The sequence below is a fragment of the Nicotiana tabacum genome, chromosome 18, assembly GCF_000715075.1.
Source record: "Nicotiana tabacum cultivar K326 chromosome 18, ASM71507v2, whole genome shotgun sequence".
Classification (NCBI taxonomy): domain Eukaryota; kingdom Viridiplantae; phylum Streptophyta; class Magnoliopsida; order Solanales; family Solanaceae; genus Nicotiana; species Nicotiana tabacum.
The window spans coordinates 130610620-130682708 of record NC_134097.1 but is presented as its reverse complement, the minus strand read 5'-3'; the positions used below and the strand labels follow the sequence as shown (position 1 = coordinate 130682708).

The following is a 72089-nucleotide window of genomic DNA, read 5'->3' as shown; positions in this document are numbered from 1 at the left end:
AAGGTCCGATAGAGGAGGAGAATTCACTTCAAAAGAATTTAATGACTTCTGTGAGTCTCATGGAATTCCTCTCCCTCTAACGGTACCTTATTCACCCCAACAAAATGGAGTAGCAGAGAGAAAGAATCAAACGATTCTTAATATGGCTAGATATATGTTGAAATCTAAAAGTTTGCCCAAGGAATTTTGGGCCAAAGTTGTTTCTTTGCAGGTTATTTGAATAACAGGTTTCCAACAAGAAATGTTAGATATCAAACCCTTCAAGAAGTATGGAGTGGAATAAAACCAAGTGTTAAGCACTTGAGAATCTTTGGGAGCATAGTCTATGCTCATATACCACAGCAAGGGAGAGCAAATCTTGACAATTGAAGTATCAAACATGTATCTATTGGCTATGATACGAGTTCAAAAGGCTACAAGTTATACAACCAAAGTATGGGCAAAGTGGTGGAAAGTCGCGATGTTGAATTTGATGAAGAATTGGCATAAAATTAGGAAGCTCAGGAAGAAACTTCATATGATTTTCTTCCATACTTTGGTGATGAAGAATAACTAGAGACCGTGGAGCCTATGCATGATAGAACACTACCTCTTTCTCCAACCAATGTTGCATCTCCTTCTTCTCAAGAAAGCTCAAATGAACAGCCACAAAGGACGAGGAGTATTCAAGAGCTCTATGAGAACGCAGAAGAAGTTACTAATTTTGATTTTTCAGGTTGTCTCTTTGCTGATACTGAACCAATAAACTTTCATGAAGCTGTTATAGACAAAAAGTGGAGACAAGCCATAGAGGAGGAGATCAATTCAATAGAGAAGAAGAACATTTGAGAGTTAACAACTCTTCCCAAGTGTCATCGAGCAATTGGAGTAAAATGGTTATACAAGACAAAGAAGAATATTTATTGAGATGTGGAGAGATACAAAGCACAACTTGTGGTTAAAGGCTACAAGCAAAGGTAAGGCATTGGCTATGAAGAAGTCTATACACTTGTTTCCCCCATGGAGACGATTCATTTGCTTATCTCTTTGGCAACATAAATGAAGTGGAAGATCCATAAATTAGACGTCAAGTCATCCTTTTTGAATGACTATCTTGAAGAAGAAGTGTATAATGAACAACCATTGAGCTTCGTGGTCAAAAATCACAAAGATAAAGTGTTGCGGTTGAAGAAAGCTTTATATGGATTAAAGCAAGCCCCATGACCATGGAATAGTTGCATCGACAAGTATTTTCAAGGCAATGGTTACTCGTTGCCTCCTTGAATATGCTTTTTACCTTAAAGTTCATAATAATGGAGATATGTTGCTAGTTTGTATTTATGTTGATGATTCTATTTTTACGGGTGATAACCCAAGTTTGTTTGAAGCTTTTAAGAAAGATATATCACCTGAGTTCGAGATGACAAACGTAGGGCTCATGTATTACTACTTCGGCCTAGAAGTGAAGCAGATGGAGGATGAAATTTTTATCTCTCAAGAAAGCTATACAAAAGAGATATTGAAGAAGTTCAACATGCTCGATTACAACCCTGTGAACACACCGATGGAGAGTGGGACAAAATTATCCAAGTTTGATGAAGGAGAAAAAGTGAATCCCGTATTTTTTAAATGTCTTGTGGGAAGTTTGAGGTACTTGACTTGTGCCAGGCGAGATATCCTCTTTGCAATTAGAGTAGTAAGTCACTTCATGGAAGCTCCTAACTCCACTCACTTGAAAGTCGCTAGAAGAATTCTTCGTTACCTAAAAGGTACGATTGATTTTGGGCTATTTTACTTTTCTTCTAGTGATTTCAACCTTATGAGATTTTGTGATAGTAATTATGCAGGTGGAATTGATGATAAAAAACACAACTGGCTTTGTTTTTTTCTTGGGGTGATATTGTTATTTCTTGGAGTTCAAAGAAACAATCAATTGTCACTCTCTCGACTTGTGAAGTTGAATATGTAGCAGCAACATCTTGTACATGTCATGCTATATGACTGAGAGGATTATTGAAGGAGCTCAATTTATAACAGATTGAAGCTACAGAGATTTTGTATTGACAACAAATCCGCACAAGCACTCGCGAAGAATCCAGTGTATCATGATCGAAGCAAGCATATAGATACACGGTATCACTTTATCAGATAATGCATTGCCAAGAAGGAAGTCGAGCTCAAATATGTTAAGTTTCATGATCAAGGTGCGGATATATTTACAAAGCCTCTCAAGTTTGAAGATTTTCAGAGATTGAGATCAAGACTTGGAATGAAAAGAAAAATCAAAATTAAGGGAGAGATTGTTGGGTCCATCCCATTGCTTGGCAATAGTTGGCAATAGCTTTGTGCCTATTTTGCTTGTGAATTTACTTTGGCAGAGAAGCTTGGCGGAAGATTTTACTTAGAGCCAAAGTATGCAAAGATGTGGAGGAGAATTAAAATTCTCATGTAGCACACTTGGAGACCAAGGTTATTTTCTCCTATAAAAGGAGGAGCTTTCTCACTTCTTCAAATACACCAAAAAGTAGAGGGAAGTAACAGAAGCTAGAGAGAGTAATCCACAGATTGTAGTCTGTGAGATAAATAGTGAGTGCGAGTAATATTATTGTGAGATATTTAAATAAATAGTGTTATTTTTTCGAAGTTGTAGTAGTCTCTTAATACTACTAAGTTATAATATTATAGTAGTAATATTACTCCACTCGGGTATGGTATTTTACCCCGTTAAAATTTTGGTGTCTTTGTTATTCTCTTGTGCTATTGTTATTTATCGTGGATATTATTCCTGGGCGGGATTATTATTATTATTATTATTTTCCTAGCATAAAAATGCTTGTGCATGTTGGTAAATCTTATATGTAATCATCTAAGTTGACATCGGTACCTTTTGCACACCTTTTGTGTATATATGATTTTAGTATGGTTTTAAGCTAGCGTTTGGACATAGATTTGATTGAAACTTGAGAAAAGAGTTTTTGAAGTTGTGCTGAAAAATGTATTTTATTTGAAGAAAAGTTGAAGTTTTGTGAGTGGAAGAAAAAAATTCATCCAAAAATTGCCCTAAACAAGTTTTAGGGAACTTTGAAGTTTTTGAAATTTTTTCCTCCAAAACATGATCATATTTCATAAACAAATAATATTTTTTAATTTTTTTTTAAAAAAATGAAGTCAAAATCTATGGGAAAACGGGAGCTAATAATCTTAACAACTGTTAATTTTAATGATCAAAGTTTCTACGATCTAACTGTTGAGGCACTCCAAAATACTTTTAAAGGAAAAATTTGATAAAAAGAGGTACTTTAGAATACCTCGCTTTTCTCCTCCATTTAGGGGTGTTCGTCGGTCAGTATAGTACGATATTTAGACATTTCGGTTCTTTATTTTTGGTATTCGATTTCTTAAAATGCTATACCAATACCGTTCCTAATTAAATTTGGTATGATTTGGTTTTTCTCCTTTCGGTTTCGATTTATTCAGTTCGGTAACTTCGGTTTATTCGGTTTGAATACTAACTAGTGCGTAGAGTCATAGAATGTAATATTCATAATTAAAGTACTCAAAAGTACAAAACTATAAAGGTTTGTTGACAAAAGTTTTGTCATGACCCGGATTTCCCACCATCGGGAGTCGTGATGGTGCCTACTAGTGAAAGCTAGGCAAGCCACTATTCCGATTAATTTACCCTTTTCATTTTTAACCTCATAACAATTGCAAGTTAACATATTATAAACAACATAAATAAATAAATGGAAGAATGAAATTTAATGATTAAGCTAATATCGATACGAATCCATAAATATAAAACACCCAAAACTGGTGTCACAATCTCACGAACTATATAAGAATACTATAAACATGGTCTGAACGAAATAAATCTGTCTATGGAATAGTAAAGAACAGAAAGAAACTAGATAGGAAGGGGATGCCAAGGCCTACGGACGCCTGCAGGACTACCTAGGGTCTTCTGTTAGACTGAAGGCAACAACCTCTAGCTAAGGTCCGTATGCTCCAGTACCGGGATCTGTACAACAGAGTGTAGAGTGTAGTATCAGTACAACCGACCCCATGTACTGAGTAAGTGTCGAGCCTAACCTCGGCGAAGTAGTGACAAGGCTAGGACACAACAAACAAATAACCTGCAATTAAACAATATCTAGAAGTAAAACAGGAATAGTAGTAATTCAAAAATAACGGGGGAGGGGTAACATGTTGTGGGACAAATACTAACATAAAGAATCACCGTAACAAAGGAATAAAGCAATTTAGGTGTTGGAACCGTAAATAGCAAGAAATCATATCAAACAGGCAATAATTGCACGGCATCGCCCATCGTGCTTTATCTTTCTTTCCTCAACCCAAACAATAGCAATAACAATATTCCGGCAAGGGAATCAACAATAAGAATAAGTACATCCCGGCAAGGGAACCAACAATAAGAGTGAATACGTCCCAGCAAGGGAATCAACTATAACCAAACTTGTACCAACAATTAACTTCACAATTGAACCTCAACTGGAGCCAATGCTCAACAATAAACAAATACCAAGAACATAATCATAAGTCTTGCTCAACATGGATAATCAACAATTTAGGCAATTGTAGTACTTATTAAGAAACACAACTACCAAAATTTAAGACTCACGAGCATGCTTGAAACCACCATATAGATACTCGTCACCGCACCTATACGTCGTACACTACACAATCACATAGCAAATAAGGCACAATACCTATTCCCTCAAGCTAAGGTTAGACCAAACACTTACCTCAATGCCACGAACACAATCAAGCCTCAACTACCACTTTACCTCAATGCTAAATAAGCCAGTTCTAATGCATGAAAATAGGTCTTCTAGTATTTTCCCCAAAAAATCAAAAATCGACACTGGGCTCGCTTGGTCTATACCCGAAATTCAGACCAAAACCCAATTACCCATTCACCTCCGAGCCGGGATATATAATTGGTTTTGGAATCCGACCTCAATTTGAGGTCTACATCCCCAAATTTTGATATTTCTAAGTTCTACTCGAAATTCTCAATTCCACCATGAAAACCCTATATTCTAGGATGAAATCTTGTAAAAAGAAGTTAAGGAGTGAAAGAAATGAGTTGAAAATCATTTACTTGAGTTTTGGGGAAGAAAGAGTGTCTTGAAAAATCACCTCTTATGTTTTAGGGTTTTGAAAAATGAGAAATGGCTGAAAAGTCTTGTTTAAATATACCCCTCTCAGGCCCTCACTACTGACTACATAAAAAGGACCGCGGCCGCGAAGCTCCTCCGTGGACCGGGAAATATCGAGCGCGGCCGCGAAGACATGGCCTTGACCATCGCTGACCAAGAAAAACCCCACCGCGGTCGCGAACACCCCACTATGGTTGCGAGAAATCACCGCGGACCGTGATCCCTAGTTCATAGACCTGCAACTTTCTCCGAACCTACAACAGTTATGTTCTAAGTCTAAATTCACTCTATGGCCTATCCAAAACTCACTCGAGCCCTCGGGGCTCCGAACTAATCATGTATGCAAGTCTAAAAACATCATACAGACTTGCTCGTGCGGTCAAATCATCAAAATAAGATCAACAACTACGAATCCGATCTCAAATTCATACAATTACTCAAGAACATTGAATTTTCCACTTTCTCTCAAGTATAGGTCCGTTTTACACCAAACCACTTCCGATTCATACCAAATTCCACAGACTCAACCAAATTATTATTTTAAACTTGTACCAGGCTCTGAAACCAAGATACGGGCCCGATACCATCAAGAAATTGTATTAATTCACTTCTAAAAGCCTTTATATTTTCCAGCAAATAATTTTCTTTAAAAATTCTTTTCTCGGGCTTGGGACCTTGGAATTCAATTCCGGACATACGCCCAAGTCCCATATTTTACTATAGACCCTACGAGACTGTTGAATCGCGAGTCCGGATCTGTTTACCAAGAATGTTGACCAAAGTCAACTTTAATCAATTTTAAAGGCTATTTTCCTTATTTCACTTAGATTCCACATAAAACGCTTTCCGAAAAATGTGCCCGAACTGCGCATGCAAATTGAGGTGAGACAAAAAGAGGTTTTTAAGGCCTCGGAACACATAATCAACTTGTAAAAACAAGTGATGACCTTTCGGGTCATCACATTCTCCACCTCTAAAATAATCGTTCGTCCTCGAACGGACATAGAAAAGAAGTACCTGAGTCAGGGAAAAGATGGGGATAACGGCTCCGCGTATCGGACTCGAACTCCCAGGTTGCTGCCTCAACAGGCTGACCCCTCCACTAAACACGAACCGAAGGAAAACTCTTCGACCTCAACTGATGAACCTACCGGTCTAGAATGACTACCAGCTCCTCCTCATAGGACAAGTCCTTGTCCAACTGGACAGCGCTGAAGTCTAAAATGTGGGATGGATCGCCGTGGTGCTTCCGAAGCATAGACACATGAAACACTGGATGCACGGCTGATAAACTTGGTGGCAACGCAAGTCTGTAAGCCACCTCTCCCACTTGATCAAGAATCCAAAAGGACCAATGAATCTAGGGCTTAGCTTGCCCTTCTTTCCAAATCTCATCTGCCCTTCATAGGCGACACCCGAAGAAACACCCGTTCGCCGACCATGAATGTCATATTACAAACCATATGGTCAGCATAACTCTTCTGCCTGGACTGAGTTGTACGAATCCTATCCTAAATGATCTTAACCTTGTCCAAGGCATCATGTACTAGATCTGTACCCAACAACTGAGCCTCTCCTAGTTCAAACCACCCAATTGGCGACCGACACCGTCTACCATATAAAGCCTTATAAGGAGCCATCAGAATGCTCGACTGGTAACTATTGTTGTAGAAAATCTCCGCTAGAGGCAAGAACTAATCCCACGAGCCTCCAAAGTCAATAACACAAGCTTGAAGCATATCCTCCAAAATCTGAATAGTACGCTCGGACTGCCCATCCATTTGAAGATGAAATGTTGTGCTCAACTCAACCCATGTGCCTAACTCATGCTAAACTGCCCTCCAAAAATGTGAGGTAAACTGTGTACCTCAATCAGAAATGATAGACACGGGCACACCATGAAGACGAACAATCTCCCGGATATAAATCTCTGCCAATCACTAAGAATAATAGGAAACCACCACAGGAATGAAATGCGCTGACTTGGTCAACCTATCAACAATAACCTACACTGCGTCGAACTTCCTCTGAGTCTATGAGAGCCCAACAACGAAGTCCATAGTGATCCACTCCCACTTCCACTTAGGAATCTCAATCTTCTGAAACAAACCACCAGGTCTCTAATGCTCGTACTTTACCTACTGACAATTCAAACGCCGAGATACATACGCAACATATCCTTCTTCATCCTCCTTCACCAATAATGCTGCCGTAAATCCTGATACATCTTAGCGACGCCCGGATGAATAGAGTATCGGGAACTTATCGGCTAAAGCCTGAACATCCAAAGCAAGCGGCCTCTCACCGGCCGGAATATATGCAAGGCTGCCCATACTGACAGACTTCATACTCAAAGCATCGGCCACCATATTGGCCTTCCCTGGATGGTACATGATGGTGATATCATAGTTTTTCAACAGCTCTAACCACCTCCTCTGCCTCAAATTTAGATCCTTTTGCTTGAACAAGTATTGCACACTCTTGTGATCCATGAATACCTCACATGACACACTGTACAAATAATGCCTCCAAATCGTCAGCACGTGAACAATGGCTGCTAACTCCAAATCATGAACTAGATAATTCTCCTTGTAGATCTTCAACTATCGCGAAGCATATGTAATAACCTTGCCATTCTGCATCAACACCGCACCAAGTCCAATATAAGATGCATCACAATATACTATATACAGCCCTGAACCTGTAGGCAATACCAACACCGGTGCCATAGTCAAAGCTATCTTGAGCTTCTGAAAGCTCGTCTCACACTCCTCCGACTACCTGAACTAGGCACCCTTCTGGGTCAACCTGGTCATCGGGGCTGCAATAGATGAAAACCCCTCTACAAACCGACGATAATAGCCCGCTAAACCCAAGAAACTCCGGATCTCTGTAGCTGACGTGGGTCTAGGCCAGTCCTTGACTGCCGCAATCTTCTTAGGATCCACATGAATACCCTCTGCTAATACAACATGACCCAAGAATGCAACCGGACTCAACCAAAACTTACACTTCGAAAACTTAGCATACAACTGGCTATCCCTCAGAGTCTGAAGAATGACTTGAAGATGCTGCTCGGGATCCTTCCAAATGCGGGAATAAATCAGAATATCATCATTGAAGACAATCATAAAGGAATCCAAATAAGGCTTAAACACTCGATTCATCGAATCCATGAAAGTTGCTGGGGCATTTGTCAACCCGAATGACATCACCAAGAACACATAATGCCCGTACCGAGTGCGAAAAGTTGTCTTAGGGACATCGAATGCCCTAATCCTTAACTGATGGTAGCCAGATCTCAAATCAATCTTCGAAAATACCCTGGCACCCTGAAGCTGATCAAACAAATCATCAATCATCGGCAATGGATACTTGTTCTTGATTGTGTCCTTGTTCAACTACCGATAATCTATATACATCCTCATCGACCTGTCCTTCTTCTTGACAAACAACACTGGCGCACCCCAAGGCGAGACACTAGGTCTAATAAAGCCTTTATCAAGCAAGTCTTGTAACTATTCTTTTAATTTTTTCAACTTATGCGGAGCCATGCGATATGGCGGAATAGAAATGGGCTGAGTGCCTGGAGCCAAATCAATGTAGAAGTTAATATCCCTGTCGGGTGGCATGCTCGGTAGGTATGAAGGAAATACCTTAGGAAACTCACGAACAACATGCACAAAATCCATAGAGGGAACCTCAACACTAGAATCATAAACGTACACAAAATAGGCAAAACATCCCTTATCAACCATATGCTGAGCCTTCATATATAAGATAACCTTGCTGGTAGAATGACCAGGAGTCACTCTCCACTCCAAACGAGGCAACCCCGGCAATGCTAAGGTCACAGTCTTTGCATGACAGTGCAAGAAAGCATGATAAGGGGATAACCAATCCATCCCCAGAATGACATCGAAATCTACCATATCGAGAAGTAGGAGATCTACTTGGGTCTCAAGACCCCAATAACGACCACACAAGCACGATAAACACGATCTACCACAATAGAATCACCTACCAGTGTGGACACATATACAGGAGCACTCAAAGAATCACGAGGCACAACCAGATAAGGAGAAAAATAAGATGACACATAAGAAAATGCGGACCCTGGATCAAATAGAACTGAAGCATCCCTACTGCAAACTGAAACCGTACATGTGATAACTACATTGGAGGCCTCAGCCTTAGGTCTGGCTGGAATAGCATAACATCGGGGCTGGGCCCCACCACTCCCTTTCAATCGAGCATGCCCGCCCTTTAGCACTTCCCTTCCCGAAGTGGGAGCAGGAGAAAGAAAGCGCACTCGATCAATTACAATGCCGTGTCGTAAGACAAAAAGTCACCCGTAGGAGTTTAAAACCAATATGCGAGCTAATTTTCTCGCTAAATCCATCTCTGATCTTCTCTATTGTTTTGGTTGCTTTCTTGGGTGTAAGGTTCCTAATGTTCTAACTCAGAAAGTATAGTCGTTCTCTCTTCCTGACCGTTCGGCCAAGCCTTTGTCTGTTCATTGGATTGATATCAAATAGCTTTTCCTTCTCCCCAACTGCTGTCATGTCCCACTACGCTCATTCAATCTGATCTACCAGCTCTAAGACCGACTAAATGGGAGAAATCAAATCAATCTTAGGGATTTTCTTTGAACTACATCCCGAGGGCAGCCTCCGCCTCTAGCTACCTGACCTCCACCTCTAACGGTCTGGCCTCCACCTCTAATACCTTGACCCCTACCTCTAGCTGGCTGAGCGGGTGGTGGAACACCTGGTACTGAAACCATAGCACAAGAACCATGATGTTGAGAGCTACTCAAGGCTCGAGGGCAATACCTAGCAATATGTCCCAGATCACCACATGTATAACAAGACTTTGGCTGCTGAGGCTGTTGACCCTGAAACTGACCCTAACGGCCTGAGTAACCACCATGATAACTCTGGAATGGGGGTGCACTGATTGGAGCTGATGGTGCTTGGTAGGATTGCTGATTAGAATACTACACATAAGAACTACGGCCACCTGGAGCACCCTGAGAAGTTTGAAGTGCTGAATGAAACGGCCTTGGAGAATGGCCCCTAACGAAAGAATCCCTTCCTCCAAATGAGGCACCACGAAACATGCCTGAATGACAGGGCCTCTTGTTAGACCCCTGACCACTCCCCTGCAATAAAACTATCTCAACTCTCCTAGCCACATTGGCCGCATCCTAAAAAGAAATCTCACTCCCAGTCTCCTTAGCCATCTGTAATCGAATCGGCTGAGCGAGTTCTTTAGTGAACCTTCTCACCCTCTTTCTCTCTCGATGGGAAGTATGATAAGAGTATGATGGGCCAAAGCAATGAATCTGGTCTCGTACTGAGTGACGGCCATAGAACCCTGCTGGAGACGCTCAAATTGCCTCCGATAGTCCTCCCTCTGAGTGATAGGAAGAAAATTTTCTAGAAATAGCTGAGACAACTGATCCCAAGTCAAAGCAGGCGACCCAGCTGGCCTAGCCAAACAATAATACCTCCACCAAGTCTTGGCGGAACCTGATAGATGGAAAGCAACAAAGTCGACCCCATTGGTCTCCACTATCCCCATGTTCCGAAAAACTTTATGACAGCTGTCTAAGTAATCCTGGGGATCCTCTGAAGATGTACCACCATAAGCAGTAGTGAACAGCTTGGTGAACCTGTCCAACCTTCACAAAGCATCGGTAGATATAGCTGCCCCATCATCTGCCTGAGCTACTACACCCAGCTGAACTGCTCCAACTGGATGAGCTGCTGGAGTCTAATATTGGGGATCCATCTACTCCGAAGTGCGGGTAGTAGGAGTCTGTGCTCCTCCCCTAGCCTGAGAGACGGCTGGTGCTATAGGAAGTAAGTCTGCCTGAGTAACACTCCCCATAAGGCCCACCAGATGGACCAGAGCATCCTAGAGTATTGGGTAGCAATGAACCCCTTTGGGACATGATCTGGGCCCACCGGAACTGTCTGGGTCGGAACCTCATCATCAAACTCAACCTGAGGCTCTACCACTGGTGCTGCTGCTCTGGGCTGAGCTCTGCCCTTGCCTCGGCCTCATCCTCTACCCCTCGTGGGACCTGCTGCTGGGGGCTCGAGCTGCTGATTAGCGGATGAAGAAGCATGTGTTCTCGCCATCTATGAAGGAACAGAGTAGGAGTTCAATTAGCATTGAGAAACCAAATTGCATGACAGAGAAGAATAGAAGTGAAATTGTTCCTAAGTCTGTAGCCTCTATGGGATAAGCACAGACGTCTCCGAACCGATCCCTCAGACTCTACTAAGCTTGTCTGTGAATTGTGAGACCTAAGCAACCTAGAGCTCTAATACCAACTTGTCACTACCCGGATTTTCCACCCTCAGGAGTCGTGATAGCGCCTACTAGTGAAAGCTAGGCAAGCCACTATTCCGATTAATTTACCCCTTTCATTTTTAACCTCTTAACAATTGCAAATTAACACATTATAAAAAGTGGAAATAAATAAACAGAAGAATGAAATTTAACGATTAAGCTAATACCGATACGAATCCATAAACATAAACCACCCAGAACTGGTGTCACCTCATGGACTTTATAAGAATACTACAAACAGGGTCTGAACAAAATAAATACATGTATGTCTCTGGAATAGTAAAGAACAGAAAGAAACTAGATAGGAAGAGGACGCCTGCAGGACTACCTCGGGTCTCCCGATGGACTGAAGGCAGCAACCTCTAATTAAGGTCCATATGCTCCAGTATCGGGATCTGCACAAAAGAGTGCAGAGTGTAGCATTAGTACAACCGACCCCATGTACTGAGTAAGTGTCGAGCCTAACCTCAGCGAAGTAGTGATGAGTCTAGGATACAACAAATAAATAACCTACAATTAAACAATATCTAGCAGAAAAACAGTAATAGAAGTAATTCAAAAGTAACGGAGGATGGGTAACATGCTATGGGGAAAATACCAACATAAAGAATCACTGTAACAAAGGAATAAAGCAATTAAGGTATTGGAACCGTAAACAACAAGAAATCATATCAAATAGGTAATAAGTGCACGGCATCACCCTTCGTTCTTTTACTCTCATCCTCACCACATAAATCAAAGAAATGGCACGGCATCACCCTTCGTGCTTTTACTCCCAATAATATGACACGACATCACCCTTCGTGCATTAACACTATTTCACAATATCATGCACGGTATCACCCTTCGTGCTTTACACTATTTCCTCACCATATGCATAAGTATGAATGTGCACGGTATCACCCTTCGTGCTTTATCTCTCTTTACTCACCCAAACAATACCAACAACAACATCCCGGCAAGGGAATCAACAATAAGAATAAGTACATCTCGGTAAGGGAACCAACAATAAGAATGAATATGTCCCGGCAAGGGAATCACTATAACCAAACGTGTACCAACAATTAACTTCACAATTGAAACTCAACTGGAGCCAATGCTCAACAATAAAAAAATACCAAGAACATAATCATAAGTTTTGCTCAGTATGGATAATCAACAATTTAGGCAATTGTAGTACTTATTAAGAAACACAACAATCACAATTTAAGACTCACGGGCATGCTTGACACCAACGTATAAATACTCGTCACCACACCTATATGTCGTACACCACATTATCACACAACAAATAAGGCATAATACATATTCCCTCAAGCTAAGGTTAGAGCAAACACTTACCTCAATTCCACGAACACAATCAAGCCTCAACTACCGCTTTACCTCTTGATTCCACCACCAACTCACTTGTATCTAGTCATAATTTACTTAGTAACATTATATATGCTAAATAAGCCAGTTCTAATGCATAAAAATAGGTTTTCTAGTATTTTCCCCAAAAAATAAAAAATCGACCCCGAGCCCGCTTGGTCCAAACCCGAAATTCGGACCAAAATCCGATTACTCATTCACCCCTAAGCCCGGATATACAATTAGTTTTGGAATCCGACCTCAATTTGAGGTTTAAATCCCCAAATTTTGATATTCCTAAGTTCTACCCAAAATTCCCAATTTCACCATGAAAACCCTAGATTCTAGGATGAAATCTTGTAAAAAGATGTTAAGGAGTGAAAGAAATGAGTTGAAAATCACTTACTTGTGTTTTGTGGAAGAAAGAGTGTCTTGAAAAATCGCCTCTTATGTTTTAGGGTTTTGAAAAATGAGAAATGGCTGAAAAGTCTCGTATAAATATACCTCTCTCAGACCCTCACCAATGACCACATAAAAAGGACCGCGGCCGCGAAGCTCCACCGTGGACCACAAAATATCCAACACGACCGCGAAGACATGGCCTTACCCATCGCTAACCGCGAAAAATCCCACCGTAGTCGCGAAGACCCCACCATGGTCGCGAGAAATCACCGCGGACCGCCAGCCCTAGTTCAGAGACCTGTAACTTTCTCCGAACCTGCAACAATTATGTTCTAAGTCTAAATTCACTTTGTGACCTATCCAAAACTCACCCGAGCCCTCGGGACTCCAAATTAATCAAGCATGCAAGTCTAAAAACATCATACGGACTTGCTTGTGCGATCAAAACATCAAAATAGCATCAACAACTACGAATTCGATCTCAAATTCATACAATTACTAAAGAACATTGAATTTTCCATTTTTTTCAACTATAGGTCCATTTTACACAAAATCACTTCCGATTCCTACCAAATTTCACATATTTAACCAAATTATTATTTTAAACTTGTACTAGGCTCCAAAACCAAGATACGAGTTCGATACCATCAAGAAATTGCATTAATTCACTTCTAAAAGCCTTTATATTTTTCATCAAATAATTTTCTTTAAAAATTCTTTCTCGAGCTTGGGACCTCGGAATTTGACTTCGAGCATACGCCCAAGTCCCATATTTTACTACGGATCCTACGAGAGCGCCAGATCACGGGTCCGGGTCCGTTTACCAAGAATATGTACCAAAGTCAACTTTAATCAATTTTAAAGGTCATTTTCCTTATTTCACTTAGATTCCACATAAAAAGCTTTCCGGAAAACGCGCCCGGACTGCGTACATAAATCAAAGTGAGACAAAAAGGGGTTTTTAAGGTCTCAGAACACATAGTCGACTAATAAAAATAAGTGATGACCTTTCGGGTTATCACAAGTTTTGTCCAAAACTAATAAATATCAACCCAGAGAGAGAAAACTGTATATAAAGTAATAAATTTGATCATTATAAATATCTTGTTACTTAATTAGAGTTAATTGATGAACTTAGATAATAAAAGAAAGAAAAAATTTAGAATTTTATATTTATGTTATAATTAATTACACACACACACACACACACACACACACAGATATATATATATATATATATATATATATATATATATATATATATATATATTCATTTTAAAATATTAAATACCATATATAATATTTATTTTTTTAAATTAAACCAAATACCGTATCGAATACCAATTATCAAAATTTTTGATTTCGTTATTTACCAAATTATACACAATCCTACCTCCATTAAAAGAACCATATCAGTCTTGAACTCTTGACCTAGTGGTTCTAGAAAACTTCCTCAACCTCGTTGACCAAAAGCGACTGATGTCATCCAATCAACAAGAAACATTATTTCAACGAAGTCCAAAATTGAGTGGGTAGTGTCCATGTGTCTATGGGCAAGATTGTTATGCTTATGATCCCAACCCTACAAGACAACTTATTACCAACAGCCCTCTACAATTCTCACCACTTGCTAGCGCACTTAGATTTATCACTGGCTCCGGAAGAGAGCATCCCACAACATAAAGGTTTAATGAAAATAATGTTATGGAAATGCTGAGCAACTCATAATCAAGAATTCCGCCAGAATCTCAGGTTCTTGCTCACATGGAACAACCCCTCTATCATGTGCCTCACAGAAACAAAAATGGCTGATCACAGCGAGCTACTCATGGAGTTCAACTACACAGACTTAATCCAAGTTGCAACTCAAGGCCCATCAGAAGGTATAGTTATTCTCTGGCGCGCCCATGAATTGGTTATAAACACAGTAGCAATCACAAGTCAAGAGATACACACCTCTGTCAAATTAAATAAATCACTTTCATGGTTACTATCATTAGTTTATGCTAGCAATAATTTTACCGATACGAAAATACTATTGAACAATCTACAAACAGTGCATGAACATTTTAGTTGTGCATGGCTCCTATGTGGTGACTTCAAAGAGGTCTCCACCTCTAAGGAAAAATTTGGCGGATCACCTATTAATATAAAAAAATCCTCCACTTTCAACAAATACCTTAATAATATTAAAATGATTGATCTAGGATTCTCAGGACCTAGGTACACCTGGACCAACAAACCTAATTTTAATCACCAAAAAAAACCATCCAAACACTATCATCATGAAAAGACTGGATAAATTCTACGGTAACACTAAATGGCTAGAATTATTCCAAGACTCAACTGTCAAGCACCTAACACGTACTAACTCTGATCACTGCCCCCTAATTCTTAATTTAACCAAACTTTACTCCAAATCTACTCCAACCTTCAAATTTGAAACGATGTGGTTGCAACACCCTTAATTCCTGGCGAGACGAAAACGACTATTCTAAGGGACTAAACAACTTCATAGACCTAGCTAATCACTGGAACATTCACACTTTTGGGAATATCTTTTACAAAAAAATATCATAATTGCCCGACTGAAAGGACTTCAAAATATGAAACCAGGAAACAAAAACTATTTCCACTATAATCTTGAAAATCAACTAATTACGAATTTTAATAACTTACTCCGAATAGTAGAGGAATACTGAAAATTAAAATCCCGCGTCCAATGGCTTAACGATGGAGATGCTAATACATCCTACTTCCACCTCTCCACAATAAAAAGACGTAGATAAAATAGAATCCTAATTCTCCATGATTCACTAGAAAATTGGACTTTAGACATCCACACTATTCATGATACAATCCTCAATTACTACCAAGACCTTTTTACTACTCAATTAACACATTGCCAAAATAAATTTATTCATACCTTCTTAAATTCTCTCGCAAATGATGACATCCAAGCATTATAAAGACCCTTATCCACTTCAGAGATCACAAATTCAGTAAACTCATCCAAACCTCTTAAAGTTTCGGGCCCGGATGAACTGCACCACATTTTCTTCCAAAAATTTTGGTCGAAAATAAAGCAAGAAGTAATATACACCTGCCAACAAGCCTTCCTTACATCTACTATTTCCCCCGAAATAAATAAAACAAAAATTATCCTCATCCTCAAGACTAACTTTCCTGAATCCATACACCAATACAGACCAATTGGCCTATGCAATACCATATACAAGATCATTCCTAAAATTATTGTTAAAATAATCAAACCTCTCCTTCCAAAATTAATCAATCCAACTCAAAGTAGATTCCTAAAAGGTCGTAAGACAGATGACAACATCATCCTTGTACAGGAAATCATACATTCTTTTAAATATGTGAAAAAGGAATTGGATGTGAATTCTAATGATTCGGATAGCTTTGCGAGGTGATTTGGAACTTAGAAACATGATCGGAATGTGTTTTGGAGGTCCGAAGTAGATTTAGGCTTAAATTTGCGAATTGGAATTTTAGGCGTTTTCTGAGTGATAGGTGAGATTTTGATATAGGCGTCGGAATAGAATTTCAGAAGTTGGAGTAAATCCGTTGTATTATTTGTGATGTGTGTGCAAAACTTTAGGTCATTCGGACGAGATTTGATAGACTTTTTGATCGAAAGCGGATTTTGGTGTTTTGGTGTTGTTTCGAGGGTTCTGAGGGTTGGAACAAGTTTGAATGATGTTATGGGATATGTTATCATATTTGGTTGAGGTTCCGAGCGCCTCGGGTGAGTTTCGGGTGGTTGAACGGAACAAATTCATGTGGGAAAAGTTGCAAAAAATCTGCTGTTGGTGTTGCAGACATTTGGCCTTCGCGTTCGCGAGTGGGCTCTCGCGTTCGCGAAGGGTTAGGGTGTGAGGTAGGAAGTTTGGACTTCGTATTCGCGATGGGTGTCCCACCTTCGCGAAGGGTTAGGTGCAGTTTTCATCGCAAATGCGATGAGTTTCCCGCGTTCGCGTCGAGTAAATGGGAGCATCTGCGTCCAAGTTCATTGTGCTTCACGTTCGCGAGCTAGGTGCCGTGTTTGGGATGGGTTGAGGAGCTGATGCTTTGCTTTCGCATTTAGGATGTCACGTTTGTGATGAAGGATTTAAGTGGTCAACGGATTTTGTGCTTCGCAAACGTGAGGCGTTGACCGCGTTTGCGAAGAAGAGATTTAAATTGCTGGGCAGAATGTTTAAAAGACCAATTTCATGATTTTTGGCCATAGTTCACAATTTTTGAGTTAGTTTTGGAGCTTTTTGAGAAGAATTGAAGAGGGAATCAAAGGGAAACACTTGGAGGTAAGATTTATGGCTTTAATACTAGATCCTATTGTGATTTCTACCTAATTAAACATGAAATTTGTGGAATCTAAAGCCTAAAATTGGGGAGTTAGGGCTTGGAATTTGAGAATTTGATTTGAGGATTTGAGGGGTCATTTGTGGTCGGATTTTGATGTATTTGATGATTCTAGTTTTGTGATTTTTGTGGGAATCCGAGACATGGGCTCGGGGGTCGGGTTTGGCCAATTTTGGGATTTTTTATGTAAATTCGTTATTTTCGAGTGGGCTTTTGTTTCCTTAACATATTTTGATGGTATAAATCTATTTTTGGTTAGATTTGGAGCATCCAGAGGCCGATTCGAGAGTCAAGGGCATCGCGGGCTAGAATTTGGATCGGATAAAGGTAAGTAATGATTGTAAATGTTGTCCTGAGGGTATGAAACCCCGGATTTCACATCTTTGTGCTACTTTGAGATGACACACACGCTAGATGACGAGTGTGGGGTTGTGAACCATTGGAGATTATGACTTAGTCCGTCCCGTGTGACTGTTAAGTCGCGTATTTGATTGAAAACTGGTTGATATCGTTGTGTATTTAAAAGTATTATCATGTTTGGACTTAATGCCATATTGGGGCCTCGTGCCAATTGTTTTGGACCCTTAAGGGGATTTTTACTACTATTCTTCACTGCTTTGACTTTATATTTGTACTCAATCATGTTGTATTATACTATTTTCATAACTTAGCCATATTTACTCCGTTTTGATATTTTAAATGATATTTTGGGCTAAGCATCATGTTTTACTGTTGCCCGGGTGGATTGAGAGATTTTTGACTGAATGAGGTCGAGGGCCTGTGTTGTGAGGATATTATGGGATCGGGCTGCGCGCCACAGCAGTGTTGTACTTATTCATGATTATGAGGTCGAGTACCTGATTTGTTATGCCACGTGGTGACTTGTTATGAGGCTGAGGGCTAGTTGATTATGTCATGAGATGGCTTGATATAGCGCTTGGGCTGTAGGAGCCCCTCTGGAGTCTGCAGAACCCCCAGTGAGCGTGGGTACCAAGTGTGAGATGTAATATTGCCTAAGGGCTATTGTTGTTTCATGTTATTGCCCGAGGGGCTAATACGAGTGAATGTGAGGTAGCCCGAGGGGCTAATTTTGATTTATTTTGCCCGGAGGGCGGTTATGGTACTTGTTTTGCCCTAGGGGCTGATTTATATTTGTACCCTTTTCTCACTATTTTCATCACTCTTTTGAACTACTGAAGGATGTTTTAAAAAGGTTTTTACTGAACTGAAATGTTTTTACGAGTTCTATTGTTTTACTGCATTGTTCTGGATTTATACTATTTTTTTATGTAGCATTATGATGTGTTTTACGTGTTTTCTTACTGCTCAGCTACCTTTACTTTTATTACTTACTGAATTGGAGTACTCACATTAATCCATGCACCCTCTGTACAGATCCAGGAGTCTCGGGTCATGCTAGCAAGTGCTGATTTGTCTTCCAGCAGGTTTTTCGGAGTAAACTAGGTAGCTGCTTGGCGTTCGCAGCCCAGTGTTTCTCCTTCCTATCTTTATTTCACTTTGTACTATCTTTGTTTCATACTATGTTGTCTTTTCATATTTCTAGACGAGTTGTAGATGCTCATGACTGGTGACACCCTGATGTCGGGCTGTATTTTGGTTTCTGCACTGTTTTATCCTACTTTATACTATGGGATGTTAGCTTGTTAATGTCTTTAAATGATTTATTATTAATTTTTCTATTGATTGGGGTTTATGTCAGCTGGCCTAGTTTCACGATAGGCGTTATCACGACCAGTCCATTTTAGAGTCGTGACAAGTTTGTATTAGAGCCTAGGTTACTTAGGTCTCACGAGTCATGAGCGGGTTTTTTAGAGTCTCGCGGATCGGTAAGGAGACGACTGTATTTATCCTTGGGAGGCTGCAAAACCTTTAGGAAAACTTCATATTCTTGGATTCTTGTAATGCGAATCTGTTGATCCGAGTACTAAATCTCTGTTATTCTCTTCTCTCATAGATGGTGAGGACATGTGCTACCGGTCAGGATGGACGACCACTAGCTGGGGCCATTAGAGTCCGAGGACACAGTCGAGGCCGTGGTAGGGGCAGGGGTGTAGCCCGCGCAGCAGCTAGGGCAGCACCTGCAGATCCTCCAGCTGCCCCAATTCATGATCAGGTCCTAGTTGTGGACGCTTTAGCAGCACCAGCTCAGGCACCAGCTGTGCCCATTGTGATTCCAGGCCTTTAGGAGGCCCTGGCCTAGATTCTATCAGTGTGCACTAGCCTAGCTCAGGCGGTCTCAGTTACTACAGCCACAGCTAATTCTCAGGTCGGGGGAGGCACTCAGACTAACATCGCTCACACACCTGAGCAGGTTGTGCAGGGACTTCAGACACCGGGGGCGCCTCCAGCCCAGCCGGTTGCAGCTGCTCAGAACTATATAGCTCTTGTTATGCTAAAGGATGAGCAATGCAGGTTGGTGAGGTTTGGTAGACTTCAGCCTCCGACTTTCAGTGGTACAGAGGGTGAGGATGCCTAGGGTTTCTTAGACAAGTGTCAGTGGATTCTTCATACAGTAGCATTTACTACTTTTTAGTTTTCTGGAGCTGCCTTCACTTGGTGGGAGGCTTATGAGAGGTGTAGGGTTGTTGGTGCAATACCCATTACCTGGAAATAGTTATCCATTTTATTTTAGGACAAGTATGTGCCATAGTCTCGCAAAGAGGAGATACGCAGGCAGTTCAAGCAATTGTATCAGGGATATATAACTGTGATGCAACATGAGATGAGGTTCTCAGAGTTATCTCATCATGCTGTTTGGTTGGTTCCTACAGATAGAGAGAGGATCAGGAGGATTGTTGATGGCCTCACATATCAGCTTCGGATTCTCATGACCAGCGAGAGGGTGCCTGGTGCTACTTTTTAGGAGGTTGTTGACATTGCTCGCGAGATTAAGTCAGTTCATCGCCAGGAGCGAGATGAGAGGGAGGCCAAGAGGCCTCGAGAATCTGGTAGTTTTGGTGGTGCTCTTTTGAGGGTCAGTTGCAGCACAACAGAGGCCATCCATTCAGACATGCTCAGTCAGCTAACCCAGGTTATCATCGGGCATCATCGGGTCATGGTTCTCATAGTTCTCATCAGGGCCAGTCATCACTTAGTGCACTTCCAGCCTAGAGTTTGTCCCGTGCTCCATCAGTTCAGGGCTCTTCTATGATAGGTGCATCTTCTAGTCATTCCGGTGCTAGGGGTTCCCTTCAGTCCCCGTCTCCAGCATCAGGGAGTTGTTATGAATGTGGAGAGTTGGGTCACGTATGGAGGCAGTGTCCTCATCGTCTTGGGGGTTCATCTCAATAGAGGAATCAGTCATCGGCTTCAGCGCCAGTTACTTCACCATCACCCACCCACCCAGCTAGGGGTGGAGGTAAGTCAGCTAGGGGTCGCCTCAGAGGGGGAGGTCGATCAGGTGGTGGTCAGGCCCGTTTCTATGCACTCTCAGCTAGACCCGATGTTATTGCTTCAGATGCTGTAATTATAGGTATTGTCTCAGTCTGCCACAGAGATGCCTCTGTGTTATTTGATCCCGGTTCCACTTTTTCATATGTATCATCATATTTTGCTCGTTATTTAGATAAGCCCTGTGAGTCTCTTGTTTCATCTGTTTCTATATCTACTTCAGTGAGCGATACTATTGTTGTGGACCGTGTGTACTGGTTGTGTATGGTGACTATTGGGGGTCTGGAGACCCGAGTGGACCTGTTACTGCTTTGTATGGTGGACTTCAATATGATATTGGGCATGTATTGGCTATCTCCGTATCATGCTATTTTGGACTGTCATGCTAAGACAGTGACATTGGCTATGCCGGGTGTGCCACGGATTAAGTGGCGAGGTTCGACTGATTTTGTCCCTAGTAGGGTGATTTCATTCTTGAAGGCCCAGTGGATGGTTGGGAGAGATTGTCCTTCATACTTAGCCTTTATGAGGGATGTTAGTACAGAGACTCCTAGTATTGACTTTGTTCCTGTAGTGAGGGACTTTCCCGATGTGTTTCCTATAGACCTGTCATGCATGCCATCAGACAGGGATATTGATTTTGGTATTGATCTGGTGCAGGGCACTCAGGCCATTTCTATTCCACCATATCATATGGCACCAGCGGAGTTGAAAGAGTTGATGGAGCAGCTTTAGGAACTCCTGGATAAGGGGTTTATTCGGCCTAGTGTGTCGCCTTGGGGTGCGCCTATTCTATTTATGAAGAAGAATGATGGCATGATGAGGATGTGCATTGATTACAGGCAGTTGAACAAGGTAACAATCAAGAACAAGTATCATTTTCCTCGTATCGATGATCTATTTGACCAGCTTCAACGAGCGAGAGTATTCTCCAAGATTGATATTCGTTCAAGGTATCACCAGCTAAAGATCAGGGACTCAGATATTCTTAAGACAGCTTTCAAGACCCGATATGGTCATTATGAGTTCCTAGTGATGTCTTTTGGGCTGACCAATGCCCCAGCAACATTCATGCATTTGATGAATAGCGTGTTACAGCCTTATCTTGACTCATTCATGATTGTTTTCATTGATGATATTCTGGTCGTGTAGTTAGGAGGAGCACGCAGAGCATTTGAGAGATGTGTTGCAGAGATTGAGGGAGGAGAAACTTTATGCAAATTTCTCCAAGTATGAGTTTTGGCTCAGTTCTATGGCATTCTTGGGGCACGTGGCATCCAGTGAGGGTATTCAAGTTGATCTGAAGAAGATAGAGGTGGTTCAGAGTTGGCCCACACCGTCCTCAGCCATAGAGATTCACAGCTTTCTTGGTTTGGTGGGTTGTTACCGTTAGTTTGTACAGGGATTTTCATCTATAGCATCATCCTTGACCAAGTTGACTCAAAAGGATGCTCCATTCAGGTGGTCGGATGAGTATGAGGAGAGCTTTCAGAAGCTCAAGATTGCCTTGACCACAGCTCTAGTGTTAGTTTTGCCATCAGCTTCAGGTTCATATACAGTATATTGTGATGCTTCGAGAGTTGGTAATGGGTGTGTGTTGATGCAGGATGGTAGAGTTATTGCTTATGCTTCTTGTCATTTGAATCCCCATGAGAAGAACTACCCTATTCATGATTTGGAGTTGGCTGTCATTGTTCACGCGTTGATGATTTGGAGGCATTATTTGTATGGTGTGTCTTGTAAGGTGTTTACCAATCATCGTAGCCTCCAGCACTTGTTCAAGCAGAAGGATCTCAATTCGAGGAAGCAGGGATGGTTGGAGATGCTAAAGGACTATGATATCACTATTTTGTACCATCCAGGGGAAGGCCAATGTGGTGGCCGATGCCTTGAGTAGGAAGGCGGTAAGTATGGGAAGTTTGGTGTATATTCCTGTTAGGGAGAGACCTCTTACAATTTATGTCCAGGCCTTAGCCAATCGGTTCGCGAGGTTAGATATTTCGGAGCCCAGTAGGGTATTGGCTTGTGTGATTTCTCGGTCTTCCTTATTTGGTCGCATCAGAGAGCGCCAGTATGATGATTCTCATTTGTTTGTCCTTAAGGATAGAGTTCAGCACAACGATGCCAGAGATATGACTATTGGTGATGATGGGGTATTGAGGATACATGGCCGGATTTGCATGCCCAATGTAGATGGGCTTCGGGAGTTGATTCTAGAGGAGGCCCATAGCTCGTGGTACTCCATCCATCCAGGTGCCACAAAGATGTATTAGGATCTGAGATAGCATTATTGGTGGAGGAGAATGAAGAAGGACATTGTGGGATTTGTAGCTCGGTGTCTCAATTGTCAGCAGGTAAAATATGAGCATCGGAGACCGAGTGGCTTGCTTCAGCAAATGGATATACTAGAGTGGAAGGGGGAGCGGATCACTATGGACTTTGTAGTTGGGCTCCCATGGACTTTGAAGAAGTTCGATGTTATTTGGGTGATTGTGGATCGGCTGACCAAGTCCGCGCACTTCATTCCTGTGTATACTACCTATTTTTTAGAGCGGTTGGCAGAGATATATATCTGAGAGATTGTTTGTTTGCATGGTGTCCCAGTTTCCATCATTTCAGATAAAGGTACTCAGTTTACTTCACATTTTTGGAGGTCTGTACAGCTAGAGATGGGTACTCAAGTTGAGTTGAGCACAACTTTTTACCCTCATACGGACGGGCAGTCCGAGTGCACTATTCAGATATTAGAGGACATGTTGCGCGCTTGTGTCATTGATTTTGGAGGGTCGTGGGATTAGTTTCTATCTCTTGCATATTTTTCTTATAACAATAGTTATCAGTCGAGTATTCAGATGGCTCCATATGAAGCTTTGTATGGGAGACGGTGTAGATATCCGGTCAGTTGGTTCGAGCCGGGTGAGGCTGGGCTATTGAGTACAGACTTGGTGCAGGATGCTTTAGACAAGGTGAAGGTGATTCAGGAGAGGCTTCGTATAGCGCAGTCGAGCCAAAAGAGTTATGCTGACAGGAAGGTTCGGGATGTGTCTTACATGGTTGGTGAGAAGGTTCTATTGAAGGTTTCACCCATGAAGGGTGTTATGAGATTTAGGAAGAAGGGTAAATTGAGTTCTCGGTTCATTGGGCCTTTTAAGGTGCTTCGGAGGATTGGGGAGGTGGATTATGAGCTTGCTTTGCCACCCAGATTATCTAGCATGCATCCAGTATTTCATGTTCTATGCTACGGAAGTATATTAGCGATCCGTCTCATGTTTTGGATTTCAGCACAATTTAGTTAGATGATGATTTGACTTATGATGTGGAGCCAGTGAAAGTGCAGTGGAGGAATCGGACCGTGGAGGAGGCTACCTGGGAGATGCGGAGTAGATATCCTTACCTATTTGAGACTTCAAGTATGTTTCTTGACCCGTTCGAGGACAAACGTTTGTTTAAGAGGGGGAAGATGTAATGACCCGACCAGTTGTTTCATGAGTTACCGCTCTGTTTCCCCCATTTCTACTTCTGATTGCCTTGTTTAGTTGTATTATGTGGTATCAGGTTGGTTGGCTCGGGTTCGGAGAGGTTTTGGAAAGAAATGAGACACTTAGTCTCTTTTGAGTAAGCTTAGGTTGGAAAAGTTAACCGTATATTGATTTATGTGAAAAGGGATTGGATGTGAATTTCGATAATTTGGATAGCTTCGGGAGGTGATTTGAGACTTAAGAGCGTGATCGGAATGTATTTTGGAGGTCCGGAGTAGATTTAGGCTTGAATTGGCGAAATTGGAATTTTGGGCATTTTTCGGTTGATAGGTGAGATTTTAATATAGGGGTCGGAATAAAATTCCTGAAGTTGGAGTAGGTCTGTTGTGTCATTTGTGATGTGTGTGCAAAAATTTCAGGTCATTCGGACGAGGTTTGATAGACTTTTTTACCGAAAGCAGAATTTGGAAGTTTTTGGAATTCTTAGACTTGAATCCGATGATGATTTGGTGTTTTGATGTTGTTTTGAGCATTTCGAGGGTTGGAACAAGTTTGAATGATGTTATGAGATATGTTGGCATATTTGGTTGAGGTCCCGAGGGCCTCGGGTGAGTTTCAGGTTGTTGAACGGATCAAATTCATGTGGGAAAAGTTGCAGAAAATCTGTTGTTGGTGTTGCAGACATTTGGCCTTCGCGTTTGCGAGTGGGCTCTCGCGTTCGCCAAGGTTTAGGGTGTGAGGCAGGAAGTTTGGCCTTCACATTCGCGATGGGTGTCCCGCATTTTCAAAGGGTTACGTGCAATGTTCATCGAGAACGCGATGAGTTTCTCGTGTTCGCGTAGAGTAAATAGGAGCAGCTGGGTGCAGGTTCATTGTGCTTCGCATTCGCGAGTTATGTATCGCGTTCGCGATAGTTTGAGGAGCTGAAGCTTCACGTTCACGTTCAGAATGTCGCGTCCGCAATGAAGGATTTAAGTGATCAACGAATTTTGTACTTCGCGAACGCGAGACGCTGACCTCATTCGCGAAGAAGGGATTTAAATTGCTGGGCAGAATGTTTAAAAGACAACTTTCGCGATTTTGGCCATAGTTCACCATTTTTGAGTTGGCTTTGGAGCTTTTTGAGAAGAATTGAAGAGTGAATCAAAGGGAAACACTTTGGAGGTAAGATTTATGAACTTAATACTCAATCCTATTGTGATTTCTACCTAATTAAACATGAAATTTGTGGAATCTAAAGCCTAAAATTGGGGAGTTAGGACTTGGAAATTGAGACTTTGATTTGAGGATTTTAGGGGTCATTTGTGGTCGAATTTTGATGTATTTAATATGTATGAACTCATGATAGTTTATGGATTCTAATTTTGTGATTTTTGTCGAAATCCGAGACGTGGGCCCGGGGTTCGGGTTTTGCCAATTTCGGGATTTTTATGTAAATTAGTTATTTTCGAGTGGGCTTTGATTCCTTATCATATTTTGATGGTATAAATCTATTTTTGGTTAGATTTTGGAGCATCCGGAGGCTGATTCGAGAGGCAAGGGCATCGCGGGCTAGAGTTTGGACCGGATAAAGGTAAGTACTGATTGTAAATGTTGTCCTGAGGGTATGAAACCCCAGATTTTACATCGTTGTGCTACTTTAAGGTGATACACAGACTAGATGACGAGCGTGGGGTCGTGCAACATTGGGAATTGTGACTTAGTCCGTCCCGTGTGACTGTTAAGTTGCGTATTTTATTGAAACTGGTTGATGTCATTGTGTTTTGAAAAGTATTATCATGTTTGGGTTGAATGCCATATTTGGGACTCGTGCCAATTGTGTTGGACCTTTAAGGTATTTTTACTACTATTCCTCACTGCTTTGACTTCATATTTGTACTCAGTCATATTGTATTCTACTGTTTTCATAACTCAGCCATATTTACTCCGTTTTGATATTTTGGGTTGAGCATCATGTTTTACTGTTGCCCAAATGGCTTGAGAGATTTCTGACTGAGTGAGGCTGAGGGCCTGTGTTGTGAGGATATTATGGGATCAGGCTGCGTGCCGCAGCAGTGTTGTATTGATTCATGATTATGAGGACAAGGACCTGATTTGTTACGCCACGTGGTGGCTTGTTATGAGGCCGAGGGGCAGTTGATTATGCCACGAGATGGTGATATAGAACTTGGGCTATAGGAGCCCCTCCGAAGTCTGCATAATCCCAGTGAGTGCGGGTACCCAGTGTGAGATGTGATATTTCCCAAGGGGCTATTGCTATTTCATATTATTGCCCGAGGGGCTGATATGAGTGATTGTGAGGTAGCTTGAGGGACTGGTTCTGTTGGTATTTTGCCCGAGGGGTGGTTATGGTACTTGTTTTGCTCGAGGGGCTAATTTATATTTCTACCTTTTTCTCACTGTTTTCATCACTCTTTTGAACTACTGAAGGATGTTTTAAATTTTTTTTACTGAACTGAGATGTTTTTACGAGTTTTATTCTTTTACTATATTGTTCTGGATTTATACTATTTTGATGTAGCATTATGCTGTATTTTATATGTTTTCCTACTGCTCAGTTGCCTTTACTTTTATTACTTACTGAGTTGGCGTACTCACATTACTCTCTGCACCCTATGTGCAGATCAAGGAATCTCGGGTCACGCTAGCGAGTGTTGATTTGTCTTCAAGTAGGCTTTTTCGGAGTTGACTAGGTAGTTACTCGGCGTTCGCAGCCCAGTGCTTCTCTTACCTATCTTTATTTCGCTTTGTACTAGCTTTGTTTCAGAATATGTTATCTTTTCATATTTTTAGACGAGTTGTAGATGCTCATTACTGGTGACGCCCCGATGTCGGGCTATTTTTTGGTTTTTGCACTATTTTATCCTACTTTATACTATGGGATTTTATCTTGTTAATGTCTTTAAATGACTTATTATTAATTGTTCGGTTGGTTGGGGTTTGTGTCGGCTAGTCTAGTTTCACGATAGGCACCATCACGACCGGGTCCGTTTTAGGGTCGTGACAATAATTATCAATGGAACACCCACTCCTTTCTTTCAACCCTCTAGAGGGATAAGACAAGGAGACCCACTATCACCATACTTATTCATCATATGTATGGAATCATTATCACGCATTATTGAGCAGAATATAGATATTTGCCGGTGGACACCCATACAACTAAATAGAAATGCTCAACTACTCTCACACCTCATGTTTGCAGATGATTTCATCCTACTAGCACAAGCTATCACTTCCAATACTATGATAATAATTGATATATTCCAACAATTAAGTGTAAAATCTGGACAAAGGATCAATTTTCAAAATTCAAAACTTGTTTTCTTAGCTAATGTAAACCCTACTCTTAGCCAAGTAATATCAAATTCCTTAAATATCCTCATTACCACAAAAATAGGCAAATACTTAGGAGTACCAATCGCTCATAACCAACCTAAAACAGCTGAATACCAATACATTATTCATCGAGTCACCTTCAAACTATCTGGCTGGAAATTAAAATTTCTATCCACAGCGGGAAGGACAACCCTAATCAAATCCGTCCTAAACACAATTCCCAAATACGCAATGCAAATTAATCTACTACCACCCAAACTAATACAGAAACTTGAACAAATTCAATGCAATTTCCTTTGGGGATCAACAGATCAAAAATATAAATTGCATTTAATAAACTGGGACAAGATCAACACTCCAAAATCCGAAGATGGCTTGGGAATACAAAAACTATCCCAAAAGAATAAAGCATTGCTAACAAATTTCCTTTGGTGCTACATACATTTCAATAATTCTCCTTGGGCAAATATCCTATAAGCAAAATATGACCATCCACAAGAATATTTCAAAAACTTTCTATACAATCAAAAAAAGCACACCCTAACGACTTCTACATTTGGAAAAGCATCATCAAAAACATTAATTATTGTCGCACAGGAACCAGTTGGAACATAACTAATGGTAAAAACATATACTTTTGGTCTGATCACTAGATTGCAAATAACTTATTTCTTAGGCACCTAATCTAGGGACCTATCCCTAAACACGAACTACATAAACCAGTGGCACCTCACACTCCACCTGGGACACCTCTAATCTCTCTTGTCCATTTCCCCCACAAATCATGTCCCTCATATAAAACACACCCATCCTTACACCCCAACAAGGATAAGATACATCATATTGGCACCACTCAAATGATGGTTCATTTACCACTTCCTCAGCCTACCTATATATACTACATAAAGATACTCACCGTAAAATAAACTTTCCCAACAACTGGATTTAGAAACTAACCACATTACCAAAAATAAAATATTTTTTGTGGATTCTTTCACATGAGAAACTCCCAATCAAATCACTTCTATGATACATAAACATCATTTATAACCCATACTGCCCGAATTGTACTAATATCGGAGAGGATATCCCACACATCTTTCTACACTACAAATCAGCAAGTATTTTGTGGCGCCACCTCCATATTAAAACACCAACAACCAATCTCATGCACTGGTTACACAAGCTTTGTACCTCACATACACCAATCCAATTAAACTCTAGCACTTCTATACCATCTTTCATCTTAACACCCATCCTCTTGTGGCAACTTTGGCTAAACCGCAATAATAACCATTTCAAATACCAAAACCACCTAATAGATACCACCACAATCATCTCTCTAGCATCTCAAGTCCACTATTTAACAAATATCCCTAACAAAAAAACTAAGGCGAAGAGAGAAATTACCCCTTGGGCTAAACTACAGTCACCACTTATTAAACTCAACATCGACGGGGCTTATGACCCAACAAATCACTATGGAGGAGCAGGAGGAGTTTTTTGCGACTCCATAGGACAATAGATCTACGACTTTGAAACACATCTACCAAGTACAAACGCCATATAGGCTTAACTACTGGCACTCTACCATGGACTAACAATTGCTTCCAATCGAAGACTTTGTCCATTAATTGTTGAAACATACTCGCAGGTATTACTTCAAATGGGAAACCCAAGATACTTACAACTCATAACAGCTTGCAGGTCAATGATCCAGGAACTCAACATACAACAACTCAACCACGCAATGAGAGAAAGAAATGGAGTTGCGGATGCGCTGACAAAATTTGGAAAATCAAACACAGGATCACCCCACACCCGATCTTGTATTTTGAAGAACTCCCCCCTCCCCCCCCCCCCCCGCTCCCCTTATACCCTCATGCACCTACATTATGATGCAACTGGCACGTCCAATCCCCTTTAAATTGTATCGTGTATTGTCGCACTCAATTATTAAGTATCAATATAAATCCTCCTAGCAAAAAGAAAATTGAATTTTTAATTGCCCAAAAAAATAGGCCACAAGTTTTGAGAACTCCTCAAGCAAAAAAGGCAGAAATGTCAAAAGTTAATGTTGGTTATGGGGCAAAAATTGTTTTTTGTCCATTGGTCGGGTGATCTGCCCCAAAGGCCAAAAATTCAAAATTATTTGGAAACTTAACCCTTCCTCATGTTTATCTAAACAGTATTTCGAATTACATCCGTTGATGAGTTACTAAACGAAGTAGGTGTCATCTTTAGTATCTTATTCTGTTTGGTTCATATTTGGCATGTAAATTTTTGCATATATTAGTATATATTAAAGAGATATGAAATCATATAGAAACTACTTTAAATAGATTATATGAGAAAAACATATGGGAAGAAAGTCGTTTTCCCTTATTAATAAAATATTTTTCAAGAAAAATATCTTTTGGTGTTAGATTGTAGTAAGTAATTATTTGTTTGGTTGTAGTAAAATATTTTCTACCAAACACATCCTATGTGTATGTATTTGTGTGATCGTGCACAAGAATGACAATAGTAGAAATATTTTTCATTGTCCTTTAGAATGACGCTGGAGAAAATTCACATTTCTTAACTTGAAACGATGTGAACAAGCGTATTAGTCTATGAGGTATTTTATGGTATGCGTTTATATCAAACTCTATTAATTTTTCATGATTAAGTGATATAAATTAAGGTGATTAATTTATAGCAATTCAATAAATATATTAAATATATTTTCACAAATATGATTATCAGTAAATCATAGTTAACTAATGCATTTGCTCACCTTAATTTATAAGCTATATATATATATGTCAAGATTTTAGACTTTCATCTTGCTGTCATGACTAAAATGTTGCTTTAATTCCACATTCTTTTTACAATTTTTGCAAAAGTTGGTCTTTTAGAAAAGCACATCTATGTTATAGAGGACATAAAATAATTTTAGAAATAAAAAAAAGATATTTTAGAATAACCACATTTTTTGCTTATTTGTTTTCTTTTGTACCAGCCTTGAACCTTTGACCAAGTGGTGTTAGAGAAACTCTCTCAACCACTATGACCAAGAGTGGCCGATGTCCTCCAATCCACAGGAAAAGTGATTTATTGCAAAGTAAATGTAAAATGAGCCCTCAGAACAAAGTTTGAGAATGGTCCAAAGATTAAGTGCATAGTGTCCATGCATCAATTAGCAAATTACTCGTCGGTTGGCTAGAACTAATTATATCGCTAGCCAAAAATGTACAAAAACACATTTTGTATATATATACGTATATATATATATATATATATATATATATATATATATATATATATATATATATATAAGATATACATTTCTCGGCTATTATTTTTAAGAGTAGTTAGAAATATACTTTTCTCAATTATTTAATTAAGGTTTAATGGCTCAAACAGATGAGGCCAACAAGTTTAACATCACCTCATGTTTAAAAAATTACATCAATCGATTAGTTACTAAATGAAGTGTTGAAATTTGGACCTATGTTAATTAGTTATAGCCTGAAAGGATAGTGAAGTGGCCAAAATGATGAATAAATAAAAGGCCGATTATTAAATATTTTGTGTGCGGATAAGTGAGGCCCAATAACTATTGGCTTGTGATGGGTAGATACTCTTTATAAATAACGGCCAACTCCCCTTTCCCTAGCTATTAGAAAACCCTAGCTTATTCTACCTTCTGAATACGTGGTAAAGGTGGACGTCCCATCGGTCAAGTTCTCCGGATTGTGAGAGTGCGTAGCTAGTGGATTGTGGAAGTTGGTCTCAGGCTTAATCACCGGTTGATGTCGCTGCTGAATCGATGGAGTTGAACAGTGCACTTTCTTACACTCTGACTCTAGATTGATTTTATAATTGTATAATTGTGTCTTAATCTCTGCTATGGCTGCGAATTAATTATCTTACAGTTGGTATCAGAGCCACCATAGTTAGGGATTAAGATCAATAAAATTAATCTTGAATTTCATAGTATATACAGTGCTGCTTTCAACTTTCGAACAACAGTACAACACAACGAAATTTGGTTCACTATGCCATTGTTTAGGAGAACGTCTCGTCGATGGGTGTTATTTTATCACATGTATTAACGTGTATAACTAAAAATCTATGATTAATAAATAGCATCACCAAAGTGGTCTATTTATTTGGAGTCACTAAAAAGTTATTAATATTATATACATGTGAGATTATTTAATACATGGATTGAGAATTATGATTAATAGATAGTTTCCACCAAAGTGATTTGTTTATTTGAGTTATTGAAATATTCTCAATGCACCATGCCCAAATTATCCTTTATAAGTGTACACTAGTATTAGAGATTTTCCTTTTGATACTAGTGACGCTAAATTAATGCTAAGGATAAGTTGATGTAAAAGGAGGTTTTGTGTCTCTTACCTAAAGGAAGGACATAATGTATGTTTTGTACTCTTGGATAATAGGGGGAGTAGGTTTTGTATCTCTTGCCTAAAGGTAAGGATGCAATGAATGCGTGATGACCCAAAAGGTCATCACCTATTTTTTAAAAATAAATTATGCGCTCCGAGGCCTCAACAACCTCTATTAGCATCACTTCGATTTGCGTGCACAGTCCGAGCGCGTAGCCAGAAAGCTTATATATGAAAATCTGTGAAAAATGATAAATTTTGACTATAAAATGAATTAATTTGACTTCGGTCAATATTTTTGGTAAATGGACCCGGACCCGTGATTTGACGGTCCCGTAGGGTCCGTAGGAAAATATGGGACTTGGCATATGCTCAGAATCAAATTCCGAGGTCCCAAGTCCGAGAAATGAATTTTTAAAGGAAATTATTTTTTGAAAAATATAAAGGTTTTTGAAAGCGAAATGTTAATGGAAATCTGTGGTATCGGGCCCGTATTATGGTTCCGGAACCTGGTAGAGGTTTGATGTGATTTATATGTGTTGTCGGTAAGTTTGGTAAGAAACAGAATCCATTTGATATAATTCGGGCCTTAAATGCAAAATTTGATGTTTAAAGAAGTTTTGAGAAATTTCATTAATGTTGAGGTTGTGCGTATGTTTGGTTTGGAGCCCCGAGGTCTCGGGTGAGTTTTGGATAGGCCGTGGGGTGTATTTTGGACTTAGAAATATTGCAGATGCGACTTCATCCTGAGTGGACTGGCAGCCTGAGTCGCAAATGCGACTTCATCCTCGCAAATAAGATTTCGCATTTGCGAACAGCCTCTCGCAATTGCGATGATGGTTGGAAGGCTGATGTATCACAAATGCGACATATGTTTCGCAAATGCGAAAGTCCAAGTTTCCTGAAGGGTTCGCAAATGCGAGCCTGTTCGCAATTCCCATATCTGCGACCTGCAACTTTTATACTTAGACGAATTTTTAACCCATTTTCATCTCCTCTCAAAACATAAACACTCTAGGGCGATTTTTCAAAGGCTTCTTCTTCTTCAAATCAATTGTAAGTCGTTTTTAACTAGTTTTCTTCAATCTTTAACATGATTTCAACTCAAAATCAATGATTTTATGGGAGAAATTGGGCGTTTTGGATAAAACCTAGGTTTTTCAAAAATTGGGGATTTGGACCTCGATTTGAGGTCCGATTTCAAAATAAATTATATATTTGGGTTTGTGGGGGAATGGGTAATCGGGTTTTGGTTCGAACCTCGGGTTTTGACCATGTGGGCTCGGGGGCGATTTTTGACCTTTTGGGTAAAAGTTTGGAAAACTCATTTTCATGTATTGGGGTAGATTCATTTAGCATTTATTGATGTAATTAAGTAACTTGTGGCTAGATTCGAGCGAATTGGTGGTGGAATCAAGGGGTAAAGCTATAATTGAAACGTAAATTATGTTCGTGGCATCGAGGTAAGTGTTTGGTCTAACCTTAGCTTGAGGGATTATGAGTTGTGTCTTATTTGCTACGTGTTAATTGTAGAGTACGACGTATAGGCATGGCGACGAGTTTCTATACGTCGGTATCAAGCATGCCCGTGAGTCTTGTATTATAATTGTTATGATCCCGTTGTGGTTTATTGTGCCTGACATGTTATTATCATCATTGTTCCTTTGCCGGGAGGTTTGTTTGATATTATTGTTCCCTTGCCAGGATACTGTTGAAATATCATTGTTCCCTTGCTGGGATGTTGTTCAAATCTTAATGTACCCTTGCCGGAATTCTTTGTGATTGTTGTTGATTTGTAATACGGGAGCGGGTGGCACGCCTGCCACAAGATATATGAAATGGGGGCGGGTGGCACGCTTTCCACGAGACATTTGAAATGGGATCGGGTGGCACGCCTGCCACAAGATATGTGAAATGGGATCGGGTTGCACGCCTGCAACGAGATAAATGAATTGGGATCGAGTTGCATGCCTGCAACAAGATGTGAAATGAAAGTGAATTCTGCCTTCGTTTTTCCTTACCCTGGTTAGTAGTTGGATTTTAGTTCCTTTATAATTCTCTTGATATTTTGTTGTTACCTGTTATTTCCCGAAGCATGTTTTCCCCCTCCTATCTTTACTTGTTTATTTCTGCTTTACTTTCCGCTGTATATTATATAACTGCACAGGTTTATTTGGTAGTCTGGTCCTAGCTTCGTCACTACTTCGCCGAGGTTAGGCTAGGCACTTACTAGCACATGGGGTCGGTTGTGCTGATACTACACTCTGCACTATGTGTAGATCTGGAGAAGCTCTCGGACTGTAGTTTGGAAGCTACCTTCAGTCCACGCGAAGATCCAAGGTAGACCCGTAGGTGTCCGTAGACACTAGCGTCTCCTCTATCTTTTATTTCTTGTTTTATATTTTTGCTTCAGAAACAGTGTGTCTTTTATTTTTAGACCTAGTATTTAGCAGTCTTAGACCGTCTGTGGTACTGTGACACCAGGTTTTGGGTGATTAAGGCTTAAGCAGTTGTAATAAATACAGACTTCAGATATTTTTATGGTTTTCTTCCGCTTAAATTAAATTTTCGTTGTTTATACGTTATCGCTTCATGTTTGTTAAAAAGAAAGAAATGGATAATGAAGTAATTAGTTTAAGGGTTTGTCTTGCTAGCACACATTAGCAGGTGCCAGCACGAGTCCCGAGGATGAAAAATCCGAGTCGTGATAGAATGCCTTGGACTCCTTGATTTTTAAAAGGAGAGACAGTTGCCCCAAAGGAGGGGTGTAATGGATGCCTTTGACTCTTTTGATTTATAAATTAGTGCCTATAATTTTATCTAAATTTTGTGTTGTTTGCTTATACATTTGTTAACAACATGACTACTCAGTTGAATTCCATTAAAACTCTGACTAGTAGCAACTACAAGAAGTGGAAACAGGATTTTGAAATAGTGTTAGGCCTGACAGACCTGGACTTTGCATTGATTGAACAAAAACCCGCTGAACCCCCAACTACTAGCACTGCTGATGAAAAGGCTAAGTATGAAAAAATGGATGAAGGCTAACATATTGAGTTTTATGATCATGAAGAGATCTATTTCTAATCATCTAAAAGGTGCAATTCAGGATAATGGAAATGCAAAAGATTTCTTGAGTGTCATTAGACAGAAATTCCTAGAATATAATAAAGTTGAGATAGGTAGCTTGATTGATTCCCTGTCTACCATAAAGTATGACCTTGTAGGTAGTGTCCATGATCATATTATGAAATTGGTTAACATTGCTATCAAACTGAACAATTTAGGTGTAACAATTACCGATGATTTTCTTGTTCACCAATTTCTAAAGTTCCTTCCTGAGCAATTTAACCAAATTAAGATAACCTATAATGCACAAAAAGATAAATGGAATGTTGATGAGATTATTACTGTTTGTGTGGTAGAGGAAGGGAGGATCCAAAAGGAGAAAGTTGAGGGTATAGTGAACTTTGTTAACTTGTCTAGATCAGCTGATTATCCCTCTTATAAAAGAAAAGGTGGACCCAAATTTCACAAACAGAAACATGGTCAGTCTCATCATCCAGGTGTCACACCTCCTTTTTACTCGCGCCCGCAAGGGGCGCAGAGGGAGTTTTTCCAATTAAAGGACAATCGAAACGGAATTTGTTTATTTATTTCAGATTCGCCACTTGGGAGATTTAGGGTGTCCCAAGTCACCAGTTTAATCCCGAATCGAGGAAAAGAATGACTCTGTATTACAGTCCGCAATCCAGAAGTCCGGATAAGGAATTCTGTTAACCCGGGAGAAGGTGTTAGGCATTCCCGAGTTCCGTGGTTCTGGCACGGTCGCTCAACTGTCACATTCGGCTTATTTATCTGATTTTAACAATTATGAGCTTATATGCAAGTTTTAACTCTTTACCGATTTTATTATTATTATTATTATTATTATTATTATTATTATTATTATTATTATTATTATTATTATTTTAACAGAGAATTGCAACGTTGTGAGAACGTATCTCGAACCACGTCACATCAATGTACCCGTGGTTATCGACACATTTCGACTCCGTTGAGATTTGGATTTGGGTCACATAAATGTGCACCCGAGCTTAAGAAAGTAAATTAGTAAAGGCGCGCCTAAAGCAACTAGCGTATCATTATTTTGGGTAAGGCCGTGAAATTTTGCTAAACGGCCCATCCCGAAGTCTAAGTAATTTTACCAACACGTATAGAGGGCCCCGCAGCTTGTGTATTTTTGTTTGTCGAGGCTCGTCTCATTCATTATATTTAAAAAAGGAATTTGCAACGTTGTGGAAATGCATCTCGAACCACGCCACAATCAATTTACCCGTGATTAGCGACGCATTTCGACTTCGTTGAGATTTGGATTTGGGTCACATAAATGTGCACCCGGGTTTAAGAAGGTAATGTTATTTAAAGTACGCGCCTAAAGAGACTAACGCATGGTTATTTTTGGAAAAAGCCGTGAAGTTCGCTAAGCGGTCGATCCCGAGTTCTAAGTAATTAATACATACATTTGTGAGGGCCCCGCAATCGGTGTGTTTTATTTGGCGAGGCTTATCTCATTTATTTTAAAAGGACGATCCTAAATTGACTACATTTTTTCTATTATGTTCGTCTCTAAACACAAAATGAAGGTCCTAACCAATTGTTACTTAACTCTATTGTATGATTTTTAAGGATGGTCTTGTGATCGAGCCCGTTTCCTATGCCCAGATTTCATGCGTTATTTGGGCCAAGTTCAGCATTCGACTCACAGAAGCGGATTCGAGTCTGATTTAACATACACAGGCTATTGCCAATTGCTTTACATGATGAAGCCAAACCCGATATATTTCAACTTTTGAGAAAATGGGCTGCCAACAATCATTATCTACCTACTGTTGACTATATTAAAACCTTCATAGCTAGTGAAACTAACAAGTTTAAACAGGCAGGTTCAATAGAACAAACTCATGCTATCTTCATCTTACTCCACTTAATTAACTAAACAGCTTGACAATAATGGGCATGCTTAACTATTCAGGAAAAGCACAGTTAACTTGGAAGTTTGATTTTTTAATTCTATGCTACTAAAGTTGGTATTAAACTACTAAATTTGCAACTAAGAAAGGAAAATTAATGGACAATACAGTCCTTATCAGATACAAACACCACAGTCCACATTCTTCATTGGGTTATAAAGATAGACTATACAACTTATCATTTATCTACTAAATTACAGATGCACTAAGTACTCCACTAGTCGAGCATTTTCTTTTAACTTTTAAATCTCACAGCTACCTCACAGTGTGATTCGAAAGTGTACCTGGTAATAGACAATAGAAGAAGAAGAGGAGGATCAACAGTGCAGTAGCAAACAGCAACAGCAATACCCAGCAACACAGTAACAGAACAACCCAGTAACAGATTAGAAAGAAAACAACCAGCAGAATTCCAGCAGCACCCAATGAAACAGTAGCAAATAACCAATAGCAAACTCAGGAAAAACCAATTGAAACCCCAGAAATACCAACCAGCAACACCAATGAAACAATAACAGTACTAGTTCTGATATTCAGCAGTAAAAGAAAAGACCTCACTTTTCAGTTTCTTAGCTCTCAAACACTGAACCTTTTAGGATTAAAAACCAGCCTGTTTTTTTCTCAAATTACTGAACTTTTAAATGTTAAAAATCTAGCCTAGGCTCTCTGAAAAAAACTGAAAGAAAACTGATCTTTTCTTCTCCAAAAAACCCAGCCCCTAAATCTGTCTTAAATGACTCTATTTATAACCCAAAAAAAGGCCTGCTATCTCTGCCTTGAAACTATCAGATTCTAAGCCCACCCCCATTTGAATCCCATTACTTGATGTCTTCTTGTTTGAACTTATTTTGTTCCCCACACTTGCATGCCTTGTTCCCTATTGTTTCAATCAAAACTATGGGTTATTATAGTATTCCTATTAACTCCCATACTATCATGTTATGTTCCTCATTGATATTAAACTAATGGAATCTATTATCCACTGAACAGACCCTTAAGTTAGTCCACTTGCAGACCTACTAAATCCCAAAATTACCCCATTAACCCTTGTGTATTACTGCCCTGCCCTAAGCTTCATTGATCTGTTATTAAAACTCTATGAGTTGTAAACCTAACAACTAATTTCTAATTGATCACTAAATTATTACAGCTATAAACCAATTTCCACTATCAAATTCACACAGTGATTCAGAGAAGAAGACTATATCATCTCAAACATGGCATCAATCAAAGGGAATGAGTTGATCATCTTGGGAACCAATCCTGATCAACTCAGACCCAGTGATTGAGCAGGGATTCACTAATACAAGCCAAAATTGAAGCATTATGAATCAAGGAAGAAGGTTCATGCGAACAACTATAAAGAACAGGAGGTCAAACCAAATACAGGGAATGAGTAAACACAACTCTAATTCAAGTGCACACAAGATGCAGGATGGTAAACATACTGGTATGAACCAACGGTTGAACTATTATCATGTTAACATAACATTCAAGCCTAAAAGACTAATCGACGACGCTTATTGATTACACAGGCTATAAAATTTAGCAGTTAACAACAAACAATCAGAATAAACAGACCAACAAGTGATTCGAGTGGTATTGACAAAGACAAGGAACTTATAAACTAACAAATTACATGGCTAATAACATATATTTGACCATGAACAGAAGCAGACTCGACCAAATAAAAAGGTCTGATTGGAGAAGAAGAAGAAGCAATGAACAAAAACTGGATTATAACTAAACTAAACACAATTACCCGTAAGAAAAATAGAACAAGAAAGGAGAAAAAGGTACCTTAACAAAACAGAAACTAGACGAACCCAGGTCGAACTCTTGACTCGAACTTTTTGAGGTCGAACGGACCTTAATCGAGTGTTCGCAATGGAGAACACTTCGACTAAGGTCGATTAGACGCCCAAATTCCTTTAATTTAGGACAAAACCCAGGTTTGGTATTCATAGGGGTCTTGGTTCCATTTGGGGTTTGAATGGTTCTAGCAAGATTCGAACCAGGCCAAAGGTATTTGGGCACGAGGGAGGTCGGGGGGGTCATGGTGTGAGTTTGGGACTGGTTGGAGTAGGTTTAGGTTTTGCTCGAATCTTCGATTGAAGATTCGAGAAGCTAGAGGTTGATTCAAGGCAAACAGTTAACGGATTTGTAACGAGGGTGGTCAGATGGCTTAGGGGTGTTAATTTGGTGATCGGCGGCGTTGTTGCCGCCGGGTTTCAGGCGAAGGGAACGAGGGCGGCTAGGGTTTGGGAGGGCGTCTCTGAAGGGTCTGAGAGAGACGATGGGGCAAGGGGGGTTTGGTTTGGGGGAGTGGGGTAAGGGATTAGGGTTATATACGGGAGGGGGCATTTGATCTTGGCCGTTGGATCAATCACGATCAACGGCCTGGATCATTTTACTAATAGGAAACGACATCGTTTGGCCATGCTGCGAGACTGGTTCGAGCCGGGGTGAAATGGACCGGGTTATGGGGGAAGCCTGGGACCGTTAGATCAAAAGGAACGGATGGTTCAGATTTAATCACCTGAAACGGTGTCGTTTGAACCAATGCTGGGGCTGAACTGGACCGTTTGATCTGTTTGATCAACGGTTCAGATTTGAGACGCCTAAACGGCGTCGTTTGAGTCATCTGAGAGATCAGGCATATTGATCCGGGTAAATGGGGTGTTTTGGGCCTGATTTTGGGTCCAAAAAATGGCCCAGTTCCGAATGTGTTTCTTATTTCACTTGTTTTTCTTTTTCCTTTTTAATTCCTAATTACCAAAAATTCTAAAATAAGTTGTAAAACCAAAATTAAATTAAAAATATTAATTAAACCTAAATAATAATTGACACACAAGATTAAATATTAATAATAAAAAAACAAAATCACACAATTGGACAATAAAACGACAAAAGTGCAACAAATACATATTTTGTGATTTTCTTTCTTTTAGAAACTAAACATGGTTCAGTTAATTCCTAAGTGCACAATTAAATCCTAAATGTGCATGCAACATATATTTTTATATTTTTAATTAATTAAAACAAGATAAACATTCACAGACAACAATACAAACAATTATCCAAAGATGCCACGCAAATTCTTAAAACTGTACCTAAAGGACATTTGTTTTATTTTTTTGATTTCTTTTGGAGTAGTTTCCGTGAAGCAAAAATCACGTACTCACAGCTACCCCTCTTTGTCCTAAAACATGAAGGGTTTTCATGCAAAGATAAAGTGAGCGAATACGAGCGATTTTTGCCCGTTGGACTACTCCGTCTGAAGCATTTTTTGAAAGATTTAACCGACCCTTTGCTTCGAAGGTTTCCTACATATCCCTGGCTAAAAGGGAATCATGTTAATGTAGTTCGGGAAGTTTTGGTAGCTGGGGCTACCATGGGACTGCAATTTTGCTGTTACTACTGCTGCATGCTGTTACTACTGCTTTCCGACCTCCTTATTACACCGTGCTGAAAGAAAACAAGAAGCTAGACTAAACTAGGGATTACAACATCTTATCTATCTTCAAAATTTCTCTTGTAGTTTTCCTTCTGATCTCTGCAGCGGAATTTATGCTGGGGATATTTTGTTGTAACCCTCCGTTTTACTGACTTCTGACTTGAAATTGAGTGTAGTCCTCTGTTCTACAGGCGGACTCCTGACTCCAACTTGACTTAAAAATATAATACAACCTCCATTCTCCAGGCGGGCTCCTGACTCCAACAACAATTTAAAGATAATGCAACCTCCATTCTCCAGGCGGGCTCCTGACTTCAATAGCAACTTAAAATTTAACACCTCCATTCTCCAACCGGGCTCCTGACTCCAACTTGACTTAAAAAGATAATACAACCTCCATTCTCCAGGTGGGCTCCTGACTCCAACAGCAATTCAAAGATAATGCAGCCTCCATTCTCCAGGCGGGCTCCTGACTTCAACAGCAACTTAAAATTTAACACCTTCATTCTCTAGGCGAGCTCCTGACTTCAACGACGACTTAAAAATATAACACCTCTATTCTCCAGGCGGGCTCCTGACTTCTACTACAACTTAAAGATATAACGCCTCCATTCTCCAGGCGGGCTCCTGACTTTAACTAATATAACACCTCCATTATCCAGGCGGGCTCCTGACTTCTACTACAACTTAAAGATATAACACCTCCATTCTCCAGGCGGGCTCCTGACTTAAACTAATATAACACCTCCATTCTTTAGGCGGGCTCCTGACTTCAACAGCAACTTAAAATTTAACACCTTCATTCTCCAGGCGGGATCCTGACTCCAACTTGACTTAAAAAGATAATACAACCTCCATTCTCCAGGCGGGCTCCTGACTCCAACAACAATTTAAAGATAATGCAGCCTCCATTCTCTAGGCGGGCTCCTGACTTCAACATCAACTTAAAATTTAACACCTCCATTCTCCAGGCGGGCTCCTGACTCCAACTTGAATTAAAAAGATAATACAGCCTCCATTCTCCAGGCGGGCTCCTGACTCCAATAGCAATTTAAAGATAATGCAGCCTTCATTCTCCAGCCGGGCTCCTGACTTCGACAACAACTTAAAATTTAACACCTCTATTCTCCAGGCGGGCTCCTAACTTCAACGACGACTTAAAAATATAACACCTCTATTCTCCAGGCGAGCTCCTGACTTCTACTACAACTTAAAGATATAACGCCTCCATTCTCCAGGCGGGCTCCTGACTTTAACTAATATAACACCTCCATTCTCCAGGCGGGCTCCTGACTTCTACTACAACTTAAAGATATAACACCTCCATTCTCCAGGCGGGCTCCTGACTTTAACTAATATAACACCTCCATTCTTTAGGCGGGCTCCTGACTTCAACAGCAACTTAAAATTTAACACCTCCATTCTCCAGGCGGGATCCTGACTCCAACTTGACTTAAAAAGATAATACAACCTCCATTCTCCAGGCGGGCTCCTGACTCCAACAGCAATTTAAAGATAATGCAGCCTTCATTCTCTAGGCGGGCTCCTGACTTCAACATCAACTTAAAATTTAACACCTCCATTCTCCAGGCGGGCTCCTGACTCCAACTTGAATTAAAAAGATAATACAGCCTCCATTCTCCAGGCGGGCTCCTGACTCCAATAGCAATTTAAAGATAATGCAGCCTTCATTCTCCAGGCGGGCTCCTGACTTCGACAGCAACTTAAAATTTAACACCTCTATTCTCTAGGCGGGCTCCTAACTTCAACGACGACTTAAAAATATAACACCTCTATTCTCTAGGCGAGCTCCTGACTTCTACTACAACTTAAAGATATAACACCTCCATTCTCCAGGCGGGCTCCTGACTTTAACTAATATAACACCTCCATTCTCCAGGCGGGCTCCTAGATTTAACTAATATAACACCTCCATTCTCCAGGCGGGCTCCTGACTTCAACTACTACTTAAAAATACGTTCTATTCCCGTTGTTCCTTCCTGCCTCCTGAACCATTTTCCTTCTAACTTGAATAATCTTCTTTCAGAACTGCTTGCCTCAAAACTGGTGTTTCATTCCTTTGAAAACTGCTGGGGATAACTCCGGTGTTTCATTCAAAAATATGTTATTCTCCTCCTTCAAAGACTACTTCCCTTAAAGCTGGTGTTTTCCTTCCTCTGAAACTACTTCCCTTAAGACTTGTGTTATCTTCCCCCCTGACATTGCTTTCTTTAAAACTTGTTTTGCCTTCTCCTGAAAACTGGTGGGGATACCGCTTTTCAACAAACTTGTGTTAAACTTCCAGAAAATCTTCGAAATAAAAGAAAATTTTCTGCCCCAGTTTGACAATCTTTCTTGTGGCATGTCTTTCCATCATCAACAACATTTCCTGTCCCTGCTTCAAATCAAAGAAAATTTGTTAGTTTTAAAACGTGGGGGACGTTCCTGCTGGGGATGGTTTTCCCTTTTTCTTTTTCCCACGCTCTGCGTTGTTTGACCATCTTGAAACTTGGCCGATAACTTTCGACCTTCTTGATTCTTTTGTTATTTGCCAACTTCTCACCTGTTGTTTTCCACTTTTACTCCATACTTTCCTCGACATCTTAGAGCAATCCATCATTTGGTCTTATAATGACGTCTTTCTTGTCCCATCACATTATCTTCGGCCTGTCTTATCCCTATTTACCTTGCCCCATGTTGGCGACTGGTAGTTGGCTTTGAAAATCCTTCTTAAATACAAACTACTATATAAAAAAAATCTTTAACCAAAATAAATGAAAGATGATGACCTCCAAAGACGAAAAGAAAATTCTTTCTGAACAATTGTTTGAAGAGAAAAAGGAAAAGGACACATCTGAATGGTATAACTGATCTCAATGATCATGTCGTGCATTTTTGGATTAATCAACCCAGTCTATTTACATCAATCAATCTTTCTGATGGCCTTACTTTGCATTTCAAAAGGTCCCGCAACCCAACTCTTTTGCCGAATCAACATCTGTGTTCTGCTTAATGCTTCGATGGATCATTTCTGTCAACCTTACCTCGTTTGTCCACTTTCAATTCCTTGTTGCCTTATAGTGCCCTTCGAGGGGTTTTCACTAATAAGACTCTCTCATTTCTCTCAACTCCCGTCGCCCTATGGTGCCTGTGAAGGTTTTCACCGATAAGACTCTCTCATTCTATTTCTCTCAACTTCTGTCGCCTTATGGTGCCTGTGAAGGTTTTCACCAATAAGACTCTCTCATTTTATTTCTTCTCAGCTGGGGATTGGGGTGTTACTGATAAGATTCTCTCATTTCCTTTCCTTTCTGCTGGGGATTCTCTCATTTAGTTTCTTTTCTGCTGGGGGCCAGAGTGTTACTACAGACTTCCATTTGCCCGACTTGGCACTTCTTAGATACTGATCGGGAGGTCTTTTGGACATCAATATGGGTTTTTGGTGTATGGCTAAAAAATTTAAAATAATTTTGATGGGTAAAACATTACAACTCTTGGAATCAACTTTCCTTCCCCAAAATTATAAACACAACTTCTGCCCCAGTTTTTCTTGCTTGGGGGATTTTTTATTCTTATTACACTATGACCGAGCCGTGAGGCGCCTACGTATCCTTTTTGAGGAATCAGGTCAAACGTAGTTCCCAATTCCTTTATTTTTCTTGTTACTTTTCTTTTGTCTTTATTATCATTATGCTTCTTTTCTCCCTTTTTTCATTTTCATTACTGATTCCAAAAGAGGGTTATGAAAGAATAAATAAGGCTCAAAAGGGGAAGCAAAGGTTGAAGTGTTTGGATAGAAGAACAGATTGACTCCGTCATTTAATTCTCCGATATCATACCAAATGCAAACAAACAACAATTACAATTAAAAGAAATCATACATAATATCTCTTAACTGCGTCAGAATTGATGGCCATGTCAATGCATTTTTCTTTGATATCTGTTAAACATAAAGCACCATTAGACAACACTCTGGTTACAATGAATGACCCTTGCCAATTCGGGGCGAACTTGCCTTTTGCCTCATCCTGATGTGGAAGGATGCGTTTCAGCACTTGCTGACCCGCTTCAAACTTCCGGGGACGCACCATTTTGTTGTATGCTCTTGCCATTCTCTTTTGATAGAACTGACCATGACACACAGCTGCCAATCTTTTTTCATCAATCAAGTTCAACTGCTCCAGACGAGTTTTGACCCACTCATCATCATCAATCTCGGCTTCAACGACAATCCGAAGGGACGGGATTTCAACTTCCGCAGGTATTATGGTTTCAGTTCCATATACCAACAAATAAGGAGTTGCCCCTACTGAAGTACGTACAGTAGTGCGATAACCCAGCAACGCAAATGGTAATTTTTTGTGTCATTGCCTCGAACCTTCTACCATTTTCCGAAGTATCTTCTTTATGTTTTTGTTGGTTGCCTCAACTGCTCCATTCGCCTTGGGACGATATGGGGTAGGATTGTGGTGTGTAATCTTAAACTGTTGGCATACCTCTTCTATCAATTTACTGTTAAGATTAGCACCGTTATATGTGATGATCACCTTCGGGATTCCAAATCAAATAGATGATATTTGAGTGAACAAAATCGACCACTACTTTCTTGGTCACAGACTTGAAAGTTTTGGCCTCAACCCATTTGGTGAAATAATCAATGGCTACCAGAATGAACCTATGCCCGTTGGATGCTGCTGGCTCAATTGGTCCAATGATATCCATTCCCCAAGCGACGAAGGGCCATGGCACTGACATTGTGTGTAATTCCGATGGCGGAGAATGAATCAAATCTCCGTGTATCTGGCACTGATGACATTTGCGCACAAAACTAATACAATCTCGCTCCATGGTGAGCCAATAATATCCCGCACGGAGAATTTTCTTTGCCAACACATATCCGCTCATATGTGGTCCGCAGACTCCTGAATGTACTTTGGACATGATAGACGTAGCTTGTCTAGCATCTATGCATCTTAACAACCCCAGGTCTGGTGTTCTGTTATATAGAACTCTTCCGCTCAAGAAAAATCCACTTGCCAACCGTCGAATTGTTCTCTTTTGATCCTTGTGGCTTGCACTTGGTATATCCTCTTTCTGATAAATTCCTTGATATCGTGGAACCATGGTTCGCCATCCAGTTCTTCTTCAATCATGTTATAATAAGCATGCTGATCTCGAACCTGAATATGCAAAGGATCAACATAAGCTTTGTCCGGATGGTGCAACATTGATGCTAGGGTAGCCAAAGCATCGGCGACCTCATTATGGACCCTTGGAATATGCCTGAACTACACTGATCTAAACCGTTAACAAAGATCATGCAAGCATTGTCGGTATGGTATGAGCTTCAGATCTCGCATTTCCCATTCTCCTTGAATTTGATGTACTAGAAGGTCTGAGCCTCCCAAGACCAAGACTTCCTGGACATCCATGTCTGTAGCTAACCTTAAACCCAAAATGCATGCTTCGTACTCAGCCATATTGTTGATACAATAAAAACGAAGTCGAGCCGTAACATGATAGTGATTCCCTGTTTCAGAAATAAGCACGGCTCCTATTCCGACTCCTTTCATGTTAGCAGCCCCATCAAAGAAAAATTTCCAGCTTGGTTTTTCGGCCTGTTCTAGTTCATCAATATGCATCACCTTTTCATCAGGAAAATAAGTCCTCAGTGGCTCATACTCTTCATCGACCGGGTTCTCGGCCAAATGATCGGCCAATGCTTCGGCTTTCATCGCAGTCCGAGTCACATAAATTATGTCAAACTCTGTGAGCAAAATCTGCCATTTTGCAAGTCTTCCTGTCGGCATAGGCTTTTGAAAGATATATTTCAATGGATCCAAGCATGAAATGAGGTAAGTCGTGTAGGATGACAAATAATGTTTCAACTTTTGTGCCACCCAAGTTAGGGCACAACATGTCCTTTCCAGGTGAGTGTACTTAACCTCATAAACCGTGAACTTCTTGCTAAGATAATAGATGGCTTGTTCCTTCCTGCCGGTGACGTCATGCTGCCCCAATACACAACCAAATGAATTTTCCAAGACTGTCAAGTAAAGAATCAAGGGTCTCACTGGTTCTGGCGGAACCAGCACAGGTGGGTTTTTCATCAGTCCACTTGATCGCAGCGTCCTTCCTCAACAACTTGAAAATAGGCTCACAAGTTGTTGTGAGCTGAGCAATAAACCTGCTGATGTAGTTCAGCCTTCCTAACAGACTCATCACTTCAGTCTTGTTCCTCGGAGGGGCAAATCTTGTATGGCTTTGATCTTTGATGGGTCCAACTCGATACCTCGCCGACTGACTATGAATCCTAACATCTTTCTGGATGGAACACCAAATGCACACTTGGCGGGGTTAAGCTTGAGGTTGTACCAGCGAAGCCTCTGGAAGAATTTCCTCAAATCCATGACGTGGTCGACCTGATGCTTTGATTTTATGATCACATCATCTACGTATACCTCAATCTCCTTGTGTATCATATCATGAAATACAGTAGTCATTGCTCTCATATAAGTTGCCGCAACATTCTTCAACCCAAATGGCATTACTCGGTAGCAATAAGTTCCCCACGGCGTGATGAAGGCCGTCTTTTCTGCATCTTTTTCATCCATTAGAATCTGATGATACCCGGCATAGCAATCCACAAAAGATCCAATCTCACGCTTGGCACAATTATCAATAAAAATGTGGATATTGGGTAGTGGGAAGTTATCCTTCGGACTTGCTTTGTTGAGATTGTGGTAATCGACGCATACTCTGATCTTGCCTTCCTTCTTCGGTACAGGCACGACATTAGCCAACCAGACAGGATATCGAGTGACCCGAATAACCTTTGCATCCAACTGCTTGGTAACTTCTTCTTTAATCTTCACACTCATATCAGTCTTGAATTTCCTCAACTTTTGCTTGACGGGTGGGAACGCAGGATCAGTGGGCAATTTGTGGACCACTAAATCAGTGCTCAAACCCGGCATGTCGTCATATGACCACGCAAACGGCTTCTGTGTCATTCAAATTGGGTTTGGGTTTTTCTTCGAAGTGAATTAACTCCTTACTAATTTCTTCGAAGGCTTCATCCTCATCATCATATTCTGATTCGTAATCACAATCTACTTCTTGAACTATCATTTCGGAATCAGATTGATTTTTAAGACTGGGCTGAGGATTCCTTATGCACGCCATGTCATTAAGACCACTATAAAGAGAACTGTACAGAAAAAGAAAAGAAGAAAACAAAATTAAAATAAAATAAGGAATGAAGAAGAAACTTTTTTTTTATTTTATTGAATTACGGGATAACAAGGTTTCACACTTTGATGAACACAACAAAAATAAAAGGAATCTGGACTACAACCTTGCAATAATCCAGAAAACAAGAAGGAAAATCAGAGCCAACTACCAAGACTCCCTCCGAATGGGAAAAGGAGTAGTCATCCAATTGTTGATTTTTGCCTTTGGCCCCACAAACTGCACATTCGCCTTGCTGGACCCCTCCCCAACTTCTACCATGTTGATTTCGGTGAATAATCTTTCAAAGCCTTCATTTAAGTCTCCATCTGCACTAATCAATGGCCCTGTAACCTTGGACAGCAATTGCTTTTTGATGCTCGGCCTGACAAAAGATCTGGACAGGCGCGGGATTGGCTTGGGAAGGACCCAGACTCTTTTTTTCAACTTCCGGGCGCATCTCACATCCGCCATTGTAGGCTTGAACCCCAGCCCAAAGGTATCCAGATTTTTGGGCAAAGAAACTGGTTGAACAATACCCTGAAGATCAGCCCCTAAACCTTTGCCTGGCACAAACCCGTTTTTCAACATCTTCGACGCTACCATGACAGTTGCAGCTGCTATTATAGGAAATGGGATGCTTTCACCCTCGGGAACATTGTCCACTAAAACAGTATCGAAGACCTGGTAAACCCAAGGCCCCTTGTCATCGTCAGCCTCTATGAAGGGTATGATAGCATCACTTACAGCGGTTGCATTGTCTTCCTCATGTACTACGATATCTTGTCTATCCCACTCGAATTTGACCATCTGATGTAATGTAGAAGGCACTGCTTTGGCGGCGTGGATCCAGGGTCGCACCAACAGAAAATTATATGACACTGCCACGTCCAACACTTGAAACTCCATGGTAAACTCGACTGGACCAATTGTTAATTCAAGTACGATGTCAACCACTATGTCTATACCACCTCCATCAAAACCTCAAACATAGATGTTGTTCTTGTGAATTTTGTCTCCATCGACCTTCAGTTTGTTCAACGTGGTCAAAGGACAGATATTGGCACTGGACCCATTATCAATCAGTACTCGAGTGACTACCGAGTCTTCATATTCACGGTCAAATAGAGGGCTCTATTATGTTTTGTACCCTCCACGGGCAACTCATCGTCTGAAAAAGTGACCCTGTTGACCTCAAAAATCTTGTTTGCTATTTTCTCCAGATGGTTCACAGAGATCTTATCCGGAACATGGGCTTCGTTCAAAATTTTCATCAATACCCGGCGGTGCTCATCTGAATGGATCAACAAGGATAACAATGAGATCTGTGCTAGGGCCTTCTTCAATTGCTCCATAATGGAGTAATCTTGCGCCTTAATTTTCTGTAAAAATTCTTCCGCCTCTTCCTCGGTAACTGGATTCTTTATCGCTACTGGATTGGCCCTTCTTAACTCTGCGGGAGCAAAACACCTTCCCGAACGAGTTAGACCTTGTGCTTCACACACTTCTCCTTTGACTTCTTTCCCTTTGTAAATCACCGTCACCCGTTCATAATTCCAAGGAACAGCCTTGCTGTTGATCACTGGTAGCTGAGTTACCGATTTTATAATAACAGGCTCTGTGTGAGCACCCTTCACGACCACAACAGGTTTACTTGCGACCCACGGCACTACCACTTTAACTTTCTCTGGTTTCACTGCAACAATGTTTGATGACCCTCTCTTCGCTACCACAACTGGCTTATCATCTACCCCTTTCAACCGGACCACTGATTTCCCACTAGTTACTTTTTCCTTTGAGCTGGTTTCGCTAGAACGAATCATCATTACCGTCTGTGAGGGTTTCTTGGGCTCCCCCTCTTTGTGTATCAACTCAATCATGTGTGTCTCATGGTGAGCTGGCAGTGGATTCTAATTAATATTTGGTGCTTCTAGGGCTTGAACCTCGATCCGATGACTATCGATAAGCTCTTGCATAGCTGTTTTCAGCTTCTAACATTTCTCTGTATCATGCCCTGGGGCCCCTGAACAGTACTCACAACTCACCGAATGGTCGAGATTTCTAGGGGGAGGATTTGGCATTTTAGGCTCAATTTGATTCAACATGCCCAACTGCCTCAATTTGTGGAAAAGGCTGGTATATGATTCCCCAGTGGAGTGAAAGTCTTTTGCTTCTGTGACCTTTCATTCTTAAGGGTTGGGTTTGGTCGGAAACTTGTCCCGGGGGATTTCTGTAGGCCCTTGGGGGTGGATATGTATTTTGTAGAGCTGGGTATGGATTTTGTGGAGCCGGCGCACGCCATTGTGCGTGTACCGAGGTTTGGGTATAGGCTTGTGCATGATGGACGGAAAAATGGGGATCTGGCGGTGGGTAGTAATGTTGTGGAGGGCTATATGGAGTATGGGTATAATTTTGGTGATAGGGTCGTGGTTAGCTATAGTAGGGTGACGGGCCTCTGGATCCAAACCAGGCTTCAGACTCAATAGTCATGACATGTTCTTTCTTTTTTTTCCCGAGCACACCCCCAGTGCCGCTTTGAATGGCCTGGGTGGTTCCCTTGATCGATGAATAACTCATTATCTTGTTGGACTTAATCCCTTCCTCGACCATGCCTCCCATTTTTACAACCTCATTAAAATATTTGCCAATTGATAACACTAGATGACCAAAGTAGGTCGGCTCCAAAGCCTGCAAAAAGTAATTAACCATCTCGCTCTCTTTTATTGGGGGATCTACCCTTGCTGCTTTCTCCCTCGACCGGAAACCATATTCTCTAAAGCTTTCACTATGCTTCTTCTCTAGTTTAGTCAAAGATAGTCGGTTTGGAATGATCTCAAGATTATACTGAAAGTGACAAGCGAATGCTTGTGCCAGATCATCACATGTATACCATCTTCCGTGATCTTGGCGGGTGTACCACTCCAATGCTGCTCCGCTCAAACTCTGACTGAAGTAAGCCATTAGCAATTTGTCCTTTCCTCCGGCTCCTCTCATCTTATTGCAAAAACCTCTCAAATGAGCCACCGGATCACCGTGTCCGTTGTACAAGTCGAATTTGGGAATTTTGAGCCCTGCCGGTAGTTGTACATTTGGGAACAAACACAGGTCCTTGTAAGCTACACTCACCTGACCTCCTAACCCTCTCATATCCCTGAAGGATTGTTTTATGCTTTTCATTTTTCTGAACATCACTTCCTGTTCAGGATTTCTGGCCGGTTTTTCTACTTTCCCTGGTAGGTCAGAATGTGGATCATGTGGATAGATTTAGGGCGCTTTGAAGGTGAGCTCCGAGGGATAATACTGGTTGTCCTAAGCTTGGAACACAGGTTCACTCGGGGATTTATGGAGTGCAGTTGGTGGAGATGCCACAAAGACAAGGGTGATTGGCGGAGGAGGGTATGGAATTGATTTTGGTGGTGGAGCTTGTGGCGTATGAGAAGTGGTGCCATGGTAGTGTTGATAAATGGGAAAGTATGGATCGGTGGCGGGATGATCCTGAAACTGAGCTAATGGTGGGGTAAAAGCCGGATTGGCTGGGTAAGCTGGCGGTGATTGACCTATGGACCAGGACTAGTACATTTCGGTCATCTGTTGCTTAAGCTTGAGCATCTCCTCTTTCATTTTATAGACGTCAAACTCCTCTACCTCGACACTAGTGTCGACATCTAGGATAGACATGATTTCCGGTATTGGTCCATTTGATCTGGTTTGGTAATGATAATGTGCCAGTATCCTGTAAATAAACTAACTGCTTGAATTCTCTGGAAATCAACAAACTTGTTAGTTTTTAGAGTTTAACACATATGCAATTACACGTTGGGATGCAATGCACCAAGGCAATTAACCATTTTCTATCATGCATTTGCTTTGGTTGCGTTGGTCATTCCGGCCTCTCATAATTGTGCCCCTTCTTTTAAGCTTCCTTTATTCTATCCTTCTTTATTTATTTTTCATTTTCCCTTTTTTTCTTTTTTAGTGGTGGTCGAATCCTATAGAGATTTCCTACGTATCATGTCCCCGCATGAATCAGACCATGCGTAGTTCTGTCTTGTGCGGAAAATAGAGACACCATTTTTGGATTTTTCAATCTTCATTCGCAAAACGTTTTATTACAAGGCAAAACATTTTTGAAAGGAAACTGACAGGCTTGATACAGACCACAGACTTTATGAAAAAAGGGAAATACAACCTCCAACGGACAGTAGACTCTGAAGACAAGGAAAATACAGACTCAAACAATGAATGTCTCAAAGTTTTGAATTTTGGCGCCCACGGGGCGTCGTTCGTCCTCTCCGCGAGCTTTGGTGCAAGGCCCCTTTGAAGATCCTTCAAATCTCCCATGATCTGGTGGACATAAATCATTATTGAAGCAAAGAGGGTGGTACGGGACATATCCTCACAAGCTAGGCACTTTATGGTGATGTAGTGCCCGATATCGTCGATTCTTCCCTTGATTTTGTCCTTTTCCATAAGCAATCTCTCTATTTGTTGATTCCGTGTCTCCAGCACTTGAGTGTTGTACAAGAGTTGATCCTGAAACTCATTCATCTGTTTCTTCATTCGGGCCATCAGATCATAGTAGAGCTTCCTATCTGTTCTGGCATCTCGGGCTTGTCTGAAGATCCGCTCTTCGTAGTCCCTCTTCATTTATTGCATGAACCGTACTTGCTCTTCCGTCTTCTTTATCCATTTCACCTGGATTCTCGCTAGACCAGCTTTAGATTTTTCTAGGTCTTATTGATACTCGAGGACTTTATTCTTTAGACCGTTTATGAGCCTTTTATCAGCCTGGCTTCTCTCCTGGCTTATGGCAGCTATTTTCATTTCCTGGATTTGAGTTTTGAGGACCTCGTTTTCCTGAGCTAGTTTTCTCCTTTCTCCCTCATCTGCAGCAATATGCAAATCTTTCTCAAATTTCAAATCCATAACTTGCTTCTCCAACTTGCCTATTGTCACCCTGTACTCGTGTTCTTTAGCCAACCAATCCCACTGTTCTTGCGACGCCTTGACGAACTCCTGGAGATGGGGTCTTTTAGTCGGCCTTTCGTGCTCAAGTTCTCTCCTGTACCAAGCAATTTATCCTTGCGCCACTTCGCCTTTGGCCCGATCCCGCACGCAACTATCTGCTTTTAAATATTGGCATTCACTCCAAATCTGACGGACTCTTGCTTTAGGAAACTGTTCGTCAGGGCTAATCTCAATTACTTGAGCACTAAGATCTTCCTCCTGTGGCACTGTTTGGCATCTCCCGAGTTGTATCAAAACCCTATATGGCGCGTAGGGATGAATGTTATTGAGCCCCATCAATAGAAAGTGGGTCCTAGCAGCAGGCATATATATGACTTCATCAACGGGCAACCATCCTAGCGTCCACTGTATTTGGCTGGCGGTGAGGGTCCGAAAGAATGATGTCCACGCCGTAACTCCCTCGGGTAGACTGACCCTCTTGATTCTTGTGTGGAATTCTTCTATGCAAGTTTTCTTTTAGGCACCATAACTCAAGAGCTGGGAACGGTGGTAGAGATGCTCAGTCATCCATATTTGTAGCAACAAGTTACACCCCTCGAAAAAGTTCCCTCTGGCTTTGCAGGCTGTGAGAGCTCGGAGGATATCAGATACTATCATAGGTGCCAGAGTGCTTTCATCTTGAGTGAGTAAGGTACTGACGACCTCGGCTATATTCAAATCAATGTTTTCGTCTTTCCTTGGAAACACCAAAAGGCCCAAAAAGGTTATCATAAAAGCCACTCGTCTATGCTCATCCCATTTCTGATGGTTACTTTTGCTGCATAACTTGTTACCCGGATTGTTGAATCCTCCGACATGACCGTATTTGTCGTATATGAAGCGCGGATTACAAAAACCTGCGGCCAAATCTGGGTTATGGACCATCCTGGGTATCTTTATCTAAGAACCGATGTGCGGTGACAGCTCTTGGAGCAACCAGATATTTTTGCCTTATTGAAACTTCAGCATTTCCGATGTACCCAGCTATTTCCTCCAAAGTCGGGGTGAGTTCAAAATCGGGGAAGTGGAAGACATTATGTGCCGGGTCCCAGCAGGTGACCAAAGCTCTTATGATATCCCCCCCCCCCCCCCGAGGTTGGATTTCCAATAAACCCGTAAGACCTTTCAGATATTTCTTGACCTCATCTTGCCCCTTACCACCTAAATCATCCCGCCATAGCCGCAACTCGAAAGAGATTTTAGTCATTGTTGAAAAAGGTTCATTCTGCATCGTGCTCATCCTGCACATTTATTAAGGTGATTAAGAAATAAAATTTATTTGACTCAACAAATTGACTATTTCTTAATTTTCCACAGATTAAAGGAAGATCCGGTTCAGAACACGGCTTTTCAGCACTTCGAGAACGAAGATTTTAAAGCTAGGTGAGTCAACCGGTCAAAAATCCAAAAATGCCTAAAAGTGGTCGTTTATGCAAAGTCAGCCTTCCAGCGTCCCTTTCGGGAACATTCGGCTAATTTTGCCAAAAATGGCATTACTCGATTTATTATTGACTCTTTTCTTCTTTTTTTCAAATTGAAATAAAAGACCCGGTTTCATAAACAAAACACCTTTTTCTTTTTTTCTTTTTTTTATTTTCTAAAAAATTCGGCAGAGTTTCGACACTATTTGGACATTGGTTTTTTCAAAACAGGCGATTAACTCTCTTTAACCCTCATCCTACTATTTCTCTTTCCTCAAAACATTCAAAAGTCGGTCAACATGCAAGTCCGAAGCAAATAAATGCGCGGAAAACAAATAAGATGCATCAGGATGGTCTTTTTCATTTCAGGTTGCTAGTCCTAGACGGACCCAACCCCTATGTTGAGTCCCCTAAGTCAAATGCAACATGATGCAAAAAATCGTTCCTACTAGGGATCCGGCATGAAGTCACGTTATTCTAGGTTCAAATCCTAGGTATTTGTTATAGACTGTGTACCCGAGCGGACAACTCGAGTCGAGGAGGGGACAACGTACTGGGGACCCACGAGATCGTCCGGCTTTGTAACTTGTCCGACCTCTTTCTTATTTCAGGGTATGACACTAACAGAATAGGAGGTCTCAACCAGTAAGCACATCCCCGGAGGTAAGAAGAGAAGGGTTTTGGCACAGTTTATATACAGTTCAGATAATATCAAAGCGGTAAAAGCATCATTTAGCACATTAGGCCCAAACATGTAAAAGAATCACATAAAACCAAATATAACAATTTATCTAAGCTCGAATTCTTGAACCCTGGACCAGAGATTCTGGGTTTGTGTCCCCAACAAAGTCGCCAGAGCTGTCACACCTCCTTTTTACCCGCGCCCGCAAGGGGCGCAGAGGGAGTTTTTCCAATTAAAGGACAATCGAAACGGTATTTGTTTATTTATTTCAGAGTCGCCACTTGGGAGATTTAGGGTGTACCAAGTCACCAGTTTAATCCCGAATCGAGGAAAAGAATGACTCTGTATTACAGTCCGCGATGCAGAAGTCCGGATAAGAAATTCTGTTAACCCGGGAGAAGGTGTTAGGCATTTCCGAGTTCCGTGGTTCTGGCACGGTCGCTCAACTGTCACATTCGGCTTATTTATCTGATTTTAACAATTATGAGCTTATATGCAAGTTTTAACTCTTTACCGATTTTTTTATTATTATTATTATTATTATTATTATTATTATTATTATTATTATTATTATTATTATTATTATTATTATTATTATTATTATTATTATTATTATTATTATTATTATTATTTTAACAGAGAATTGCAACGTTGTGAGAACGTATCTCGAACCACATCACATCAATGTACCCGTGGTTATCGACACATTTCGACTCCGTTGAGATTTGGATTTGGATCGCATAAATGTGCACCCGAGCTTAAGAAAGTAAATTAGTAAAGGCGCGCCTAAAGCGACTAGCGTATCATTATTTTGGGTAAGGCCATGAAATTTTGCAAAACGACTCATCCCGAAGTCTAAGTAATTTTACCAACACGTATAGAGGGCCCCGCAGCATGTGTATTTTTGTTTGTCGAGGCTCGTCTCATTCATTATATTTAGAAAAGGAATTTGCAACGTCGTGGAAATGCATCTCGAACCATGCCACAATCAATGTACCCGTGATTAGCGACGCATTTCGACTTCGTTGAGATTTGGATTTGGGTCACATAAATGTGCACCCAGTTTTGAGAAGGTAATGTTATTTAAAGCACGCGCCTAAAGAGACTAACGCGTGGTTATTTTGGGAAAAAGCCGTGAAGTTCGCTAAGCGGCCGATACCGAGTTCTAAGTAATTAATACATACATTTGTGAGGGCCCCGCAATCTGTGCATTTTATTTGGCGAGGCTCATCTCGTTTATTTTAAAAGGACGATCCTAAAGTGACTACATTTTTTCTACTAAGTTCGTCTCTAAACACAAAATGAAGGTCCCAACCAATTGTTACTTAACTCTATTGTATGATTTTTAAGGATGGTCTTGTGATCGAGCCTGTTTCCTACGACCAGATTTCATGCGTTATTCGGGCCAAGTTCAGCGTTCGACTCACAGAAGCGTATTCGAGTCTGATTTAACATACACAGGCTATTGCCAATTGCTTTACATGATGAAGCCAAACCCGATATATTTCAACTTTTGAGCAAATGGGCTGCCAACAATCATTATCTACCTACTGTTGACAATATTAAAACCTTCATAGCTAGTGAAACTAACAAGTTTAAACAGGCAGGTTCAATAGAACAAACTCATGCTATCTTCATCTTACTCCACTGATTTAACTAAACAGCTTGACAATAATGGGCATGCTTAACTATTCGGGAAAAGCACAGTTAACTTGGAAGTTTGATTTTTTAATTCTATGCTACTAAAGTTGGTATTAAACTACTAAATTTGCAACTAAGAAAGGCAAATTAATGGTCCAATACAGTCCTTATCAGATACAAACTCCACAACCCACATTCTTCATTGGGTTATAAAGATATACTATACAACTTATCATTTATCTACTAAATTACAGATGCACTAAGTACTCCACTACTCGAGCATTTTCTTTTCACTTTACATCTCACAGCTACATCACAGTGTGATTCGAAAGTGTACCTGGTAATAGACAATAGAAGAAGAAAAGGAGGATCAGCAGAGCAGTAGCAAACAGCAACAGCAATACCCAACAACATAGTAACAGAACAACCCAGTAACAGATTAGAAAGAAAACAACCAACAGAATTCCTGCAGCACCCAATGAAACAGTAGCAAATAACCAATAGCAAACTCAGGAAAACAAATTGAAACCCCAGAAATACCAACCAGCAACACCAATGAAACAGTAACAATACTAGTTTTGATATTCAGCAGTAAAAGAAAAGACCTCACTTTTCAGTTTCTTAGCTCTCAAACACTAACCCTTTTAGGATTAAAAACCAGCCTGTTTTTTTTCTCAAATTACTGAACTTTTAAATGTTAAAAATCCAGCCTAGACTCTCTGAAAAAAACTGAAAGAAAACTGATCTTTTCTTCTCCAAAAAAACCAGCCCCTAAATCTGTCTTAAATGACTCTATTTATAACCCAAAAACAGGCATGCTATCTCTGCCTTGAAATTATCAAATTCTAACTGCCCACCCCCCTTTGAATCCCATTACTTGATGTCTTCATGTTTGAAGTTATTTAGTTCCCCACACTTGAATGCCTTGTTCCCTATTATTTCAATCAAAACTATGGGTTATTATAGTATTCCTATTAACTCTCATACTATCATGTTATGTTCCCCATTGATATTAAACTAATGGTATCTATTATCCACTAAACAGACCCTTAAGTTAGTCCACTTGCAGACCTGCTAAATCCCAAAATTACCCCTTTAACTCCTGGGTATTACTGTCCTGCCCTAAACTTCATTGATCTGTTATTAAAACTCTATGAGTTGTAACCCTAACAACTAATTTCTAATTGATCACTAAATTACTACAGCTATAAACCAATTCCCACTATCAAATTCACACAGTGATTCAGAGCAGAAGACCAGATCATTTCAAACATGGCATCAATCAAAGGGAATGAGTTGATCATATTGGGAACCAATCCTGATCAACTCAGACCCAGTGATTAAGCAAGGATTCAATAATACAAGCCAAAATTGAAGCAGTATGAATCAAGGAAGGAGGTTCATGCGAACAACTATAAAGAACAGGAGGTCAAACCAAATATAGGGAATGAGCAAACACAACTCTTATTCAAGTACATATAAGATGCAGGATGGTAAACATACTGGTATGAACCAAAGGTTGAACTATTATCATGTTAACATAACATTCAAGCCTAAAAGACTAATCGACGACGCTTATTGATTACACAGGCTATAACATTTAGCAGTTAACAACAAACAATCAGAATAAACAGACCAACAAGTGATTCGAGTGGTATTGACAAAAATAGGGAACTTATAAACTAACAAATTACATGGCTAATAGCATATATTCGACCATGAACAGAAGCAGACTCGACCAAATAAAAAGGTCTGATTGGAAAAGAGGAAGAAGCAATGAAAAAAAACTGTATTATAACTAAACTAAATACAATTAAACGTAACAATAATAGAAGAAGAAAGGAGAAAAAGGTACCTTAACAAAATAGAAACTAGACGAACCCAGGTCGAACTCTTGACTCGAACTTTTTGAGGTCGAACGGACCTTAATCGAGTGTTCGCAACGGAGAACATTTCGACTAAAGTCGATTAGACGCCCAAATTCCTTTATTTTCGGACAAAACCCAGGTTTGGTCTTCATAGGGGTCTTGGTTCCATTTGGGGTTCAAATGGTTCTAGCAAGATTCGAACCAGGCCAAAGGTATTTTGGGCACGAGGGAGGTCAGGGGGTGCCGTGGTGTGAGTTTGGGACTGATTGGGGTAGGTTTAGGTTTCGCTCGAATCTTCGATTGAAGATTCGAGAAGCTAGAGGTTGATTCGAGGCAAACAGTTAACGGATTCGTAACGAGGGTGGTCAGATGTCTTAGGGGTGTTAATTTGGTGATCGGCGGCGTTGTTGCCGCCGGGTTTCAGGCGAAGGGAACGAGGGCGGTTAGGGTTTGGGGGGGCGTCTCTGAAGGGTCTGAGAGAGACGATGGGGCGAGGGGGGTTTGGTTTGGGGGCGTGGGGGAAGGGATTAGGGTTATATACGGGAGGGGGCGTTTGATCTTGGCCGTTGGATCAATCACGATCAATGGCCTGGATCATTTTACTAATAGGAAATGACATCGTTTGGCCATGCTGCGAGACTGGGTCGACCCGGGGTGAAATGGACCGGGTTATGGGGGGAGCCTGGGACCGTTAGATCAAAAGGAACGGATGGCTCAGATTTAATCACCTGAAACGGTGTCGTTTGAACCAATGCTGGGGCTGAACTGGACCATTTGATCTGTTTGATCAATGGTTCAGATTTGAGATGCCTAAACGGCGTTGTTTGAGTCCTCTGAGAGATCAGGCATATTGGTCCGGGTAAATGGGTGTTTTAGGCCTGATTTTGGGTCCAAAAAATGGCCCAGTTCCGAATGTGTTTCTTATTTCACTTGTTTTTCTTTTTCCTTTTTAATTCCTAATTACCAAAAATTCTAAAATAAGTTTTAAAATCAAAATTAAATTAAAAATATTTATTAAACCTAAATAATAATTGACACACAAGATTAAATATTAATAATAAAATAAAAACAAAATCACCCAATTGGATAATAAAACGACAAAAATGCAACAAATACATATTTTGTGATTTTCTTTCTTTTAGAAACAAAACATGGTTCAGTTAATTCATAAGAGCACAATTAAATCCTAAATGTGTATGCAACATATATTTTTGTATTTTTAATTAATTAAAACAAGATAAACATTCACAGACAACAATACAAACAATTATCCAAAGATGCCACGCAAATTCTTAAAACTGTACCTAAAGGACATTTGTTTTATTTTTTTGATTTCTTTTGGAGTAGTTTCCGTGAAGCAAAAAGCACGTACTCACACCAGGTAGTAATAGCGGTCATACTAATAAGCCTGGTGTTAACCAAGGTCAGTCTCATAATCCTCTTGGTCCTTAAGCTGTAATTAAGAAAGAAATCAAGTGTTGGGATTGAAAACAAGTAGGTCATAAGAAAGTTGGTTGTCCTACGAAAAAGAAATCAGGTAATATTTTGGTTTTGGTCTACTTTGAAATTAGTCTTGTTCACGTTCCTTTGAATTTCTGGTAGTTGGATAGTGGTGCAACTGCTTATATAACCAATGACTTGCAGGATCTAGTAAGCAGACGGAAGCCAAAAGAGGATGAAGCCAGTGTTGTTGTAGGCAATGGACTCAAAGCAAAAGTAGAGTTTATAGCGACATCTATATTACCTTTTAAAAATAATTCTAATATTCGTTTAGAAAATACTATTTTTGTACCATCTATGAGACGAAAATTAGTTTCGGTTTCCCTTTTGGAGAAAGCAGGTTATTCATTTCAACAAAATAATGATATTATTAAAACTTCCTATTATTTACATGTTGTTGTTGATGCCTTTTTAAGTGATGGTCTATATCGCTTAAATGTATCGAATGAAATATTTTGTGCAATGCATGTTGAAAATATTGCCCACAAAAGATCTGCTATGAGTAAAACATCTTACCTATTATGGCATAGGCGTCTTGGTTATATTTCTAAAGAAAGAATTGAACGACTGGTAAATAAAAATATTTTACCTGTTCTTGATCCAAAATATTTTGAAACTTATATGAATTGTGTTAAGGGTAAAATGACCAAGGTTAAGAGAAAGGGTTCCAGTAGGAGATCTGAGCTATTAGAAATTATTCATACTGATACTAGTGGATGTTATGTACCTACTTTCACAAATCATAAGTATTTTATTACTTTTATTGGTGATTTTTCAAGATACTGTTATATATATCTTTTAAAAGAAAAATCTAAAGCACTTGATAAGTTTAAAATTTACAAGACTGAAGTTGAAAAATAGCTTGGGAAGTCCATTAAGATAGTGAGGTCTGACCGTGGTGGTAAGTACTATGGAAAATATGATGAGTGTGGTTAATGTATGGGGTTTTTTACTTTATTTTTATAAGAATGTGGGATAGTAGCACAATATACCATATCAGGTACTCTTGAGCAGAATGGTGTGGCTGAAAGACGGAATCGTACTTTCATGGAAATGGTTAGAATTATGATGTCAATGACTAGTCTACCTTTGTATCTTTGGGGTGAAGCCTTAAAAACAGCTAGCTATATCCTGAATAGAGTTCCTACAAAATCTGTCTTGAAAACTCCATTTGAACTGTGGACAACCCGAAAACCTAGCTTGAATCATTTACACATTTGGAGATATCCAGCTGAAGTTCATATTTATTCACCCATAGAAAAGAAAACTGATCCTAAAACTACCAGTTGTTTCTTTATAGGCTATCTTGATCACTCTAAAGGTTTTAGGTTTTTCTGCCCTAGGTGTGACACTAGAATCGTTGAGTCTATTAATGCAAAATTTCTAGAGTATGATGTTTATGATTGTGATTGTTCATATGGTAAGGAAATTGTATTGAAAGAGAAGGAAGTCATTGTCCTTGTAACTGGTACATGAAAAGGTGGTAAACCAACCTATTCATGAGGGGGAGAATCAAGGGAACAACAACGCAGATCCCATAGTTCCTAAACAAAATGTACACAATGAACCACTCTGCAGCTCACAAAGAGAAAGAAAGACTGTCATCCCTGATGATTTTATCGTGTATGTGACTGAAATTCTTAGAGTGTGGGAGTTAGTTGAATTGCTTGTAGGTTTTAGGCCTATTGGTTGCAAATGGGTGTTTAAAACTAAAAGAGACTCCAAGGGAAATATAGACCATTATAAAAGCATGATTGGTAACTAAGGCCTACACTCAGAAAGAGAGTATTGATTATAAAGAAACATTTTCTCCTGTTTTTTTCCAAGGATGCATTTAGAGTTGTGATGGCTCTTGTGGCTCATTTTGATTTAGAGTTGCACCAGATGGATGTTAAAACTGCTTTTCTGAATGGGAGTTGTCACGACCCTAACCCCAAACCTGGTCGTGATGGCGCCTCTCATGAAGACAAGGCCAGCCAGTCCAATCCAACTCAACTTTTAAAGCAGTTAATAAACATAAAAATAGTCTAAACATGATTCAAACAATACTAAATAGCGGAAATATCAATAATAATGCGGAAAGTCCAACCCGACACAGCCCTAATGAATGAAGAGAGAGAGAAGCAGTGCTACGAACGCCGGCAGCTACCTTGCTAAACTCTGATGACTCTGCCTCCGATCATCAAAAACCCGCTACCGGGTGTATAAATACCTGAATCTGCACACAAGGTGCAGGGAGTAAAGTGAGTACTCCAACTCAGTAAGTAATAATCATAACTAAAGTCTGAATGGTAAGAAATCACGTAAAGCATACCAAGATGCTGTATAGAAGCAGTTCAAAAACCAGTAAGAAATCAATGAAGCTGTAAAATCTCTTTAAACATCTAAGCTCAGTTTAAACTTCTTTGAAAATGACTTTTTCAACAGTACGCAAATGAATGCAAAACAGTTAGTGCAGATAAGCACAGAAATCCGCCCCTTGGGCATAAATAACATAGTTTAACAAGTAAATCACAGGTAAATATAAAAGATAAACACATAAAGGTTTGCTCCTCGGGCTCAATGTCAACAACTCTGCCCCTCGGGCAATATCTCATAACAATACCAGCCCCTCGGGATATCACATAGAACAATATCAGCCCCTCGGGCTATATCTCACATCACAATGGGTACCCGCGCTCACTGGGGGTGTACAGACTCCGGGAGGGGCCCCTTACGGACCAAGCGCAATATCAAGTCATCTCGTGGCATCAAATCTAGACCCTCGGCCTCATATAAATCAAGCCACCTCGTGGCGTATATATCTCATGACCTCGGCCTCATAAACAATATCAACAAGCCACCTCGTGGCGTACATATCTCAGGCCCTCGGCCTCAAATCAGTATCAGTGTTTCCTCACAACTAGGACCTAGGCCTTACTCAGTCAAAAATACTCATAAGCCCCTCGGGCATTGGTAAAACAGTATTTCTCAGCCCAAAACATCATTTAAAATATCATTTAAGTCTCAAAATGGAGTAAAAATGGCTGCATAGTAAAACAGTGGAAAATAAAATGACTGAGTTCAATTAATAAGTCACAATAGTGAGGAAATAATAATAAAAATCCCCGAAGGGTTCAAATAGTTGGCACGAAGCACAAATATGGCAATCAGCCCAAATCATGATGATAACATATAAGTTTCAGTCAAATACGCGGTAAAAACATCAGTCGGGACGGACCAAGTCACAATCCTGTCACACCTCCTTTTTCTGTGCCCGAGGGGGCAGGGGGAGTTTTTTCCAATTAAAGGACAACCGAAACGGGATTGGTTTAATTATTTCAGAGTCGCCACTTGGGAGATTTAGGGTGTCCCAAGTCACCAATTTTAATCCCGAATCGAGGAAATGAATGACTCTATATTACAGTCTGCGTACCAGAAATCTAGATAAGGAATTCTGTTAACCCGGGAGAAGGTGTTAGGCATTCCCGAGTTCCGTGGTTCTAGCACGGTCGCTCAACTGTTATATTTGGCTTGATTATCTGATTTTAAATACAATATGAACTTATGTGCAAATTTTATCTTTTAACCGCTTTATTATTATTGTTTTTACAAGAATGTGAACATCGCTTAAAATATATCTTTGGACTGTGTCACATAAAATGCACCCACAATCCGAAACATATTTTATTTGATATTTTAGGATTTGGATTTGGGTCGCATGAAATGCACACCCGAGTTTAAGAAAATTAAATTATTAAAGACGCGCCTAAAGCAACTAGCGCATTATTATTTTTGCGGAGGCCGTGAAATTCGCTAAACAACCCTCCTGAATTCTAAGTAATTTTAAACAGGTATTTACTGAGGGCCCCGCAATTTGTATTTTTATTCGGCAAGGCTCATCTCATTCTTATTTTTTTAAAGAATTTGCAACGTCATGGAAATGCATCTCAGGCCACGCCACAATCAATGCGCCCGTGACTAGAGACATATTTCGACTCCGTTGAGATTTGGATTTGGGTCACATAAATGTGCACCCGAGTTTAGGGAGATAACATTATTAAAGGCGCGCCTAAAGCAACTAGCACATTATTATTTTGGGGTAGGGCCGTGAAATTTGCTAAACGACCCATCCCGGAATCTAAGTATTTAATACATATACTTTGTGAGGGCCCCACAATTTGTCCCTTTTATTTGGTGAGGCTCGTCTCATTTTATTCTTTATTATTGCTATTATATTTTTTTATTTTTTTATTTTTTTTTTAAAAGTATGTCATTTTTATGTCTTTAACAATACTAAGACTTACGGCCTCTTTACAACTAAAATCCCATGACTTGTTAAAAGTTTAGTAAAAGGAGTTTAGTGAATGAGTGTTTCGGTAGTAGTAACAGCATGCACTAATACTATTTTTCGAATGACCTAACCGAAGGAAAGGACGAACAGATTAACGTCAAACTTGTGTCATAGAACGACTAGTCCAACTTAATTAAACGACATCAAATAAACAAGAATAACATAACATAAGAATGAACCAAAATGCAGACAATGAAACATAGGCAGAAAATTTCCTAACCAATTTTTATATTGCATCTCGAACATTCAACGTAAGTTTATTTATCTAATACATCGAGGTTTACTAACCTTTGCACCTCGACAAACTCAGAGCGACAAACACGATTCCGAGGGAACTTAAGCCGGACCTTTCTGAACGAAGAACAACGACGGAACCTCGGACAACGCCTCGACGTACCGGACCTCGACGAACGAAACGACCTCAAAAGAAACTGAAAGCTCGGCCTGAAAATGCTAACAACCTGCCATGTTCGCTGCTACTGGCTTTTCTCGACACAGCAGATCAGTGCGAAAGATGAAGCAAAAGGGGTCGAGGGACAGTGACGACTCGACGGGGGCTCCGGTGGTCGTTTGGCTTGAGGAAGGAGCAGCTATGGAGTGTCGTTTGTGCAGTGACGACGCAGCAACAATGGTGGGTCGTTTGTGCAGTGACGACGGGGTGCGAGGATGGTTTGACGTGAGGGAGTGGAGGTTTCACGTTATGGCGTTGGGGGTGTGGTGGTGTTTGGACGATGGGAGGAGCTGGGCTGGTGGTTTTTGACGGAGAGGAAGTGGGTGTTCGGACGAGATGGTGGTGTGAGGAGGACGACGAGTGAAGCCGCGACGGGGACTGCCTGTGGTTGTAGGCGATGGGGAAGGTGACGGGGAGGTCTTTTGGTTTGGACGCTTCGAGGAGGAGGGTCCTCGTGGGTTCTCGACGCTGGGGGGCAGTAGGGTTTTCTGGGTTTTTCTCCAGGAGGAAGATGGAGGAACAGTAGGTGACGAGGTAGGTTTTTTTTTTTGGACTGGTTTTTGAAGAAGACGGAGGAACAATGGTCGTTTGGGACGGTTTTGGCGTTGGGCAGGTGGTGTGACGACGAGGGGGGGTGCTAGGACTGGTCGGAGGTGGTCGGGAAGTCTGTGTGTTTGAACGCTGCGAGGAGGAAGGTCTCGTGGGTTTTGACGCTAGGGCTTCTTCTTCTTGTTGTTGAAGAAGAAGACGATGAACAGTAGTTGTTTTTTTTTTCAAATAAAAAATCCCCCTTTCCTGTTGGCTTTCGTCCGTGTTTTGTATTGGAATGCCCATGAAAATGAGCCCCACGCGTGGTGGGGTTCGAGGCATATGTCCCCCACGCGTGGTGGGGTTCCCCACGTGTCCTGGACACGGTTTATTATGGGCTAGGCCCGAAAATTAGGCCTAAAACCGGGTAGTTTGAACCCGAATATTATTCTTTTGCCCGGACCCGAGAAATAGGAACACGTTGCTTAACTAGTCCTATGTAAGCAAAATAACTACCAAAAATAAGACTAGTATTTAAACAAAACTATATATTTTTAAATATTTTTCAAGATTTTAAAATAGCTACAAAATATTAATAAAACTATTTTTTTCGTAATTTTCGTTTTAAATATTAAGATAAAATATGAGGTAATATTTTTGTATTTTTTCCAAGTTAAAAATGACTATAGAATATTAATAAAACTATTTTTTTGTAATTTTCGTTCTTTAATAAAGACAAAAATATGACGTAATATTTTTGTATTTTTCAAAGTTAAAATGACTATAAAACCTTAATAGTACTATGTTTTATTTATTATTTTTTTGTAATTTTCGAAATTATACAAAGTACAAAAATAAAGTGCAATTTTTGTATTTTTCAAATTTATGAGAAATACATAAACTAAAATTATATATATATTTTTTGTGATTTTCTTTTTCTTTGAAATAAAGTAAAAATAGTTAAAATAGCTGTTCTAGACCCAATTTCACATATTCACGCTAAAAATGTGAAAATTCTCGGGGAGGGTCAAAAATCACGTGCTTACAGCTGCCCCTCTTTGACTGGAAACACGAAGAGTTTTCCGACAAAGAACAACTAGCCGTGTTTTTGACCCGCCCATTACTTGGACGGACTACACTTCAGGAAAGGGTGGGAATGTGACCGAGCCCTGGTATCTAAGCTGCCTACATATCCTTGGTTATACAGGAATCAGGCCACGTGTAGTTCGGAAATGAGAGAGAGATGGCAGAGTTGTACCGAGGTGAAGAGCCGATCGAGGTGTCGTTCCGTCGAGGTTCCGGTCCGCGGTCCTGTCATTACAACAAAAATGAAAACTGAAAAAGACTAACCAAGCCTATCAGCTACTAGTTACAAGGATTCCTATTTCTTAAGTCTTCTGAAACTTGGTCTTGAGTCTTGAATGGTGCTTCATGCAGACTTTGGATCTGAACCTTGATACTTGCTAGTTGTAGGTGCTAGTTCTTGAGCAGACCACATTTGTTCTCCACTTCCGTAATTTGGGTTCTTTTTCTTTTTTTCTTTTTTCTTCTTGTGACCAGCTTCTGTTGATCATCCCAGACTGTGGATTTGCATTCTTGGAGCGAGCTTCTTGTTGCTTCTATCTTGGATTGAGTGCTGGGGATTTTTGTTGTGACCTTCTGCTTTCCAGTGGGTCACTGCTTGATCTTGAAAAATGTTTCCCCGTTCTACAAGCGGACTCCTGACTTCTTCTATCTTCGACACGCAACAACCTCCGTTCTACAGGCGGGTCCCTGACAATTAGAACAAACAAAATTTCCTAACCCAGTTTGTACTGGGAAGGTTTGTGAGTCGTTAGCAAAATCGTAACTTACTTACACTACTGATGCAATGATGAGAGTAAACTATAGACTAGGCTAGGATGTGCATCCCCTATGAGTAAAACCAAAACTCTTGCTAGAAAATGTGTCTGCTAAAATAAAACCTCAATGACTCAAACTAGAAAGTGTGTCTTCTATGGTTGAATCGGAATGAGCTAAACTAGGAAGTGCGTCTCTTAAGGGTGAAAACTTCAGTGACTAGAACTAGGAAGTGCATCTCCTATGAATAAAATCTCGACTAGGAAGTGCGTCTCCTACGGGTAAACTTAAAAAACTGGACTAGGAATTGTGTCTCCTATGGTCGAACTTAAAATGAATCAAATTAGGAAGTGCGTCTCCTATTGGTGAAGCTTGCTTAGGAAGTGCGTCTCCTATTGGGAAAAACTGTTCTTAGGAAGTGCGTCTCCTACTGGGTAAAACTTGCTTAGGAAGTGCGTCTCCTATTGGTGAAACTGAACCTAGGAAGTGCGTCTCCTATTGGTGAAATAAACTTAGGAAGTGCGTCTCCTATCGGTGAAATTTGCTTAGGAAGTGCGTCTCCTATTGGTGAAACTGAACTTAGGAAGTGCGTCTCCTATGGTAAAACTGAACTTAGGAAGTGCGTCTCCTATCGGTGAAATATTTTTAGGAAGTGCGTCTCCTATTGGTGAAACTGAGCTTAGGAAGTGCGTCTCCTACTGGTGAAACTTATCTTAGGAAGTGCGTCTCCTACTGATAAAACTTGCTTTAGGAAGTGCGTCTCCTATGGTGAAACTGAACTTTAGGAAGTGCGTCTCCTATGGTGAAACTATTCTTAGGAAATGCGTCTCCTATTGTTAGAATTAAACTTAGGAAGTGCGTCTCCTATCGGTGAAATTAGCTTAGGAAGTGCGTCTCCTATTGGTGAAACTTGCTTCTAGGAAGTGCGTCTCCTATGGTAAAACTGAACTTAGGAAGTGCGTCTCCTATGGTGGAACTCGCTTAGGAAGTGCGTCTCCTATTGGTGAAGCTTGCTCTAGGAAGTGCGTCTCCTATGGTGAAACTGAACTTTAGGAAGTGCGTCTCCTACTGGTGAAACATATCTTAGGAAGTGCGTCTCCTATTGGTGAAACTGAAACTTAGGAAGTGCGTCTCCTACTGGTGAAACTTATCTTAGGAAGTGCGTCTCCTACTGATAAAACTTGCTTAGGAAGTGTGTCTCCTACTGGTGAAACTTGCTTAGGAAGTGCGTCTCCTATTTGGTGCAATAAACTTAGGAAGTGCGTCTCCTACTGGTGAAACTTGCTTAGGAAGTGCGTCTCCTACTGGTGAAATAATTTTAGGAAGTGCGTCTCCTATGGTGAAACTGAACTTAGGAAGTGCGTCTCCTACTGGTGAAACTTATTTTAGGAAGTGCGTCTCCTACTGATAAAACTTGCTTAGGAAGTGCGTCTCCTACTGGTGAAACTTGCTTAGGAAGTGCGTCTCCTATTTGGTGCAATAAACTTAGGAAGTGCGTCTCCTACTGGTGAAACTTGCTTAGGAAGTGCGTCTCCTACTGGTGAAATAATTTTAGGAAGTGCGTCTCCTATGGTGAAACTGAACTTAGGAAGTGCGTCTCCTACTGGTGAAACTTAACTTAGGAAGTGCGTCTCCTATTGGTGAACCTATTCTTAGGAAGTGCGTCTCCTAATGGTAAAACTGAACTTTTAGGAAGTGCGTCTCCTATGGTGAAACTATTCTTAGGAAGTGCGTCTCCTATTGTGAAACTATTCTTAGGAAGTGCGTCTCCTATTGATGAAACTAAAACAAACTTAGGAGGAAATGCATCTCCTATGGATGAAACTAAACAAACCTAGGAGGAAATGCATCTCCTATGGGTAAAGACGTGGAATATATTCCCTTATTATACAGGTGGGCGCCTAATGGTAAAGACACAAAATGTATTCCCTTGTTATACAGGTGGGTGCCTAGAATATGAAATGCACAGACAAAAGTATTCCTCCCGTTATTCAGGTGGGCGCCTGTTTAAACTAAGACATAAAAGTATTCCTCTCGTTATACAGGTGGGCGCCTGGTAAAGACATGAAAAATGATATGCCCGCATTATACTGGTGGGTGACCTTGAACAGAAATGAAAAGACAGAAAATGTATTCCTCTCGTTATTCAGGTGGGCGCCTGTCTAAACTAAGACATAAAAAGACTGAAACCAACATATCCTATTTGAGGGCGGATGAACCCAACATATCCTATTTGAGGGCGGATGATCCCAACAGATCCTATTTGAGGGCGGATGAACCCAACAGATCCTATTTGAGGGCGGATGAACCCGACATATCCTATTTGAGAGCGGATGAACCCAACAGATCCTATTTGAGGGCGGATGAACCCGACATATCCTGTTTGAGGGCGGATGAACCCGACAGATCCTATTTGAGGACGGATGAACCCAAAATATCCTATTCGAGGGTGGATGAACCCAAAATATCCTATTCGAGGGCGGATGAACCCAAAATATCTTTAAGACTTGAAAATGTCTTACCTTGAATACTTTGATGGGGATTGGGATGAATTTTCCTTGTCTACCTTCCCAATTTTTATTATTATTCTTTTTATTTATTTATTTATTTATTATTATTATTATTATTATTAATAGCTTCCTCCTTCGAAGTCTAACCGCTGAGGATACCGATTTTCCAACCTTGTGTTGGACCCCTCGCAACTGCTAGGGATAACACTGTTGAGGAATTATTTACTTACCTGTTGGGGGTAAAATGTTATCAGCTGGGGGTACCTGACTTCCAGAAAATTTTCTAAATGGAAGGAAAATTTTCTGCCCCAGTTTGATAATATCCCTTGTGGCATGCGTTTCTACCTCAATGCCATTTCCCTTACCTGTTTCAAATCAAACAAAATTGTTAGTCTAAAACATGGTGGTTGGTTGTGATACTCCTACTGGGATGGCTTTTCCCTTTCTCCTTCCTTGCTCTGCGTTCAACAACTTGTTGGGGATGATCTTATGTGCTGGGGATAATCCCTTCCTAATGGGGGATATCCTTCTTCTTTTGTGGCATAGCTTGGAAACTGGCATTTCCCCGACCTTTTAGTCTAGTATGGATCTCGCTAAATCACGCTCACCGCTTTCCTTGCTTTGTTCATGGGCCTTGGCCTTGAGGTTTATAACTTTTGTTTTGGCAAGGATATCTCTCTTGACGCTTGTCAATCCTTTTGTCAATTCCCTTTGCTGGGGATATCTTTTTGACACTGGCCTCGCGTTTGTTCCCTGCTGGCTACCACTTGGATGTACTAGTCAGGTCTCATTTTGGAAAGCTGATGGCCTATTTGAAGTCATTTCATACTTGTTCTGACCAGACAGACTCTATTGGGGATTTTTCGGAGAAAGATAAAATGGAACAGAATATAAAGATAAAGGGAAAAAACATGACTTTTTAACAAAAGAAACTATAAATAAAAAACCCTATCAAATGCAGATACCGACTCTAATGGCCATGACATGCGTATGTGGCTTATCCTCTACCGTCAATCATCTTTCAAAATCTTCAATTGGCGATTCCCCATCTGATTCTCAATCTTATTCGACTTGTAGTGCCCGGAGGGTTTTCACTATCAAGTCTCTCTCATTTTTGGGTTTTTTTCTCAGCTTTCATCGCCTTATGGTGCCTGTGAAGGTCTTCACCGATAAGACTCTCTCATTTGTATCACTTTCCATCTGGGGGATTTGGAGTGTTTCCGGTATGACTCTTTCTGTTGGAGATTAGAGTCCTTTCTGCTGCGGAACAGAATGTTATGTTTGCCGGTAAGACTCTTCATTTGTCTGACTTGGCAACTTTTGAAGACTGATCGGAAGGTCTTTCTTTAGACCGTAATGTGGGTTTTGGATAGGCTAGAAAGAAAGGGTATAAAAGGCTCAAAAAAAATACATTAATTTTGGGTTATTAGTTACAACCTTCGGAATTAGATTTATTCACAATAAACGCAACCTTTGCCCCAATTTCTTGCTTGGGGATATCCTAACTGATTTTTTTTTCATTTTTCAAAACTATGACCGAGCCGTGAAGCGCCTACGTATCCTCTTTGAGGAATTAGGTCAAACGTAGTTCCCAATTCCTCTGTTTCATTTGACTTTCTTTTTTTTCTTTGTTATCAGTTTTCTTTTCTCTTTTTCTTTTCTCATTTCTCCTTTCTTTTTGTCGTTTTTTTTTCTTTTATTCTTCTTTTTCCGTTTTGTTGTTTTCTTTTCTTTCCTTTCTCTTACCTGCCATGCTTGCGTATTCTATTCGTTGCTACTAATTCCGAACGAGGGGTATGAAAGAAAATAAATAAGGCTCAAAAGAGGTAACGAAGGATAAAGTGTTTGGGTAGCAGAACAAAATGCCTTCGTCATTCCAGTCTTCAAAACATGCCAAGTGCAAACAACACAATTTAAACTTGTAGTCTCTTCTGATGGTGCTGGACTTGACAATTATGTTAAACGTTTTATTTTTCCTTTGTCATTTCTAAAGCACCGTTGGGCGACACTCTCATTATCATGACCGACCCTCATGCCAATTTGGCGAATCTTGCTTTTAACGGTTTTCTTTGTGTTTTACTTGCCCCAGTTCCATATGACTCGAGCTCTGAATAATCTCAACCGTCCTTATTTCCTTTAAATGGTCTGATCGCCTTTCCAGGGTTTTATGATTAACTTTTAAGATTAGGCCCAAACTGTGTGCGCATGTCATGTCACTAGAATCGGCATTGAATAAAATGATAAAAGGACTAAACAAAAGAAAACTGGAAATAAAAGGGACCGGATTTTGTATTTGACAC

General features: G+C 40.4%; 1 protein-coding gene across 1 annotated transcript; it reads left to right on the top strand.

Annotated features, from left to right (window-relative positions):
• Nucleotides 1–35356: 35356 nt before the first annotated feature.
• On the top strand, nt 35357–51271 carry LOC142172696 (uncharacterized). Its single transcript, XM_075236368.1, has 2 exons — nt 35357–35837; nt 51213–51271. Exons 1-2 carry the CDS (start codon nt 35357–35359, stop codon nt 51269–51271), a joined length of 540 nt encoding a protein of 179 aa, XP_075092469.1.
• Nucleotides 51272–72089: the final 20818 nt, after the last annotated feature.

What these genes read in the sequence shown, in the direction of transcription:
- LOC142172696 (XM_075236368.1), top strand. Translation starts at nt 35,357, where the DNA reads ATGAAGAGATCTATTTCTAATCATCTAAAAGGTGCAATTCAGGATAAT. An exon ending in ATTTCACAAACAGAAACATG is followed by an intron (nt 35,838 to 51,212) that starts GTCAGTCTCATC and finishes CTTCCTGTTCAG; the next exon opens with GATTTCTGGCCGGTTTTTCT.